The following is a 72089-nucleotide window of genomic DNA, read 5'->3' on the forward strand; positions in this document are numbered from 1 at the left end:
GGGACTAAAATCACAGAATTATGCCGCTGAAAATTACATTATTCAACATTGAGTAAAACTAATCTCAGAGAACAAGGTTTCAGACAAAAGGCAGCCACGATGATGTGGGGTGTGACGCTAATACAGGCAGGAGTCAAACTCCAGACTTTGCAGGTCACAGTGTCGGATATTCTAGGTTTTCACACGTGCACTTTTCAACAACGTGGACACATTGTCACATTGTCACAGTGATACATTTGGAGCTGTCCGGCAGAACAAAGGTTTTGACTACAAAGTCACTGAGTCAGTCAGGGTTCCACTGTAGTTTTTACACTGCACTGGACATCATTCATTTAAGCTGGCACTGGTGTTGGTCCTTCATGACACACTGCAGAGGTAATCTTTCATCAGTAATTAGTCAGAAAGTCCAGATGTTACCCAGAGTGCAGGACGGCCTCGCAAAGGCTTTATTGAATGACCATAACGATTGCTTTGCATGTTATTGCCCATTTACCACAAATTACATTATTTATTATCTATTTTTGCTAAACATGCTTTTGTGTTTTTTATGTTTATATTTTAAGCCACTACTTTGCATCATTATCCATACTATGCAATTCAACCTATTGACAGACCTCTAAAATGTGCTTGAGTTGGGCTATTGTGTGAGCCCTTTTTTATAGTAAAGGACTGAACACACCGGGAGCATGACAAATAATACTTGGCAATTAAAACTATCCATAGCAGCAAAGCAAATTCGCAACAGTCGACGTTTTCAACTAGTAAGGTGGCGTCAGAAGAAGGCAGATCTCCACCAGGTGAGTCTTCAACCACCACTGTTATTTTGTGATTGAATGGATACAACCCACAATTGGCTAACCTGCCATCTAGACACCAATGGCGTGAAGGCGTCTTAAAACAAACTTAAATCTAAAAGCAAGCGGCAGCGTATGCAGGCAGTCTGCTCAAGGTCGTCATATAAGACAAAAATCTAACTCACCAAGCTGTCTGCTCACTGTGTGTGTACTGGTAGTGCCGTTAGCGGTTAGCCAAACAGGGTGCACGACAATAAGAATGTGAGCCGGTACAGCGGTTTGTGGACTGGTAGTCCTGTTAGCAGTTAGCCAAACAAGGTACACAACAATAAAACTGAGCCGGTACAGCGGTTTGTGGACTGCTAGTCCCGTTAGCGGTTAGCAAAGAGGATACAAGACAAAAAGAAAGTGAACCGGTACAGCGGTTTGTGGACTGGTAGTCCTGTTAGCAGTTAGACAAACAAGGTACACAACAATAAAAGTGAGCCGGTACAGCGGGTTTGTGGACTGCTAGTCCCGTTAGCGGTTAGCCAAACAGGATACACGACAATAAGAAAGTGAGCCGGTACAGCGGGTTTGTGGACTGGTAATTCCGTTAGCAGTTAGCGGATCAAACACATGACTTATGTCTCAGAGGCCTCTATTCATTTCCCATACGAAACTAAAAGTGTGGCTATTGACACAGTGTGGGCTCCATAGTAGCTCTGGCTCGGGCGGTGGGGCTTCGCAGAGGGGATAAACGATCTTCTGCTGCACAAGCTTCATGGTATTGTTAAGGTTTCTCTGTGCTCTCTCTCTGATTTTTCTTCTCAGTAAATTCATTAGTGACACCCTTTGTCTAAACTTTCCTTTTTTCTTCTCTCATTTGTTCTTCAGCGGCTCAGTCTTGGTCTCATTGCTTCTTTCCATCAGCGCTTTGGCCAAGTCTCTGATAGTCTGTCTCTCAGAATATTTTACATTGTTATTTCATCAGCAGTACGAGTGGCTCTCTCACTGACTGCAGAGTGGAAAAAACAAGAAGCTGAATATTTCTTCACAGACTGAGCCAAACAAAGGCATTATATGCTGCTCCGTGTTTAATAATCGCTTCCACCGAAACAATTTGCTGTTTGCTGATTTGAAGCATTATTTGTTTGTTTCAAGAGATGTGAGAGAAAACCAGTCCAACGAGTTTGGCAAATTGGTCCTTGATTCTGGCCCTGCTCTAGTCCAGATCGCCATCCCTGTTTTAAATCATGACAAATGAGCTTGCAAGAGGGACCTGGTTGAACCTGGATGCATGGACGCACACACAGACACACACAGACACGCACACAAACACTCCTCCAACCCCTCTGCTTTTGGCACAGTTGTTCACAGTGGAGAAGCTAGAGGGAGCTGTGGGTGTTTAATATCTACACTCAGACCTCTCTCTCTATCTCTCTCTCTGACAACACATAAACATAGACCTACACACACACACACACACACACACACACGGACAGGTGAGTTATTAATATCTCATGTGCGGCTCACAGACCAGAATCCGCCCAACATCCTCTGACATGTAAAATGTAGTGTTTGTAGTCAGCTGTTGGGACAAAGAACATAACTAAAAGGAAGCTTTTAAGTGCACCCTTCAGTTGTATCAAACCAATGGAACGAGACATTATACCCACAGCCCAAAGCAGGGAGTGGGATGCTCACTCAGGAGTAAAGCATTAAGGTTGCACGCATGCAGCGGCCTTACCCGAGGTGGTGAAGGAAAAACCCTCAAAGCGCTCGTTTCAGAAGTTGAGTGACAGTTCGGTTTAGTTTAGAAGTAACATACCGGTATTCTGAGTTCACGCTCATGGAATTGCAGTCTGTAGACAAATCATCAAGGCAGAGCAAATAGACATTGCATTATCCAACGTTCACAGAGGCATATGTATCTCTTATTTGGGATTTCACAGGAATCTCCAAGCAGCATGACAGACGCTGGAAAAGTCTGTTTGTTGAGGTTTTATTGGTTTCTTTGTTATCTCTCGCGGCAGGTTGCAGCATGATATGTAAACATGTGAAATTCTAATCCATTCAGTAGGATTTCCATAGGTACAGCAGCTATTCAGCGTGCTGGCATGGATGAATCTGCCTCTGTCCATTCCCAGTCGTCACCGCTGCAAAGGCAACATTGAGTGAACCTCCTTGGGAGGTAATCGCTCTCCAAGGAAGTGTAACAGAAGTTCTTCAAGAACAGATAAAAATAAGCGATGAACCGAACGGCAACGGGCTTTGGCCATTGTCCTAATGGTACACGCCCACTCACCAACTGTCATTGCTGATTGAAACCACAGAATGTTCCTGGTAATCTCCTTCCCTAGATTGTGGAAAAGGACAAGAAACTGATTTGAGATCAACCCTGCCTTTGTAAGATTACACATTCTTTTTTTTTTTACCAAACAAGTTGTTCTCTGTAAGTACGGCATGTACCTGCGAACAATCGACCTCACCTCAACCATTACCTTGTCGTAAATCATATCATTTTGGTGTCAACCGGCACACATTCTCTACAGTTTCTGCTGTGTTTTTTTCTGTATCCTTTCACCGCTGTGTCTCTTGTAAACAACGCGTACGTAGCCACCAAAGTTGAATTGAATGAGAAACTAATTTCAACCTTTTATTAGAGCACCATGGAACATTCTTTTTGTTTGATTGCCGCATTCAAAACATAAAAGCTCCTTGAGAAAAAGACATTGATAGCCATTATGCCATGAGAATTACAGGGTAACCAATAGCTTCTAAAGCACACAAATGATTTTTGACAAGACCGAAGTAAACACAGAATATAATACAGAATAACCGAGTGGTTATCAATAACATTTTTGATAGCTAAATGTAACAGTGTTCACTCGTTCTTGACATTAATAACATCCTTTATTGTCAGAGTGGACGGGTGTAACCTCAATTATTTTGGCCCATCACATACTTTGAATCTATTTTGAAATCTGGGCCACAAATTTAGCAAAAATAAGTACATTTTCCCCCATTTTAGAGTAAACTTGAGAGCATAACAACTCTACTTTATATTGCTTAAACGTCGATCTGGAGAACAGACACAGGTGGAAAGCTGAATATTATTCTATGACGACCCATCTCATGTGACTTCCTCCAGCAACACAGTCTCAAGTGGTATTACTCTCCTAAGCATGCGGAGCAGTATAACTCCGCTTTGGATTGCATATGGTTGAAATTTCAATATATTTTTTTTATGCTTGAGCTGTATCTTGACTTGTAATCTGCATCTCCTGTATTTTCATCTGAAGGTCATTTTAGCTCATGTGGGGTAATGTCAACACTTCTGCATAATGTGGTCATGTTGGCTGAATGATAGATGCTTCTTTTGGTTGGAACCTACTATTTCTATGTATGTGTACTGCCCCACTATCTGAGACAACTTTTTTTTTTTTTCATTTGTGTGGGCAGGTATGGATTTAGCAATGGGAAGGAATCATCAGGTCAGGCCTTTGGCAGGTTGATAACAGTGAAGTCAAAGGCAAGCTTACAGCTTATTGATCAGTCACACTCACAAAAAAGCGTCCAAAGATTTCAGCACATGAAATTTTCATAGGCGTGACGGTTGATACTGGCCGATGGCTTGATTTAGGACGTTACGGAACTTTTAAACAGAGAACCTGTTTGGTTTTCCGCGTTATCTCTCGTCGCAGGTTGCTGCATCGGGCGGTAAAATACGACATACCTTCCAATTTTAAATGACTGACAGTAAATCCATTGCATTAAGTTTCAACAGATACAGCACATATCCAGGGCGTTGAAATCTCTACCACACTTGTGCTCTTCACCGTGCCCAGCCATGACCACTGCAACGACTGCAACCAGTTCCAACCAGTTTGTGAGACCCAAGGCTTCAACGCTCTCACAGAAGGGAGGAAACGCCGCTAAGGGCCAGACATCGTTCATCACCCCGAGATCTTAAAATCTCCACGCTCTTTGAAAATGAACAAATGGACAACAAGATAAGTCAGTGTGCCGCGCCGTGCACTGAAAGAGCGGAATACTTATTGTTTGTTCGGGCTGTAAGGGGCTAAAGGCAGCTCGCCTTTGAAGCACCATCAGACGGAGGACCATAGTTAGAGCAGGGAGAGCTATTTATTTTATCTGTCCACACAGCTCACAGTCATTCATCATACGGAGAATGGGCTGAGCAAATATCAATGCACTTTCAATAACACGGAGGACTGGATTGCTCCAACAACCACACAGGCGGCACACACTTCCACGTGAGCTGTATACGAACAACACTGTCCAGCACACACAAACACACTCGCAGGCACAGACACACTTTTCCTCTCCGAAGGCCGATCACCTTGACGCTGACCTCTCCACCTCTCCCTCCTTTCTCCACCTATATTTCCCTCGGACCTGAGGGTTCCCGGGGTCAGAGCCATTCAACAAACTGAAAAGAACATGCTGTGCCGCTATTTAACAGTGATGTCAAGTCACGGACCAAGGTAATAGAAAAACTTGAGGGCTGCTAACAGTCAATAATATAACGTTAGTGCCCTGCTGAGGGCTGCAAAGGCAAACTCAGAAATTCATTTCTTTCAGCTCGAGCTGCTCGCCGACGTGCCTTGTTTGCCACGACACAAAATATTGTGTGTTTTCTCTCCAGCGTAACCTGGGCCTGTCCCTGCCTTCCCAGGCTCATTTCAGAGCCTTTGAGGCGACGCGAGAGAGGAAATTGTTGTGGAGTAAATAAGTCACGTCGCATCAGCGGTGCAGTAATGTGTTTCTAATGACCGTCTAAAATGAGAAATCCTCTTGTATTAAGCTGAGGTAATTAATAATAGAAAAAACGAACTGACAACGAGCAGCAAAACAATTTGAGGTGTGCTCGACTAACGAGCCTGCAATATGGATTTATGCTGATATATTCCTACGACAGAGCCCCTGAAGTACAGTCAGAGGGCTCCAAGTTGCATATTTTGTGTTCTTTTACGCCACAACATGTTATTAAAATGTACGCGTTTTACTGTAAAAAAAAAAATAATTGTTTACGTTGCCTGACAAGTGAAACTTATGCAGGTAATTGGAATGTGTGTGAAACAATCAACGGAAGTGAATTTAAGTAAAAGTGGGTGTGTCAGTGGAGCAATACAGAATTGTAAAACAAATAAAAAATCATCTCCTGCTTATTGAACTGCACGTTTTGGTACAATTCTTTCTTTGATATTGTCAATACTCTCAACATTGGAGAGGGCTGCTGAACAGTATGAGGCAATAAAGCTTTCATCTTGATCCGAGGGTCAAATGAACCCAAATGAGGTTCAGATGACTTTGATCTGGTCTGAAATCTTTGTAACAACATTCCTATATAAGGAATATTTATTTTGTTTGTACTGAATGTTTATTTTTTTCAGATCAAAAATTAGTTTGATAATGATGTTGGCTTTGATGTCGCCTTTGCATTGTTTGGCTTAAGACCTTCTGTATTTCATGCACTCTGTTCTTTTTCTGCCTCTAGCTGCTCCTTCATGGTATGAAAATAAAAATGTGGAAATAGTGGCTGAAGCTCTCCCAGAAAGCACCTGGGTTAACAATCACAATAGAAGGCAAACAACACATTTCTCTTAATTAAGCTTTGAAAATAAGGGAGCTTTCCTACACTTTTTCCAACTTCAGCTATATGCCTAAAATCACTTGTTCTGATAATCAAGATGTGAATAGAGAAGACAATTTCCTGGACATAAAACATCCCAAGTGATTTTATATTGTAAAAAAGCTAAGGTTATTTTCTTTCTTTTTTTTAAATCATACTGAAAGTAAACACACAGATTGATGGCAGACTTCGTGTGTCTATCATATCAATGGATTTCCAGACCCGCTGTGAACATGACAGCGACAATAACATCTGTGTGCTATGATGCAGCGGATAACTCGACCGACATCATGACCATACATGTCGTACGACGTGTCCGCCTGAGGCCTTCCATGTCAGCTCCTGCTGCTGCATGTGCCTGACAGCTGACATCGTCGGGTTGAGTCACCGGCAGCTTATGCCATCTCTGATGTCACCACACAGGACACGAACCGAAACCTAGTTATTGACAGCAGTCTGGAAGCTGCTCCTCTTCAGCACCAGCCGATACAATCACGCAGCTGTGACCACACACACACAAACACACACACACACACACACACACACACACACACACACACACACACACACACACACACACACACACACACACACACACACACAGTAGATTCCAATTAAAGTTGTGGCCTTCAATTTAGTGCTGCAGGTGCAACTGAGGGCACTTTGGTGAAAGACATTCTGTCCGCATTGCACAAGGAAACAGTAACCTTGAGGTTTGCGGTTTCACTAACTTTTCTATTAACATTTAGAGAGTTGTCCAAGAAAATGTGTTGAAGTTCCCATTGAGTGATTAGTTATTTTTATTGTGAAATTCCACTCTTGTACGCTGTTGTGCATCATGAATCCGGCATGCTAAGGAAATTCCACGTTTCATTTTGTGATAAAGTCTCGTCAATTACCTTTCTCTTGTGTACAATTTCAATATGCCGACATAACTTTTGGGAGATGTTGCAATTTTCTTAAAGCAACAGCGCTAAGAGTCGACAGCCAAGAAAGCGGCTCCGTGAGGCTCGACCTATGAGTGCTTTCACACCGAACCACTTTGTTTCGGTTAACAAACTCAGGTCCGTTAGGTAGTATGTTTTGTTTGGGCTGGTATGGAAGCTCTAAAGTAAATACTGGTGCAGACTAAACAACCAAACCGAGAGTTGAAAAGGTGGGACTCACCTCAAAAACGTGTACTTGTATCCAACTCTGTTTACTTGGTCAGTTCTTTAATATGTCCATTAAAAAGTGTGTGACACCATGAAGTGTGAAAGCACCTTAAGGCACTTTGAACTGAACGCAAATGTCAGCATGCTTAAGATAATTAATTAGCACTAACCTCAAAGCTGAGGGAATGTCATTAGTTTTGCAGATATTTTAAAGGGAAGTATGGGAGAGATTCAAATTTAGACCCGATGATGGATGAAACATCAATGGATCACAAAACCTCAAGTAATGTTACATAATGTTTAAAACATTTATACTATTCAACTTTATTGCAATACATATCTTAATGTTATAATAAACTATCACAGGGAGAATGGCACACACAACAACATAAACAAGTGTCTTACTATGGCTTTTTCCTTTAATACCCTGCTATCAAAACATTCCTTATTTAGCCTATAAAGTGCTTACTGAACACAAGAATCCATAACTTTATTCACTTCTTATCATTGAGGAGCAAGAAAGGCTTCCATCTGGGGCTCAGCTTACACTTCATGTGGGCCTTTAAATGGCTAATTTCACATCACAAAAGAAATCCATTTTGATCAAGCCGAAAATCTGACTCTGAGATGGAGTCGGACGACTGCATCAATGTCACGAAACAAATTTGGAGACTTGTAAGATAAGTCGGTGAGCATAGCAGCGCAAATGCAAACACTGTGTCAGACTGATTAGAATCAGGCCTCTTTAAACTGAGAACATTGTTTTTGTCCTCTTTAGCAGTCCTACTTCTTAAATCAACATTGAGGTTCTGAAGGCTGTGTACCTTTGTAGAGATGGGTTTCCCATTGGCTAACAGTGGACAATGCCAACAATGTCACAACGTCATATTAGCTTATATTTTGACCTTTTCACTATTAATAAGGAACACAGCAACATGCTTGAAACCAATGGAGCTGATAAGGCTCATATTAACAGACAATGATATTTGTCATTGCTTGTACTTTGCATTTTCTTTATTATTTAATTTCTTAAACGGAATATGTTCTGCTATGCTATTGTATTGTATATATTGAGTATTTTCCATACTTCATATTTGTATTCCTCCTATGTAATTTTGCTTGCTGCTGCCACAAACTAATTTCCCCCTGGGGGATAAATAAAGTATCTATCTATTCTCGTTCCATTTCAGAACATTATACTCATTCATGCCATACGCATTTGCTAATTAAACTTTTTCTTCATTTAGTTTGAATGCTGAAATAATTTAGCAGCCAGGTGCTGTGCAGTTATCAGACCTTTGACTCTCAGAAGTAACCGAAATGCAGTAAATTCATCCGTCCTAAATAGAGCAGATAATCGCAAAACAATCACGACCAAACTACTTGATGGCCTGCCAGCTCGTTCATGCAGACATCAGGATACACCGTGCTCACTGCGACATATCAAGAGGAAAAAATTCAGTTATTCCTCTAAAAATATAGCAAATATCATCGTGCTAAAACTTAAATTTCTGATGTCATCAAGTGTAACTGCTCCTGAGACAATGCTTTGGGTGATATGTTATCGATGACACTACAGATGAATGTTTTTAGTAGACGGGTACATTTTCTGTTTCAGAACGGAGAATACATCGGAAAATCTGTCCAACACTCATTGTCTATGGAGCAGACTCCACATCACACGCTTCAGACTGACTCCTGTGTTTTTTTGGGGCTTTGAGAGAGACTAGCTCGTCACAAAAAACGATTGAACTTTCCTAGGCCAAAGGGAATAACCCGTTGGGATTTTCAATTGAGGCGCTGTTCCCTTTTAAATTCAGGCCGCGCTCCGCTCACTCTTCCTCCGATGAGACACTGCTGCAAACACCTGCTGCTGCTGCTGCTCATGGAGCATTTTGTGTGGTTTAAGCTAGCTCACCTGTCAACATGCTGCTTTATAGGATGGATTTGTGGAGGAATATTTAGTAGTGGTGCTTCTCTTCCTAAGTGCTCCTGTTTGCAGCTCACTGTCAAGTTGCTGGTTGTGTGTGCAGCTTCTTGGTCAGGCTTTAGCCCGCGTGTTTGACTAAAAGGTAGCTAACGCCGCTTTGGTGTTTCCTGCTTGTTTCATGCCAACTTCTGCTGCTTACACCTCGATGCATTTGTAAGGGCATCAATTAGTAATCAGTTTTGTTTTAGTGGCTGAGCTTATGCTTTTTTATGTTTATTGTACTATACTTTTATGCTTTTGAAATAATCATAACACATGTTTGTGTGAGATATTTCACACAAGCAGCTTGCTGTATTGTTGCATTCCCACTTTTGAACTGATGTCCACGTATCGATGGCAATGCTGATGTTTTCATGCTTGTCTGCTGCTTTGTTATTGTCTTGCATTCAATGCCGACGTAGAATATTCACGTGTGTGTGTGTGTTACATATTTCTCTTGTGGTTGTTGTGGTTATTTTTCACAGCCGTGAGAGTTGCCCACTGGCTCGCTGGTGGCCTATTGCTTTCTAGTGGAGAGTAATATTGTTTTTCGGCTTCAAAGATGTAAACATGATTGTCATCATTCTGGTAGCTCATTCACATAATAACCATATCCCTGTAATATTGGCTTCATGTAATCTCAATGTGTTTTTTGTTACACACAAGATAGGTTGACATATTTTTAAATTTTGCTCAAATACGACTAAAATGCAACATCTGATCTGCTTCAGTGTTTTATGATTGAAATACACTAGCCAATTTATATGTTGGCTACTGCTGTGGTCATCCATGTGCAATGCTATTTATTTGTTGTTGTCCGGCTTGTTGTCTGACTGCTTCCATGCAGCTGATTTATGTTGTTGTGAAATATGAATACTCATGTTTTAGCATGATGGGCGACAACATCTTTGCCGGGATGTTGCCGTCACTGCGTTCTTGTACACATCCCATTCAAATCATTTCCCAGTGATATTTGCTTCATGAGGAACTCAACATGGCCTTCGTCTCACGCAAGGTAGGTGGTCGCTTACTGTAATTTCTTACCGGAGAAACAATCGGCAGGCGGTTGCTTCAAAGGCCGCTTACAAACCTGGAGGAGTTTCCATCTGTGCGGCTTAAACCTCCAGCGTTTCCTCTCGAAGAGATTACTTTGGTATCAGTGCTCTGCTTTTAACGAAGTGGCAATTCACTAACGTGGATATCATGAGTTGATGTCTCGGCATCAGTGGTTTACTGGTTGTACTTGACAGCATGGCTGCTGATGCTGCTTTGCTGTTGAATGGCTGTTTAGTTGTTTGGGCTGCTAATCTCCTCTGTTGTCATCTATGTGTAGTTAGTGCAAGGGTTTTGTTTTGTTTTGGCTGAGTATATTTTTGATATGAATCCATATTTTGGACGTAAACATGACTGTCGTTTAGGGATTCTTTTTCCTTATTATTAGTCATCTATACAACCAAAGTTTAAAATAATTAAACTTTCCTGAAAGAGGACATTAATGCTTGTGATTCATTAATTAAAAATCGTGTTGGGAAACTCAATGTGGCTTTTGTCACACAATGGACAGTTTGTCATGTTCAAATTTTTTTTCCACACACTTCATATTCAGCCAAGCAGTAGATGCAAACCACTTTATTTATTGTTTTCATTATTACTCTTAGTCACTTTGGCTTTGTTTAGTGTATTGTGCTTCACAGTATGACTGCTATACCGCTATACTGCTGTATGTTCAATTATATGTAACTATCTCCATCATTTCAGCTGTTGTCTGACTCGGTTTGTGATGCTTTCATGCTGCTGGTGATGACAAATTATTGGCCTTTGTTTGTCACAGAAAGGGTGTTTTGACGTATTCTTATTTCTCTCTTGTACATGTTGGTTTCTCACATAGGTGTTCGCTGTATATATGGGCTTCATGGATGTAATCATGACTGCAATCTTGCCGGCACAATCATTTGTCTTTTATAACACACAAGAGCAACTCGGCCAACCATTAGAGACATACATAACTCATTGTGTAAACTCTGGTATTATGTGACACCTTTCTATGGGCCTTTCATGATGCCTACCAATGTAACACTAGTGCACTGCATCACACTTCAGGTTGCTAATGCTGTACAATAATTTATTTCTGGTCTTTTGAAGTCATTCGTATGAACCCACAGCTGGAAGTCGCACGATAACGAGCATGTGACCAGTGTGTCTCGGGGCGCTGCAGCGGTGACATTGAGCAGATTCTGCGGCGCTCCAAGGCGGTACGGACTTACAACCTCAGTGAAGGGCCCGAGCAAGGGGAAAGCAGAAGAAATCCTCTTTCTTCTGCTTTCCCCTAACACGGGGACTGAGCTGGCAGTAGTACAAGGCTAGGATAAATGGAAGTACATCAGAGTGGAGGGATGAGATTATCCTGGTTGGGATTTGGATTGGGACTTTGAGGAAATGCTGAAGGTGGGAGTACAGACGAAGTTCTCACCTAAGCCACTGCAGCCTGGTGGAGAGCGGTCGACTGAAAGATGAGAGAAAAGCCAGAGATATAGAAAGTTCCCATCATTTTTATCCAGACTGTGCTCAAAAAATGGACAAAAACTGTAAGTGTGGATGTTAAATTGTGTGAGATATTCGGCAAGCCTCTTGCCGTTAAGTCCAAACTGGTACAGAAAGGTGCTACATATACACGGTGTGAATACTCATGTGGTAATAAAAGCAATTATTTGTGCACTATTAGACATTTTGTTGGTTCAATTAATTAGAATCCCCATGCCGATGCGTGCGATATGAAGCCCAAACAAACAGTTTAGTGTGTGCGCGCATCTTGGAATAATTCAAGGACCGATTAAGCCGTCCTCTTAACTTTCCGGGGTTTGCGTCAGCGGAGTTCTCCAGGGCTCGTTGGTGCAGCAGGAGCATGTAAACCTCATGTCTCTGACCTTGTGACATTGCTGCTGGTGCAGCGGAGATTAGCAAATGGAAAGCATTACATTATTAAGAAAAGTCGTAGCTACTGCTGCACTGTGCTGAGTGCGAACACAGAGCCCTCCGCTGCATTAGAAGCCGCTCAAAACGTGCATTATTCAATTTTGCCGTGACATATCCATTCAAGTTATTGTCACTTGAGGTAACAAAATACACGGTGGAGCAGAATTTAGTTTTCACTTTTTGTTTTCTGGAAGCCAGTTGTTTTAAACCACATGGAAAGATCTGCTCGAGCAGCAAATGTGTGAATAACACCGCATATGGGGTGGCGGTTTTCGAGTTTATGTGATGACTTGATTTATGTATTATCCTCTTGACCCTCCTGATACGCTGCAAAGCATCGTTCAGCAAGATTCCTAACACTGGCCGCTTTTGTGAAAGGGACCACATAAAATAAGCATACATTTCAACACCTGAAATCGAATGCATTGTGCAGAGATATAGCTCTGTCCCCGGGCAGATGAACAGTAGTACAAGCAGTATGTGCATTACATACAAGCATTATGCAATGATGTTCACCATGTACAGTCACAGGATACATAGGGTATTTACAGAACAGTTGTTGTTAAGTAAATATATAGATACTTTATTATAACTGTTCATAAAATAAAAGATTTAAGGTCCTTTTCTTTAAAATGCTTTTACACACCGGGGGCACATATTACATGTCTGTCAGATATCACAAACAAAAAAGATACATTATTTAATTAGCCAGTAACACCAACAATCGATTCATTGGTAAACGTGTAAGTCCTACGTCCCATAAATACACATTAAATACATTTTTAAAGAAAACATGTCTGTCATGGATCAGTACCACATACCACACAGCATGTATAGCTGAAGCTAGTTTTCAATGCCCTAAATAATAGTACAACAATGGTACAATACAGTTATTATATGTACAACTTTTATTTAAGTACCTTGAATGCTACGATACAAATGCAAATTGTTATTGAAAAGACACTCAACTAAAGATGAAACCAAAACTAGAAATGATCTTCAGTCTACTTTTAGAACAATCGTTCATTCAGAGCGTTGAGACTTGTGCGCAGCTGGACTTCATTTTACAATTCAACTGTTGAATGTCTTTAATGCTGTCGTTGCATAATTTTCAAACCTCGACGTATTCCTTAAAAGGCTGTGCCTGTTTGTTTAAATAAACTGAGGTTAGCCGTTGTCGTGAGATTTGTGGAACTCCTCCAATTTCTAATAATTCACTCACTCTCTCATTTGCTCATTCAGAATCTTAATTGGTCATGATGCAGTTTCTAAAATAGGCACAATTGTTACAAATGTCTCTATTCAGCCAAATATTGCTACTTCTGATCTTTAACACAGACCAATCACAGCGGGTCCCGCCCACCAACGATCAGATTGCTATAGAAATTTGCAGCCAGAGAAGTTGATTAGAGGTGGCGTCCGAATTAGCAAGAGGGGGGGGGGGGGGGGGTGAATGGTTATTTCATGGCTATCGTGAAACATTTATATGCTCCGAGTCCTGCTGTCAGTGTGGGAACAAGAAGGCTACATTATGCAACAGCCTCAAAATGGACCAAGGTTTCCTTTTCACTCTCAGGAGACCATGGAAGCAATCAAATAAACATGTCTGCTTGCACTGAAACTTTCAGGAAAACCCTAATGAGACTTTGAGGAAGATATTTCAAGTGCATCATGTGCCCCTATAGTGAAGCGAGTATATATATGGCTGCTTCCCCTTGGCCATTACAAACTCTCCATGAACCTAAAGTGGGGAGTAAAAAAAAAGTAAATGACTGCATTTGAATTGTAGATACTTTGAATAAAGCAAAAAAAGTCTGCATGAATTATTTATTCATGACAACATTATAATTAAATGCATTAACACAAAATAGTCCCCTCTAATTATTCAACTCCTGTGTTTCCGTGAAGGAATGTCATGTAGCTTGATGAAAACGGGGAGGTTGCATGCATAACTGAGCAGCCATATTTCCATAATGGGACCTAAACTGTATTCAAAGGTTTAGAAAGTTATAAAAAAACATTAAAGAAGAGAGACAGTGACTTATGTGGAGACTCCAAACACACAACATCTGCAGCATATCTGAATTTCTTGCCACCAAAAATCTCAAAATGAAATAATAGTAAGTCGAGGCTAAAGGCGACTGTGTCCGCTTTTGTTATATGATAATTGCATTGTTCACTTCAGTGTCCAAATCAGATTTTTACTTGAAGAAATATTCATGTCGACAGACTGTTAGTGGTTGTCTTTTTCATTTTTACTCATCCTGGGAATTATGCAGGAAGAGGTACTTCCAGTGCTGAAATGTCTTTTAAGTAACATTATCAAACCCACATTAAAGAGTAACTGCACATGTTTTTTTTTTAGCTAAAACTAAGTGATATGACTGTACTATGATTAAAGACTGAAATGATGGTCTTAAGATGGGAATTTCTTATCAAATTTGGCATTCCATGGTTTAAAAATGGCTCAAAATGCCATCTTTGGTTTTAAATCGGCCCTAATCTTGCAAGGCCAATTCTGAAAAAGTCTGTTTATAATAACCTTTTCTTTGCGTTTTTGTAAATCACGATTACTGGGTGGAGGCGCATATCAGACCCCGCAAGACCGATGGCTCACTTACCGGAATGACAGCAGTCGTCGTTTCTCATACCCTCGCAGAAGATTTTAAGTTACATTAATGGACAATAAAATCTATTTCCTGGGATCAGAACAGGACGTTCAATCAATAGCTTAATTACAGGTAATTTAATGCCTCAGCTGGAATTGATTCTTTGTATTATGCAGCTGTGAATTAATCAATCGTAAGTGGAAGAAGCCACATGAGACGTGTTTGGGGTAAAAAAAAGAGCAAAGTTCTCTCCACAGCACGCGGGCCATTAAAGTTGGAGAGGTCCTGGCGAACATCTCAAACGGCTTCCTTCAGTTTGCCAGCAGGACTCAAATCTTCTCAGAAAAGCTTTTCCAACAAACCTGTTTTACTTTAAATGTATTCCATCCAGCTGCTGCTTTGGTTGTGGTCAAAGATTCAACACTTGAACCTTTCAACCTCATAGAAACGTGTACTGCCACGTTTTCCTCCTCCCAAAAATCGAGTGCGTCTCGAACTCAATATTTGAATTGCTTAAACTACCAACATGGCATATATGTCTTCCTCATAATTGGGACATAAATATTCAATGCATCATAGAGAACTTTCTATTGCTCTAACTTCTCTAAACCGCTCCGTCAGTGTAAATACTGTGGTAGTGCTACGATTTGTCCTATCAATATTGCAACAAAGCCATCGCCACCACCGCTGCACTCTAACTAAGTTTGAAAGTTCTGACTGTCCGTGAGCGAGCGCTATCTCCGAGTAAGATCACAGATTGCATTGATCTCGCATTCACACAGAGGAACTAATGATAAAACAGCCATGCCTATTTTGTTTCCATCTATAATGCAGCAGCGTCAGCGAGAGTGTTTGCCTGACTCTTGCAGGCTTTCAACTTAGATTGCAGAAGCTTTCACAAAATCTGTACCCTCGAGCATCTGTCTCATTGTTAGTCTGCCTCTATTTTAAGTGTTTTATGACACCTAGCAGTTGGCAGAGATTGAAGAGGGGTGAAAAAATATCCTGCTGCTGAATTAATGCCGAAGACGGAGGAGCACCGACGGCGATTGTCCACACAGAAACAGAATTTACACGGGTGTCACCGACAAAGAAACAAATGTCACTATTCATACCTGCAAACTCGTCGCTTCTCGGCAAAAATCAGACGCTTTGAATTGAATCTGTCCTCCGTGTGAACGGTGTAGATCCAAAGAGTTTGAGAAGAGGGAGTCTTTGTTGAATGTCTAAACTTGAGGTCAGTGGTGATTTCCATAGCGAACATAAATGTGCATTGTTCATTATTGTCACGTTCTTTCTATTCCACGAAATGTATCTGAAAGCTTTAGTTTCTAGTCACTTTCACTTTTCAAACCGGCGAAGGAGCCGTCTTACAAGCTACTGGCCTTGTGTTTCAGTGATTTGTCTCAGCAACAGCTGCTCAGACATATCAAAATATGGTATTTTAAAACCAACAATAAGTGCCTAAAAATGGCAAATGACCACGTAATTGAGAAATCATCTGTGGAACTACATGCTGATTTATTTTACGATCCTTCTGCAATTCAATGCCATTGATCTGTAACATACAGCAGTCAAGCTGGACAGCGTACCAGTTTTAATCTATGTGGTCGTTGCAAGCTGTGTATTAAACAAGGGTACCCCTAAGAACTGGATACTACTCAGCCAGTATTTGTTGCCAGTGGTGCTAAGCATCGGCACACACGAAGAACTGCATGCCACACAGCTGTATAAGTGCACAGATGTTGCCACAGGCACAATTGTAACTTTACACTCGTACGTGATGCATTTATGATAGCGGCCAGAATCCCAGGAGTAGTAGTGCGGGTTGCCACCATAGATGCTGTCATTGTATTGCGTCTGCCATGAGATGTTTCCATTGGCCTGAGAGGACAAACAGCAGCAGTTTTGTGGGTGTTTGGATAATCTTGTGTCTGCAATTTTCAGTGGAGAGTAATAAAGATAAAATGGCAATTTATAGATGACGCCAAACAAAAATGACATGATTTAATACCCTATATAATTTTTAGCCACCAATGTATGTTGGAAATGTCATTATTTATGTGAAGGAAAACATTTAATTTACAATTGAAAATAAAAAGACAGTGGAATACAATAAGGCTCTCAGGCATTCTGTATTTATTTTTCTGTAAATCAACTTTTCTCAATTGTTGTTATGAGTCAACACACATGACTGCATCATTTTCACTTTTGTCCTCTTTTGTTTGGAGAATTCACCTCCTTCAATGTGCAAGTGGCACCTATTCACCTCAGGAATCCATTGATTCATTTTATTTAATCCAAAAACCCCGGGACTTTTTAATAGCTCCTTTTGTGTTTCAGCAAGATTTTCTGCTCATGTTCAAAACTAGAACAAACTCCAGAACAAATAGCCATAAAACACTTTGAGGAAAGGTAATAGAAAATGAAATGAGAATAAAGTCATAATATTTGAAAAAATCAACCTGCCCCGCTGGTCTGCTGTGAAATATGTTTCCATTCAGACTCTGTGACAGACTCATAATCCTGTTTCCCTTGAGCTCATCAGTGTGAAGTACCTGGAGAAGGGAGACAGTCCTAAAATTCTCTTGCTAATTTGCGGCCTCATAAGAGCAGCTTTCTTTTGATAAAATTACTTCTTGGCTCTTCATGACTAAGCAAGAAAAACATATTCTGCCAGTGATGCACTAAAATCCATGAAGACAATTTGAGCTCTCGCCAAAGCAACGGCAGAACTCCCTCTGAGTACCGTGCTGCTGAGTGAGGTGGGCCTCCCCCGGACACCTGTGACACACAACTCCTCTCAGCGGCGTAACCAAGTTGTGCGCGGCAGAACTGAAGCATTGGTGCTGACGAATGTGGGGCCAGCGTCACAACGGGTCAACGGAAATAGGCTCCGGCCGGGTAACCGTGAGAGGGTTGCCTACATCTGGGTGGACCTCTCTGCCTCCAATCCGTGGCGTGACGGTTGTCTGAGGCCACCATCACGCCGGTGCCGTGGGTGCCAGATGGCACGGTCTCATGGATTGCGTGGATGAGTGAGTAACGAAGGAAACTGGAGGTGTGACATGATTCAGAGCTACCAACTCTCACGGTTTCGCCGTGTGACACACACTTTTGCATGTTTTCACACGCACTCACGCCACACAACCAATTTCTCACGGCAAAAAAAAAAATCCGATTTTGGGCCGAGGCGCGTTCGTTCCTTTTCAAACTCCTCGACGATAGATGGCGCTAAGGAGCGCATCTGTAAACCTATTCGCTGCATAGACATCCTATTTACCCCAAAGAGTCCCGAAGTTAGCAACAGAAGAAGATTTTCAAACAGAGAAACTCAGGAGGAGCAGAGACTGAAGGCAGACCTGGGCATCTTACGGCCCGCGGCTCTCCCGCGTGAGGTCAATCAAAAATGAAAAATAAATAAATAAGGTGCACGCCATGAATGCAATACAAACGTCACTGCTTTTACTTTGAAGGCGATTTATTTATGTGTGCGCGCACGCTTATGCAGCCTCACTACGGGCAGTGTTGCCGACTTGGAGACTGAAGTGAAAGCGTATTGTTCTGCAGTTTCTGTCGCGAGACCCCCGCCTCCCAAGGAGCCTCGCGCTGCAGTCTCCGCCTCCAGATTGAAAATTAATTGCGCAAAGCCGCCGCGGATCTGACCTGCGGTGTGATCCACTATGGCAGAGCACTTTAAGTCAGGATCTTCTTCACTCTTCTCTCAAAGAGGAGAACGTTCCTCACATGAGGAAAGATGCTCAGAAGATGTTGGTTCTCTTTGGATCTACCTACACATGAGAACAAACATTCTAGTGATGAAGTTCAACAGATCAGATCCTCTCTCTCTGGTACCTGTCAGCTGTCACATCTCCACCTCATTCAACCAGACTTCATGCTCTTGTTCAAGCAACACAGACTGGACTTTTCTCACTGAGTAAGAACAACTGAACCGGAAAACATCAAAAGCACTTATTGCTTTTGTTTAAAGTTAATAAATTGCTGGTCTTTAACATACATATTTAAGGTACGGTTTACATTTTTGTTAACTTATTTTCATAGCCTTATTGTAACATGTATTCTTACCAGTAGCAGCTCAAAACAATATAATTTATAGTTTTTTAATAAAGTAATAACATTCATATTGAGTTGATTGAATTAAGTTCAGACTATTGGTTCAGCCCTCCACACCAGTCCAAATTTCTCATGTGGCCCCTTGGGAAAATTAATTGCCCACCCCTGGACTAAGGTATGTTAATGACATGTGGCTCCCAAGCGCTCTTTGGTGACGTGGTTGATTACGTTACTGTCATCTGTCCATCATCGTATAAAGCCCACCCTGACAATTTGATTGGTCCGAACAATTTTTTATTTTGGATAATTTCTTCCCAACAACTTCCAGACCTCAAATGTTGTGGGCGGGGCTAGGTTCGGCTGGTACCAGGCTACATCTTTAGCATACCACCCAAAAATCCACTAGAATGCATGAAATAACATCTACTTCAACCAAAATGTCCTGAGGGTGGACCATCAGCTATGTCTTTGCTTCACAGAATGTAACCAATGTTGTCCATCTCCAGTAGGCCGCCCCTATCAACGACTTTAGGCCACACAAACCACCAAAATGCAGGGTACAACATGGGTACAACGCCAAATTAATTCAAATTTCCTGATATTTGAGCCACCAACGTGTGTGGCTGCGTGCGCGGCTAAATTTTGGTCACCCCCGACAAAATCTCACTCCAAGGTTTTTTTTTTAAGTTGGCAGCTCTGCATGATTGGAGGGAGGGGGGGGGATTACATTTCACCCATATACAACAGATACATTTTTCTGATTGGCTATTCGTGTAGCCCATTTCTTTTTATTGATTGGCAGGGGATTCGGGGAGATGTGCTTCATTCCTCCATGGTGAGGGCAGCGCGACCAGGTCATGTTTGCGCTCTGTGGCACATTTAATAGCCTAGAGTTTTTTTTCAGCGTGAGAAATACGATGTGTGGCGGAAGGCGTGACTTAAGACCGAAATGCGTGACAGTCACGCTCAATGCGTGACACTTGAGAGCCCTGACAATATTATTGTATACCATGGAGTGTATACTGTAAAAGTTGGGTTGTACGCCGCTACTAGCTTCGGTCATTGTCCCCATTTGCTCCCCGCTGTAGCCAGCTGGCGCTCATGCTAGTTCCGCGCTAACTTCCGCTAGCTCTCCGTTAACTTCCGCTAGCTCCCCAATAACCACCAAAGGTAGGGACCAGCCCTACTTGGGCAGAGGGGACTCGGACAGTAGCAGCAGCAGCGGCCAGTAGCAGCAGCAGCGGGGAGCTAGTAGCAGCGCTAGCTAGCGCTGCTCCTAGCTTGCTACAGCGGGACACTGACCGGTGGTAGAGCGGCTTGTAACCCGACTTTTACGGTATATCGTCCATTGATTGTACCTGTATCTGTAGTTTACACCCACAAAGTTATACACGGCACATCCTTCTTAGAGTTTACCATCTACAGGGTAGCGTATCTTAACCCTGAATAAATGTCAGCCTCGAGCCGTATTCACACCAACATTTATAGCACCAACCAAGATTTCACACATTTGCTTCATTTGAAAGAAATCACAGTACTATGTGTTGCTGACTGCAATGAAATACATCTGATATTGATTAAGTAGAGGGTACCAAATGGAGACAACTTTAGTTTTAATGATTCCCAAGGTTCACACACGTTAACACACGTTAATTAAGGGTTCACTTTTTTTCTCGCTTTTTTTCAATTTACAGGAAGTCAGTCAGATGTCAATCATTTATAATTAGACCATTATTTAAGTCTTTTTTCTACCTATTGTTTAATTATTGTACCGTTTCACAACAACAACATAAAAAGAGCCCGCTACAAGCAGCCTGGGATGCATTCAACTGAAGTTCACCAGTTAGCACGGCCACACATTAAACCCACAACACCGGCTATGCCTAAGCTGCACTCTATTAAACATGTTGACTACCACTGGTTTGATAAATGCTTCTTATTGCAGTGCTCATTTTACAACTTAATGAACTCAAAACTCTTAAATCTATCTTACAGTATTTATCATTCTATACAGATCATGTGGGTTTCTCCACCAGACGTGTGCATCTGGCCACTAGATGTTGGGCCACCTCTCAGAAAACGCCACATGGATCTGGAAAGTCAATTTGTTTACGATTAATTTTCAATCTTTGGTGGTTAAAGCCCTTGCATGGGTTAACAAGCTATTGCACTCTGCTGTTTTGTTTTTTTCCAAACTGTGTGCGCACCCTTACACATGTAATTATTGTTAAACACTGTGAAAGGGTCTACATTTATTCAAATTATTAGTGTTGCAGTTGCTGATGGATGTTTATAATCAAACCCACTGATTATAATGCCACTTAATACCTATTGGATTATGCATAATGAGTCAGTACGCCTAATATATATCCTTTTTTACGAGTAAGGTTAAAAAATAACTATATTTTTCAAAATGGTTTATACTATTCGTTTGAACTGTCGTGCATATACTTAACATTTTGAGCAGAGTGAGGATACTTGTTTTAACAGTAGCAGGAGTAGCAACATCTTGGTTACACATATTACAATATTATTCATATTTGTGAGATCGTCTCAAAAAGAGGCAAAGCTATTATACGAGAGGATGAATCTGTTCAGCAAAACACATGTGTCCCTATTCAATGTTGAAACCGCCACAGAGCACCGCACTGATATGCACAACAATCGAATACAATGCAATGTGCATTGTGCAGCACTCCGGATGGTGTGTGCAGCCCAGAGTTAAACAATCCTTCTCTGCCTCAGAGTTTGACTTTGATAGAAAAACCTTTTTGAAGTGACGGTGCAGCAGAATGCAAAAGTCACTGGAGATTGTAGTTAAAAGTAAGTGAACCACATCATGACTTCGGTGTGCTACTTTTGTAAAAACCACCCAGGACACAGCAGGCCCTGTGCCAAAGGGGGGGGTGGGGGGGGGGGGCATGGAGAGGCGGCGGTGGATGGGGATTGGAAGGTGGGGTGGATAGTTTGAAGCATTGATGGAAAGAGCAGCAAAGACAAAAATCAATATTTGCAGGGTGGATGAAAATTCCCCCAGCTTCCAAAGTGGTTGTCTGGAGGAGTTTGGCTGCTTCTCCTCCCTGCTGTTTTCTACGCTGGCTGCCCTTCATCTCTTGCCAGAATCCCTCATTCAATGTGCTTACACCAGAGCTCTTTATCATACAGATTGAAACGGAGGGAATCATCGAGGACTGAGTCGCACACAGTTGGGAATCCGGGCGTCCCCCACACGGTCGTGCACCTACTTCGCACCATACGACCTTTTCTATTGTACCTCATTAGCACCATTGTGCATGTGGGTATCGTTCTGTGTATGTGCCTCTAGCGTATTGATGCATCGGCGTCCCAGTCACTGCTGCTACCTATAGAGCTGATAAATGAAGGCCGACTTCCCTTCCCCCACCCAGGATCCTTCGCTGCCTCTGGCTGGTTCCTCTGCTGTGTATTGATGGAGAGACCGAGAGACCAGTGTCGCTTGTACCCTTTAACCCCACCGTCCTGTGTATTCAGTGTATGGTATGCAGTATTGAGAATGTGCTGGCTTGCACTACTGCATCAAGTATAACCTTCCCGAGTCCTTCGAAAGTAGCCTATTAATCGCACAATGAATAGGGGAGGAGCATTACTTAACCCTTTGGTTAAAGTTAAACTGTTAAACAATACATGTAGTGCTTCCAACAGGTCAAAGGCCCACTGGCAAGTAAATGCTACACATCAGCCATGCATCTCATTCTTCATGTTGTCACAGTGGGCATGTGTCAAGTGGTGGCCGTGGTGGAGGGTTGGCGACTGAGACTCAATCAGAGGACCGGCGGTTCGTATTGCTGGTCCATGTCGATGTGTCCTTGGGCAAGACACAACCTCAAATTGCCCCTGTGTGTGTGTGTGGATGTTAGTCAGAGTCCTGATGGGCACCTTGCATGGTAGCCCCTCTCATCAGTGTATGTGTGGGTGTGGATGGGTGAATGAACATATAGTGTAAAAAGCGCTTTGAGTGGTCGGAAGACTAGAAAGGCGCAATACAAGTACAGTCCATTTACCAGTTACCATATGGGCTAGTGGGGATGCCTTCTGGATTTTGGGCCGGATAAATCTTCAATGGCAGCTCCCGGTAGCTTCTGCCAAAACACTCAACAACAAGCCAGCAAACTGCATCCATGTAGGAGCCTCCTTATTGGACGAGGCCATAGCCCCGGGCGAGGAAAAGTTCTCCACATCTCAATTTCACATCGACAAGAGCGCTGCTGTGGGGATAATTGTGGATTTGCTGCTCTATGTATAGAAACAGAGCGGAGAGGAAAGGCAAAGAGAGAGAGAGAGCATTGACTATGATTAAACAATCGCATAACCACTGAAAAGCAACATTGACTTCACGATTGTAATTGCCATTTTATAATAAATGTTAAGTCACAAAAAATATGCTCCTCCGAAGCGCATATTTTGATTGCATTACATTCTGCCAGAGCATGTAAGTGCACTTCCAATCTACATTATGCTATTAGCGATTCTCATTATGTTATACTCCCATGAAACCCTGTCAATGTAAGTAATAATAGAATACATTTAGTCACATTCAGCCTGAATGAACTAGAATCCTGATGGGGTGTAATGTAAGTCTGTGAACTGTTGAGTCCTTTTTATCCAATGTCTGCAAAAACAATTTCTCAAATAATGCTTGTTTATTCGGTCATGTTCGGCTTCTGAAAAGAAACTAAAACTACGGATTCCTTCTTTGAAGGAAATGTATAAAAAAATCTCAAATCTTTCTAAAGTTAGACAATGAAACTTTCCCAAAAGACTTACCACAAGTGGCAATCAGAGGATATTGTTCTCTACCTATGATTATATGGAGTCAATCGCCTTAAAGGAAGCTAGGTCTAGACATTATGATGAGTTGAAGCTTGAAAAAACAAACAAGGCTAAAACCAAGCACAACAGCAAACATATAGAATATTGAACACAAGTAGTGAAGAGTAAAGTCAACAATACGTATCTGAAGTTTTCTCATTTTACGTGACATTTGTTTTGCTGGTCGTACCGGATAAAGTACGTTTTAAGCAGAAAAGAAAACCCCTGCATGTTACAAATTGCAAATTGAGCATGGGTGCCTTTCCTTGCTTGTAACTTTGACTTTTCAACTTTGTTTGACTGTGTCTTTTTTCAAAAGTGACTTTAAACTCAGGCTGTTTGTTTACAATAGTTGGTGATGTTTTTTTTTTATTCTAAACATTATGTTCCACCATTAATACATCAAATTGATATCCTTTAGTCTTACAATCAAGGTGTATTCTCCATTTTTTTCAATACATATTATTAAAAATAGTGTCCATTGTAAAAGCTTCCATACCTACACATCCCCTTTCCTCATATCATGGTGAATCTCATGTAACTACCGACAAACCTATTGGGCAATTGTACAAAACTGTAAGTCAGGATTTGATTCGTGTGTACAGTCACCCTGCTCCCAATTCCAACTGCTGATTTGGAGCGTCAGCAGGTGCCGTCCGCTCCAGCAGTGAATCACCGGACCTCTCGCCCCGTGCGTGAGGCGTCACCTGATTCAGAACGCTCACCCTCTCACTGCTGCCGCTTTCTCGCAGGCCCATTGAACCCGTCTCCCTGCCTCCCTCCAGCTGGCGTCTCCACCACACGGCAGATGGCTCCGCTCGCCTGAAAAACGTTTACCCTTTCAGTGTGAACGTGACAGATTCTTTGCTAAGCGTCCGCATCCTTTACCACCAGTACGGAGGTGGCATTGTGGCTCAGCGGTTAGCACTGTCATTTCACAGCAACAGGGTTCAGTCCTTGTTTCTGTGTGGACAGTGTAACGGTCGCCAGGTTTCCACCCACCATTAAAAGACCAGTAATTGATTTTTCTACATGGCTGAGTGTCTCTGGCTCTCCATGTTTGCCCTGTAAGGAGCTGCTTCCTTGATTTATACCCAAAGTATTCTGGAGTGAGTCCTTTGAATAGAAAATAAAAGGTAAAGAAATTTGCATACAAGGGAAAATTTGAGTAAAGTGGATATTTGTGATGTCCCACTGACACTGAGCATCCCCAAAGACCCACAGATCCATTGGCCGTTGGCAAAGTCTATATAATCATATTTAAAAAGATAATAATACAATTAAAATAACTAAAAGGTATGGGTGTATATTTAAATACGGTATAATTTACTTATGCAGCAATCTCATAACCAGAAATATAGTTTTCTACGCCTTTTTTACTATCTAAAAAAAATGCATTCCAGACAAAATGGTCAACGGAAATGGGATGAATGCATGGCATGGCCTTTGGACATGCTGCATTAATATCACCCTGAATCTGAGGGAGGAGAGCTTATTAGATTTTAGACAAACGGACGGGCATTTCAAAGACGGCGAAATCTCTCATCGAGTAAAATTACTCGCGTAGACCTTTTGTTCCAATTCGATATTCAAAATTACTTTGCATTGAGCACCCGCAGTCACGTAATGATACAAATGTGTAATGACTAAATCAATAATACGCTAGAGAAGTTGAACTGGCGGAGTATAAGATGAACTAGATAAATCAATGAGAGAAGATTAGACAGACGTGCTTGAGAAATGAATTAGAAGCTCATGAGGAGATATTACAAAACCTCCTTTACACATTTTCACAGACTATTTTTGTTTGATTGTCGGTTAATAATTACAATATTAAAACAACAGTATACATTCAGACATTTTAAGCAATATTCTTAATGAACTATACTAACTACACTGCAGCCGATACAAATGATAGCAGCAGACTACCTTGTTTAACACCTACAGATACTTATAAGGCTCAATTTCCACAAATGTAGAAATAACTGGACCTCGACTAATAAAAGTTTCCTTGTGCCAAATGCACACACAATAAGACATAATGGGACATGACGGCTAGTCACAACCTAAAGTTCCACGATGGCGCGGTTGCTCCGAAGCGGACACCGCAGTGGACAGAACAGGACGTGAGATCTCATAACGGTGTCGGACCTTTCTATTTTAACAGCCTTCTGACCTTTTCTCACTGGCAGACCAACGGCTGCAACACAGACGCTTTATTAGTATTGTGATGTCAGGGACCTAATCTGTGTCAGCACCGTGACCAGTAAAGTTCATATCTCATGCTTTTAATTACACATGCAAGCAATATGAATATAATTATATTCTGTTCCTGGCCTTCTTTTTCAGTCCCCCAACTCTGAGGCAGTTAAATTCAAGTAGAGCAGATTCTTTGTTTAAATGTTATACGGATATTTATTTCGGTATTCGAGAAAAATACGTTATTTATAGACGGCTACTTTATGATATACATTTAAAAGTCTAATAAAACAGTTTTGATGAACAAGTTGTACATTTTACGACCGCTTGCCTCCGTTTCAAAATAATACGAATATGTCCGTGTGCAAAATAATTGATGTCAAAACGCATTAAGATTTGCTTTGATTGCACAGACGGGGGACGTCCTAAAATTTGACGCACGTTGCAGCAACTTGACAATAGCATTAAAAGGTCCACTGAAAGCACTGCATCTTCCATTTATACCACACAGGTGTTTATGGGTGTAAAGGACGAACAAAAGAATGAATTATCTTTAGTTGCTTTGGGCTTTTTACAGCAAAGCCGTCAAGGGCAAAGACGCCTTAAAACAGGCAATGTTAAAGTAAACAGGCCTGTCATGAGGAAAATATATGCTTTGCCTGAGCCTTACACTGTAATTTACAGTTTAAAACTTCTGAGAACACGCTTCTTGTTGTTGTATTGCCATTGACCCATTATGCCAATGTCAGTTACCACAAACCTGTGTTTAAAAATAAATGATGCTGCAATAGAAATGCCTGCAGTTTGTGTGTATGTATATGATCATGATTTAAATTTGTTTTTATTGTATACATTTAATTTCAAACTAATACATGGGCCCGATAAAACAGATAACAATGTTCTCTAATTAAAATAACCTTTTTTCATTGTGGATTTATGTTTCTAGTAAAACAATTCATGAACCATCATGACAGCACATCTTTATAAACCTCACAGTGAATGTGTCAAATTAGTATTACATGACAAATAAGGTGTAAGAATTCTTAATTACAAAAGTACTAATCAGTCATGAATAGGTGTGTTTTTAATAGCTAAAACGCTTAATTCTCATTTAGAGTTGACAATCTGATTGGCAAAATAATTACAATTTGCAATATTTAAGATCAGTGTTTATGATGGAATAGTGGTATTAGAATGTGCAAGCAGGCCCCACATTTGGGCTTTCACTGCCAACATGTTCTAACTTATTTTTGCCCACTGGCTGGCTTCACAATATCCTTGTGGAAAGCCCTGCTCATGGGCTATCTTTTCCTGTTATGCTCAGCTGAAAGTGCTCAGCTCAGCCGGTCGGGATTCAGGGGTGATCACCTGGCTCCTAGTGATAGGGTTGAGGGTGTTTGAGATTTTGTTTGTCCAAAAAGAAATGACCAGGTCCTCTGAGAGAGCCATTATAGAATGTCAAGAATGATTTCCTATCAGCTTTCGCAACTCTCCAGCAGCCAGGAGTAGATGGGGTAAATTGAAGTGCCAAAGTTTCCTTCTTACAAAACATAAAAACACACCCTGGACCTGATAAACCACATGGCTGAAGGATGTCTGAAGGCTATGCAAACACCCAGGGATTCAGTAAAAGCAGGAGAAACTTCCAGATTGGTAAAAAAAAAAGAAGCTATATAACTTTACTTTGCCTCATATGCGGTCTATCCCGCTTTGCAATCCCCAAGAAGGATTGAGCGGAAGCATGAAAATGATATCCGTGGTCTCTCTGGAGTTCAGCAGATGTCGCGCCTGTGGTCCAGAATTTCTAGCAGGAGTACTGGAGTGTGTGGGGCCAAAAATAAAAAAAAGTAAGGTACTGGATGCATCCTATAAAAAGTGCACTTGGGGGTTTAGAGTGTTGACTTATGTTGCTTGACTTGTGTGTTGTGTCTGCTGAAAGTCGAGCTACTGCGTGCACCTTGACACTGTCATCATAAAAGACACCCATCGCTGATTAGACGTTTAGGAGTTTCTCCCCGTTGGCATTTTGTATGGAATGCTCCCATCAAACTGAACAGATCTCCTGCTGGTGAGACAAAACACACAAGGAGAGATGTGATGGTGAAGTGGGGACTGAGAAGTTCTTCAGAATCTAAAAGCTGCATCAATGTCAGCTGTGTGATGCGAGCCCTGGTCGGACATATTGATACTTCAGACTAACCATTGTTTTTACGATGAATCCATTTATATAAGAGCAATTTTTTTATGATTATTCCCAAAATGTTCTTGTTTTTTCAGATTAATATAACAATTTATCCAAAATAAATATCCAATTCTAGCTCTTATCACTGTATCAATTACCTAAACTGGAGAATCAGTATTTTACTCAGTACTTAATTCAGAACTTGTATTCCGTTTATTCAAAACTCTGCAGTCCAAACATCAATTTAATACCCATGCTTTCACATACTCATTTTATTAGGTACACCTGGCTAAAGAATCCTGCCAAAAGATGCGACCTTCAAGAAGGTTATCAACGTTTTGTCGACATTTTATTCAGGAAACTGCAGTTTGTTTATGCTGAACTTTATTATACAGAGAGTTGTTTCTGTTATTTAGCCGACCCTCTTTAATGTAAATTGGATGGACAAAATAATGGAAACACCTGTCCGTAATGATGCAACACTTTCCAACACAAACTAGCAGCATCCAATCCCGCTCATTGCGATGTGGCCAGTAGTGTGCTAACACTCTTTCAATGGGAGGGTGGAATCATACCAACTATCGATTTTGGCCTTCAGCCTTTTGTAGAAAACCCCGCTGAACGACAGACGTGGTTCCTAATGACGCGCTGTTCTGCATGCGGTGTGCCAAACATTGCCCACACCGGCCACCGTCCCCATAACAATGAGCGGGACGAGACAGGTGGCCAGCGACCTGTGAGACCAGGTCTCTCCGGATGCTGGTTGATGACGACGAAAACATGGACGGGCATTGTATTAATCCAATTCCATGGCAGTAATGTGGAAAATCCAGCAGCTGTCTGAGCTTTATATAGAATAGCCTAGGGCATGAGAAACCTGCAGTGATTCAAATGGCACAAAGGCACTGGGCCTGAAATACAGCACTCTTCCCCGTGGCATATAGATCTCTGCGGCTGCCTTTTTGCCACTCTCTGCCCCTCTCAGCATCACTCTGCTTAATTTTACTTTCCCTCCAATTTCCTCATTTGCTGTCTCTTTATACTCTGATGGCCTTTCTGCTTATTTCTCTGCCTGGAGTTCCTGTCTTCCATCTTCCCCTTACAACCCAATTGCCTGAGCAGTTACAACCCAAATCCATCCTTTTTTCCACCCTTCATTCTCTCTCTCTTGCGCTCACCTTGCCCTTCTCCAGTGTCTTTGCTCTCAACAGGGACTCTGAGGAGTCTTCAGGGATGCTGCATAACTCGCAGTGGGGTGTGAAGGTGCAGCTAAAAGAATATTGATGAGTACTTTTTTTTAATGAAGATGCTGTATTATATCTGCAGGGTTTTATAAGGTCTTTGATCAGGATCAGAACGCTAATGATTTCTTTGCAATATGCGAAGATTTTAAGATTGAAATCCCCCAACACACACACACACAGATGATGATCTCATTTCGTCCCCCTCGGCGAGTCCCAACAATGTGTAATTAGTTATAAGTCCCCACAAGGCAGGAAAAATGTGCACATACACACACACTTTTTCTGCTGCTCAACAATGGAGGTCAGTGACAACCACAAGATATTTCAGTCATAAAGGCTAATGAGCCTCATTCTTACGCCAAGAAAGCAAATTACTATAATAGTGACCATAATTACAGTAGTTTGCATCACAGTGCTGCATATTAGCTCTTCACAAAGCAGCTAAGAGCTGGTTATTGGAGCCGGCGGGAAAATGGCAGAGGGGACATTTCATGCAACGCCATCTAGTGGCTGCGTCCAAAATAGCTTCCATGCAAGATTTTGGGAAAGCAGCTTCTCCCTAAAAAAGTAAATCAATTGTTTTCTCCAATGTGCTTTGGTGTCAATTGCTAATTTAACTTATTTTATTACGACCGCTCACGGGGATTTGTTCCAAAATGACTGCGTCATTAAGACAAAATTGAAAAGAAAATGTGAAGGCAGATCCAGACGCACTGCATTGACAGCTCATGGTAAACTTAATAGAGCAATGCGCTGATCTCACAAAATACTTTATCAGGCTTTGTCGGAGCAGAAGCAGGCGGCACTCTCGAAATACACAAACAAAGTCATTACTGAAATGGATGTAACCGTTAAAGTTGAAAATGATTCTGGTACCAGACTTAACTTAACTAAATCAGCACTGTGTTTTCATTAAAAAAAGATTACAATAGAAAACATTCATTTGGTTTTTGCTCATATATGTGTTTTTGATCCAGCAATTGTAAAAGTCCTTTGGACCACGGCAGTTGTCTTGAAGTGAATATGACATTTAATCCCCTGCTTATTGAATGAAAAAGAAACAATTTCCTCTCAGGTTTCACCCATTGTATCTTAGATTCTAGGCTTCTGTCTTCTCAGTGCTCTGACCCCAAAAGCGGGAAATGTTGACAATACTGAATATCTTGGCGTCAATGGATGACATCACAGTCACGTCACCCACCGGAGTCTTCCCTCTTTACAAAGCTGTTGACGGGATAAACCATGAAGGTTTGCAAAATGTAAGGCAGAGATCTCTTTTACAATTAATGAATCATTCCGTTAATTTCCTCCTCTATTGCGGACCACTTGAAGCTCCCTCCTCGTTCTGTCACTTCTTTCTCTTCTGCTAACAGTAGTGACCTTTCATCTCTCCCCGTACCAATAATTGCAGAGCCTGAGGTGCTGAGCTTTCACGTCCGGAAACGGAGAGCAAGAGAATGAAAAAGACAGAATGAGCGAGGGGAGGAGAAGATATAGCCGTTACCCGGAACAGACCGCTGCTGCCCCTCTCTCTCCTCATCTTTTCTCATTTCTATTGAAGGCTAATGTTCAGGTGTCACATGCCTCTGCCTCGTGAGCCCCAATGCGAGCTCACATTCTGCCCTGTAGCAGCACAGGCTTCTCATTTCACGGTGGAGCAAAAAAAAAAAACACCTTATCTACATTGAAAGACGACATGCCATCCCTGCGACGGCGCTCCTTCCATAAGACTGAACTCCGACAAGCAGACAACATCCCGGCTTCCCCTCGCTTACTTAGATTATGCACTCAGAGGGAACTAATACAATGACTGTTGTCCCTTGCCAGTGGACCATAGTGAGCCTATTAAAATCACATCGCTACTTGCCTTTCTCTACAATGCGGCCCTCATTAAAAGCCCATGGCGCCATTAAATGAACAGGCCTGAAGACAATGCCGAGAGCTCATGGATTTGATGCGACTCGATTATAATATCTGAAATGACCCCCTAAACACCGTGACCGGTTATATCAACAGACGCCGAAGGGATTCATCAGCGCCACCGTACTTGAGCTCATTTCCGTGAGAGGGGCTCGGAGGAAGATCACCAGTCTCGGTCGAGCCACATTAAAAAAAAAAAAAAAGGCCACGCGCAATTGCTGTCGTGATCGGAGAGAAGACGAGCACGTCTTTGCAGGGAACGATTACTCACCCCCGACGAGTGTGGGTGTAAATGTGTGCAATGCCAGGGTCCTCGTGCGGCAGCTGGTTTGCCAGGTGGGCACAGTGCTTTTTAATGACATTGACCCGTGAGACGGAGGAGCGCCGGCTTCTTTTTATGTCGCACAATGAAGGAAGTGGGAGCCTCGAGTTGCGGAACTCAAGGGTTCACGGGAATGCAGAAACAGAAATGGCACCGGAGTGAACAGAGTGTGTTTTTTGAGATGGGGTTCATTTCGTCCTATTCATCTCGACGCCTCAAAAGATTGAAGCGACAGCCCTCCACGAATTTGTCAAGGTTTCCTTAAACTTTACACAGGTAATTTATTCAGGTCTCAAAGAATAACGGCGTCGGTAACACGACTTTTTAAACATTTTTTAATCTCTGCCAATTTAAAATCCTCCTTGCAAGTGATTGTGAGGCCCTTTAAAAGGAGATATATGAGCTCGCATATTACCACCCACACAGCGGCTTCACAAGACAGGAATAACTCCTTTTTCCCAATGCGTTTTCTTGATATGAATTTTCATAAGTGCACATCGACCTGACTTTTCCTACGGTGCAATACACACGCCTTGTGTTTGTTCAGCAGCTTTCAGTTGGTCAAGTTATAATGCGGCAAAGTGAGGTCTGTTCTTTAAAACGTGAAGACGTCAAGCATGAAATTAGCAAGGAGCATCAACTCTACTTTTATTATTTTATTAATATTCTATTTTGAGCCACCACCTTCATTTTAGACCACTTAAACATATTGATGAACTGTCATTTAACACGGTGCAGTATTCCTTTCCCCCCCTCAGAAGATGCAGCCAGGACAGGTTTCTGATTAGGGGACAAGTCAAAGCAAGCCGAACTTATTGACAGCTTGCAGTGTTCCCTCAGAGCTCCATTAACAGTGTTCAGGATCCACAGGAAGGAAATTACCACCATCGGTATGCTAGAGGAAATGGGATTTAACCAAGAATACACTATTGGACTATTGCACTTCCAAAATACAATATAGCACAAAAGGCTTTTTAAATATTTGACTATTACCTGTGTTAAAGTCAAAACAGTCAGTGGTGAAATTAAGTCATTCCTCCCATTCAATGGTTACAAATTAAAGGGTTATAGTTGCAGGGTAACCTTATATGTATGTAGATATAGATGTTGAGCGTGAAACATAGATTCCAGTATAAGATTTTTTAGTTTACAACACTGAAAAAATGATCAACAGAATGTGAAGAAGCTACAGTGTTGCTGAGATATCAACTGAAACGAGGACGCTAATTCACTTTAATGCAACACCACTCGTTCCTCAAGAGGCGAGGAGGAGTCCCTGTAGCTCCAGTGGGCCCACAGTCCAGAGAACAAAGAAGTAGAGCCGCCCCGAGGGCTCGTCGATACTGCGTCCGTGTGCATTTTTATAGTTTGTTTATTTGATTAAGTATAAAGTGCTCACCGCCACGAGGAGCACAGCTCCATAAGACCAATGGAGCTGCTGCTATACAGCTTATGTAACTCTATTGTACATTTTAGATGCAGCAGAGATAAAATGCTGCCTCTTATTTCTTTGGAGCAGGTGGCTGTGTTATACTTTGCATCTTTCTTAAATGTCATGACAAAACATGTGTTGTAGTCAAAGTGGTGGTGTCAAGAGTCATATAATGTCCGTGCACTGACATCAGGAGAGTTACTGAGTGTATTGCTGCACTGTACCTGTGAAGGACCCTTAGCTCTGTTAATAGCATTTAACCTACTGTGCAATCTTTCATTTTTGTGCTAAACAGCTTTAATTGATTTTAAATAATGGTCAACTGGGTGAATACCACAACAAATAGTACGGCAATGACTCTCTGCATTCCGACCTGCGGGAGTGCTCACCCTACCACAATGAGAAAAACATGAACAATTGTTTATTGAATTAACAATAGAAGAAGAAAGATGAAATGACCACAGTCCAGGACATTAAGCTTTGGTGGATTCTGAAAACAAAAATCTCCTCCGGTACAATTGAATGACATGCGTTGACCCAGAGGGTGATTGAAAGGTCATGAGGTGGCTTCCATCTGAGAGGAGGCATTTCCTTTGCCAGCTGTGTGTCAAGCAAACTATATAGTCATATTAAAGTGGATCTTACGGGAACATGGGATGAGGCGTGTTGAGGATCAGGAAAGGTGGTTTTGAAATAATAGCTATTTTAAATAGGGTGTGATCCAAGTTGAAATATTACCGATGAACCAGCATCAATATAATTTTATATTTATGCTACATCATGAATGCCATTTGGATATTATAGATACAATCATTAGCATGAAACATTTAATCTAACAAATGATTTCTTCCAAATAACTATTGATCAGAGTAATTAAACCACATCAATCGTCCATAATTCATCACGTGGAGCCTGAGAAAATAAACAATCTAAAAAGAGTATGTTAGTGAATACATTAGTATTTGTATTCAAATGCACTGAACAGATGAGCTTAACAGGAAACTTGTTTGTTTCAAGGAGAACTAGTTTGACGGGAACCTTCTCTGCATAGGAATGATCCTGAACTGGAGGAGAGAAAGAAACAAATAATAGTAATGCCAGTATCAGAAACTACCTCTGGAAAAAGACTCATCGACAGACAATACATGAGATCCCAATTGGTCTTTATTTCTGCAGCTCACAACATACGTAGTCTATTCCGTTTGTTCCCTGTCGGCCATTCTCTGGATTGTCTCTCCAGCGGACCTCAGGTCAAAAAAAGGACTGTGATAAAATGTCATGATGAGAACAGAAAAATGTCAGTCTTGTTAGTATTGAAACGTGACTTGAAGTTGAATTCTTGTTTTCACCGCACACGCCTCCCCAGACACACACACACATCTCTGACCTATCTCAATGTGAAAAATAAATCCCCTCTTTGACATGACTGCATGTACATGCAGATGCACTCTGGCAGATATCAAAATAGATGCATGCAATAGTTCATGGGAGCGCGCGCACACATACGCCACGGAGATTACTCCGAGATAAAATGTCCGCCTTTTCGTCAGAGAAGTCAACGGCGGCGGCAAAAGAGCAAAGACGGCACACGCTCTACAGTTCAGTTGGTCATGTGAAGGAGGGCTTGTCAAGTTGCAGCTACTAGCTAATGATTTCTACTTCAATACAAGCAGGAGAAGCAGGCAGCAGCATGTTGAAGATGAACATGGCGTCTGGCAGAGACTGTATGCGACACACAAAGCACATCTCCAACATCCAGGGGTTGCATGGCTGTAGCAGCACGGCTCTAATGATGTTCAACCCCTTCCTTCCAGAATAAAGTATCTCAACAAGTATCATCATTATTCATTAATGACTTTCCACGAGCGCCATTATGAGGTTACATTTGTGCTATTTAGAGAAAAGTGTCGACGATTATTGGAGGGATTGGCACGGGATTTGGCACAGAAATGTGAAGTATAAGTTCATTACTTTGATGATCCTCTGATCTTTCATTTCTTATCCAGTAAGAAATCTCAACATCTTCTGAATAAATTGGCACATATCCATTGTACAGACATTCATGGGTTCCGGAATGTATTTTTGTGTTGGTCCTCTGACATTTCTTCGAGTACCACCGTGAGGATATGGGCGAAATGTCTTGTCAACTTTTAGAACAATTGCCTTCAAATTGGGTCCAGACTTGCATGTCTTCCTCAGAAGGAATTGTTATTACTTGGAGATCCATTTAACTTTTAAATTGGCGCCTCAGCAGGTCAACATTGCATTTGATTCAGTCAAACATTTAATGACATTCCCATAAGATTCCGATGTTTTTTTTGTACATGAGCTCAAAATACAAGAGTACATTTTAATTGCCACAGCTGTGGTATCAACATTCTCTCAAGACTGGTGAACAGTATTAGGCTACAGTTGACACCTTTCTCCTCTTCTCCTAGTGATTCAGCTGACTTGTTTGACATGTTCCCATGAAGCTAGACATTTTCCTCACATTCACACTTTCCAATCTTATTCAGTGTGTGTGGCGCACATAAAACACACAGACACACACAGACACGACTGAACAGACGGACTGTGAGCGCTAAGATAAATAGATTGAATAAATGCTGTTATTTGCGCGCTCATCCAGACAACTGCAGCCTGTACATCAGGGTTCTGCCACATCATGACTCATGAATATACTAACGGATGCAAGAACAGCCTCTTGGACAATTACGAGTAATTTCTGTGGTAAAATTCAAAAGTTCTGTTTCTGTCGAGCAGCTAGGGGGTGAGAAAGTTGTTGACACTGGGGAAACACTTGGCCTTTAAAAAACAGCAAGCCTCTTACATGACAGCATGCTACAAAATGTGCATTTTTGGCAGTCGTAATTGTAGCTATCAAAGCTGTTTTCAAAGATTTGCTTCTCGAAGTGATGTCTGTCACTGCTTTGCTGACACTGATGCACTTTGCATTGGGTGTCATTTGTGGATTTTTTTTTCTTTTTTCTCTCTCGACTAAATCACTATTTGTACAGACAGACGCAGCCTGGGGAAAAACAAGTCATTTGCATACCCCTCAGAGCACACACACACACACCCTTGTGGCTTTTCTGAGCTGAAAAATGATAAATAGAAGAAAAGATAGACGCGGTTAATGAGGACTTGTTGTGACTGAAAAAGATAGCTTATAAACTCTAAAGCAACTCAACCAAGTCAACCATCAGGGTAAAGGCTTAAAAAAAAAGAAGAAAACATTTTAAAGTTGCACTAAGCATCTAGATACAAGAGTTCCCAAAAATGGCATTTTTTTTTTCGGAGATACAGACAGATATATAATGTTAAGCAATTAATGGAAAAACAACAAACGGATACAGAAAGAAATAACAACTGATGACAAGCAAATGCTTGAATCCATGGAGACGTCCCTCTGCAAAATACTGCATTACATGCAAATTATCTGGAAGGTGTGTGTGTTACAACTCCCCCCCTCTTAGCGATTAATGTGCTTCTTGCAGCCAAAAAATATACTTTCTTCCAATGATAAATAAAAGTGAAGCAAGTACCCCCCCTTCAGAGGATTTACTATATGATTATGATGGGACCAATGTTATTGACTGAATTTGGGCCGCCAGCGTTGGTGCCAAATTTGTGTGCTTAATACATAATTAAAAAAATCTCCAAGGCAAAGGCGTCTCCGGCAACTCACAGCATGCAATTAGCAAAGAATAACAATGCCATGTGGTGTGTAATTAGCAACGGGGATCAACCTCTTCCCATCTTATTGCGGCTCCGTGACCTCAACAAGTACCAAGAAAGTCAATTTAAGACCGGAAAAGGCGACAGTAGCAGCAGAAAAGCGGTGTAATTTTTAAAAGCCGTCTGACCTCAAGAGGCCAATGGAATGTGCTAATAAAGCCAACTTGTGAAGGAAAAAAGAAATGACAGAAATGCCTGCCATTTCCCTGGCTAATATGTTTACGTCGAGAGGCATTTGCCTCATAAAGCAGTTTTAATTGCGCCTCCATTATTGTTTGCTCTCCAGTTAAATCCACTTTGGCTAATCCTAAAGAAGCGTGGTCATATTTCCCCAGACAAAACACAGCTGTTGCTATGAGCTCGTTTTCCACATTAACCTCTCGTGGCCCGGTGCTCGTGTATTCGGGACGTCTTCACAAAGCTTGTGCACATTTTGAGAGAGGATTCAACGTTATAGCAAATAATGGCTGTGCCTTGTTGAACTTTCACAGCATGGCAAATAAGAGATAAAAGGGATCTCAGCATACAACCACACAGACCCAATCCTATACACACACACACACACACACACACACCATTGAAACCGTCAGCTTCTCATATAGTATCAAGTGTACACTGCTCTCAGTGTGATGACTTGAGGACGATGAATGCTGGCAGCATTGTCACAGTAAGTGTAACTCCTGTCTTCTCTGCTCGACGTGTACCATGTAGCGATGAGTTCGCTGCCACAAGTTAGCAATGCTGTGAAAAGGTCAAACCCAGAATAACTGTAAGTATTTGTTTATTTTACACTGTCAATGTTATTCAGACTTGTTTGTACATGAGGGTCTGTTAAAAAATTGGTCCTTAGTAGTCACACTTGGCTACAAAGAGGGTAAAATAGAATGCTAGTAGAATTTACCCGCTTGATTGCAAGGTAATTCATAAACTGTGAATAGGTAGAATTCACCAGTAGTCATTATGTTTTTCCTCACTAATGTAAATCAGCCTAAATGCTCTGTTTGCAGTTTCAGTCTGTCACGAACCTACATTGCATCTTAATTAATGTGCTGAAACGCTTGTACTGTGAAGCAACTATTCCAGATGGACAACCTACAGAGTGGTAGATTTTGTCCCGAAAAGTTTACTTACTGCGGTACTCAGCTCATGAACAATCATCTTTTAACTAAGTCCCACCCTCAAACACAAAACTGGCCAATTATAGCGTAGCTTCGGCCAGCTCCGACCAGGGAGCGACATCTATACAGCTCCGCTCCATAGACTCTCATGCAATTATTTTAGATTTGATTAATTCCACAGGATTTTGAGCGAAACGTTATGTAATAGTGATGTATAGGTTTCTAAAATGTTACTTGAAAACCTGTAGAGCTAACATGAGTACAGTACATTGGCACAACATTAACTTAAATTCTATTTATTCATGTTTCTGCCTCGACCGCCAGGTGATGTGGTGGTTCACTTTCACACTGATCTGAAGGCGTTATCTTCTATCTTTATAACCTGTTTTCACCGCTGAATCAGTTCGACATCCTTGATATATCCTTAACATGCATATAGTCGACCGTTCTGTCTGGTTCTCTCTAAAATATGTATTAATTGAGTAGTTAGTGACAGTGTGGGCTCCATAGGCAGCTTGATGGTGAGGGGTCAAGTCATACTTAAATATCACAACAACAAGCTCGAGCTAAAACTGTGCAGTACTACTGCTCATAATCCTCATGTCTTTTTTTCGACCGACCTTGTTGTTGCCCCGACCTTTCAGAAAAGACTTGGCTATCTGACATGGTTGGATGAAAAGCACTTGAAGGAAAGAGTGCAGGGCAACACCAGGAGGGATTTAGGAAGTTGAGAAGCCTTCTCTGATAAAATGTCATGCTTAAGCATCAAAACTTTTTCCAAAAGTGTACTCATACACATTGGCAAAAAGCCACACACAGCCTCAAAGGCAATTAAACATCTGCAGAAAAAAGGCGGATTGTTGACACTAAGTACTGTACGTATTTATGTGCGGCTAATCACCCATAGAGTGGTTTTACAGATGGATTATGCTGGGCATTATAGACAAAAATGTGTTTTTCTTGAACGTGGTGCAGAACCGTGCTCAGTTCATGTCCATCAGACTAACTTCTTAATTGAAAAGCTGGGCGTCCCACCTCATTGCCCCACACATATCGCTAGCAGCACACACACACAGTTACGGATATTCTATGGACACAAAAGCGCACACACTCACACAGCTGTATCAGTCATAATTAAACTGCCACCCTGACAGGTCCCCTGAGATTAAAAAGTCTGGAAATTTCACCCTCACCTTCAGCAAAGGGCAGGTTTCAGACATGGGAGACAGAGACAAAAATCCTCTGTCGGATCTTTCTGGAGGATTAGGCGGCTAATGTTAGTGAAGGAGAGGAAACCTGCAGAGCCGCTCTGTTCTTCAGCAACCGCACACAAAAAATGCTAGAGAGGACAGCTTTTGATGATTGCATGACTGTGGGCCAGGCTGTACCAGCGGGTCTCACACTTGCACACACCGTGGCACGTAAAAACAGCTCCGATGATCACAGGTTGACTGGATGTTCTTAAGGGTGCAGAAGTTACAGAATGATAACACAGAAGCTGTTTGCAGCCGAAACGCGCCAAACATCTCGCAAAACACGAGCCAGAGTGTGAATATCGCAAGTAAGGAGAGGGCAACATCAGAGCTGACATTTTATGTCGGCTTTGACAAGAGCTCATCTCGTCAGTGATTCTGAAATCCCTACACTGCAAAAACAGCCCTTCTAGAAAGAAACAAAACATTCTTATATTCAATCAAATCATCCTATATCAAAGCAAAAAAAACTTACCCCATTGGCAGATTTTTTTGCTTGACAAGATTTCTTAAAATAAGCCAAAAATCAAGAAAAAGTAAGGCATTCTTTCCTAAAATTAGATATTTTTTCTAATCAAAACATGCTTGACAAGATTAATATTCTTTTTTTGGGCATTATATATATATATATATATATATATATATATATATATATTTTTACTTTCTTGAAATTCCTTTTTTTGCAGTGTAAAAACAGCCATATTGTTTATTCTGTCTTATTTTAAGTCTCATGATAGTGCCGTCAAAATTGCTCAAAACATGATATCTTGCTACTCACAACCACTTCAGTAAACCGTTGACTGTATTTCACATGTTTTTACTTGGTTAATAATGCGCATACAAATGTATAATAGTCAAACCGTAAAATTAAACTCATACCTTTTCAACCCATCAAAGTTATGATACGCAGTCTCAGGTTTTTAGAAATCCCTTACCCAACAAGATGCAAGCTTGAAATTGCCAAATAATTTAGAATGCATCTGTAATCTCGAGCATTGAACGCGTTCTTCGATACCAACTTCACTTCAAGTCCCAAGATGGAGGTCCACGATTGTTTTGAGTCTTCGCATTGACATTGACGGTAGAGTTAATAAGTAGAGTATTTTGATTGTAGCGTCATGCCACACTTTTACTAACTCAGTGTATGTCGTGTGTGTTTTAGGGCTAAAATAGATTGCAATAAAAGAAATGACATTTTAAGGTTGGCTTAAATAGTTTGTCCTTCCCCATACTCAAATTCTTTTGCTCGATGACTTAGACAGATATATTGTTCTCAGCTGTCCAATGCCATTCCACACCTGGAAAATGACTTATTTTACTCTACCTAAAACACCAGGTGGTGGGGAATAAAAATGGAAGCTAATTTTCAAATAAAACTCAACGTTGTTCTGATGCAGTAAATCTTCTACCTCTGATTGGAACAACTAAAAAAAGAAATGATGTACAATCTGTGACAGCTGATGTCTACATCTCATTGAATCAATTCACAATGACAAAATCAATCAACCGTGTATTACTCATTAGCACATAAGACACTTTAAACGTTTTGTCAATGGCGCTACACAAAGGGAATTTACATTTCATTAACAATGCTGATATCTCAAATGTTTCATTTCCACAGAGAAACAATAGGACAAGCTTGATTTAATCAAACGGTATAGTGGAATATCACCAGTGTATAGAACAATTTAATTGAAGAGCATTTATGTTTTTCAACCTTGCGACTGAGTTGCCTAGCTCAGACTAATTGATCGTGATTGCTGATTTGATTAAGTCTATTTCCAGAAAGTCAGCGGGAAATGATTTTCTACTCGTGTGCTTGTGAACCAACTAGAAGAGCCAAGACAGTGTTATACGGTCTCGTCTCATTTGTCGCCCTCAGCCCTGCTGAGAGAGTCTGACACTTTCTCATTTTATAAGACCGTGTACAACTTTCTGTGATGAAATCTAACCGGGAACAACGGCTCCCTCGCAGACCCCTTCGGCTCCGACCAACTGGAGGACCAATAATCCCGAATGACGATCACGCCGACCGAACTCTCCGTCATGCCCAAACTTCCCAGCAAAATAAATAAATACGAGAACTTTTAAGCAATCAATATGAAGTGCTTTTACTTGATTAGGGCCTCGGAGTTCATGCAGAAGAGCGGGGAAGGTCTGTGTGGAAGGTCAGCAGCATAATTCAGAGTCATTCCAACTTCTCTGGGAGATGGCACCACTTACAGAGCTGCATATCCAGTCAGATGAAAAGCCCACGGGGGCCGGCCGCTTCAGCAACACCGCCAAAGGCGTGGAGATGGAGAACGAGGAATCCATGTGTGTTGTGGGGTGGCTTTCATGCCCAGTTAGTTCAATCAGAGGCAAGTAACGCACGCAATCAGGCGGCATCAAAGTACATGACAGCAGATATTACTTGGGACACTTTGTCACTGGTGTTTAACAGATGAGCGACTTGAGTTTCCGGCCGTCTGGATGCACTTGGGATGCTGCAGGGTCTGCATTGTGAGGATGTTTATCTCTTAAACTTCACCAGAAACCCCATTTTAAACTTGGACTTGAGTCGGAAATGCAATATCACCCGAAATTGAAAGGAAAGTTGCTTCCCCTCGAGGTAAATAAGAATGCAAATCTAGAAGAGGAGTCGGGGAAGAGCCATTCACATCCAGCCCTGAGTGACTAGTGACATAACTTAGATTGAGGAAATTAATTAGTTCATCCCATCATTTTGTTTTTCCTGCCATGTTTAGTACGTTGTTCTTAACAATGATAGGATGTCAATGGTGTTCCAGATGTCAGATAAAGACGTAGAACTACATAGCAGCTTATTGAGTCATTTTGTGGGAACCAACTTTCCTCACTGAAACTTTAAACAGTCTTTCTCTGCCCTTGAGGAGGAAGCGCTCTTTCTCTAAGATTTTTGCTTTTGAATCTCTTCTTCATGTGAAGAAATCTGTTCATGCAGCATCTCCACTTATTTGACTTGCTCCCGTCTCGCTTTGGAGAGCTTCCCTCTGTTGAGTATGTTCTGGCTCTTGTTGAGCCCAGAGATCTTCCTTGGCTTGCATATCCTCCTCAGTTTCATTCTTCAGACCATTGATTTATGTGTCCAACATTTCTCTTTCTAAATCAAGAGAACACAATTAGTAGCCATCTAATCTATATTTGACGATCAAACAGAATCACTCTACTTCTATAACAGGCCCTATATATGTTCTCCCCTACCTCAGTGGCCCTGTTTATTTCATCCTTCAAACAGGAAATCCTTCTCAGCAGGCTCTGAGAAACAAAGAGGATCATATTTCATTAAAAAGCCCTTGGAGTAGAAATGGAATTAATCAGAGTAATGGAAAAGTAGAATATTGATTCCAATCATGCCAAAACTCGTATGATTGTTTCATTTAGTTCTAGTGGATATGACCTGAATCGGAGTTCAATATTTAACAAATCAAAAACAGTTTCTAGCGTCTCTTGTGGTGCATCTACCTTTCGAGTGGTAGCTTGGTTCAGTTCAGCCTCCTTATACTTGTCTTTCCATTTTTTTTCCGTCCGACAGAAAAAAGGTGAAGGCCAGCTGCTTCCCACGTCCACTCTGTCCCAAAAACGAGATCAGTGGACTTTCAAGCTCTCAGCTTCACCCTGTTCTCAGTCCAGTGTCACACACACACACACACACACACACACACACACACACACACACACACACACACACACACACACACACACACACACACACACACACACACACACACACACACACACACACACACACACACACACACACACACACACACACACACACACACAGTTTTGGTCAATTGAAAACAGAGACGATTGTGGTGGAAATGTATCAGTGTTCTTCTAAATGTAACTATATTGCTATTACTGAAAACAGAGACAGCTCAACTTGACCTAGTCGGATCGGCTCCATCAAAATTAAACATTAACAGAATTTATGTTATTATTGTTTAGGTCCCTCACTCTTTCCTCTCAGGCCCGCAGTCAAACATGCAGCCAAGGCCTGGTGCATGAGGGGAGGAAGGAGGACACTGCGAGGAGGGCAAACACTTCCAAAATAATTGTATTTGTAGAAAACTATTTTCTGGGAAAGATTTCCGAACCATCTGTGGTGAAGAGCTACGTCCATTATATTTAATTATTCAAAGTTTCTGTTGAATAAATACTTAACTAAGACATTCAAGTGAGTCACATCGCATTTGTTTTCCATAAAGGAGATTGAAAAGGTTAACTTCCATTACAACGATGACTAAATAATTTCTCTCATTTTGTCAAGTTGGAACACAATTGTACATAATATATAATGATTTGCATGTTTCACTTATAATATTCTCCCGCTACCTAAAGAAAGGGCTACACTTTTTACCTGGGGATTTTCCCGGTTGGAGCCGAGTAGTTTTTTTCCAAGAAGTCGCCTGCTCACAAACTGCTCTCGTGCATCCTCGCTCATGGCTCCTCAGAGAGGAAATGACAAATACGAGACTTGGGCTGTACCCCCGTGTCTTCTGTCCAGCCTGCCTGCCGCTGCTGCAGCTGCTGCCTCCCAGCTCGGTGAACATATGCTGGCTCTAATCGCCTCATGGGCTGCAGGTGTGACCACCGCCATGTGGCTGCAGCACCTGATCTGGATAGAAGCCTCTAGCACCTCCCCCAACCCGAGCTCAGGTTTCCTATTGGTCATTTCCATGTTGCAACCTGCGTCAGAAATACACGAAGGCAAAGGGCAAAACCGCCCCTAAGGAATATAATTATGCTCCCGATATCACAAGGAGAGGGGCAAAAAATGCCCCCATAATTTCCTCTAATAATTATGATAATTTAATGAATTTAGAAATGCGCCGTCTGCGTTTAAATCAACCGTCTGGTCACTCGTTGCGCTAAAGGCTAAATGAAAACTGCTTGCACGGAGATAAGCCCCGCCCCCTCTTCGGCACATCCAGCTCGAATGACAACATTTATCACAGTGTTGGTCAGTTTGTCTGCTTGACAATCACATTTTGCTGCAATAAAAATGATTGAAGTGAGATGAAACTTGATCTTCTGAGATACAATATGTTGATGAAGTTTTCCTTTGGGGACAATTTGCGGTGGAAAAAAAGGGAATACATTTGAATACTCAATATATCATAGTATCATGATAGTATAGATTCGTGGGACCTCTGGTGATTCCCACCCCTGGTAGGTACAACGTGATTAAAGGAACAAAAAAAAATCAATAAATATAATTTTGAATTATAAAAAAAGAAAGAAAAAAGTTAGAATTTTAATAGGTGTTTACATTTTTTTAATAACAATGAATTACCAGAAAGAAATAAGAATAAAATTGAATATGATTGCCTGATTTATGTTTTCTGTTTGTTCTTTTGTTAAAAAAATCTAAGAAAACACTTTGAATCTGTAGACTACTGCCTAATAGTCTTATTGTTGCCATTTGATGACTATTGCTCATATACTGTAAGCCTAAATAAGTATATTTATTATTTTGAACAAAGGTTAAATGTTATTTCACAAGTTTCAAAAAGTGCCCCCAATTTTCTACCCTGGTTGCAACACATCTATTTCCCCCGAGCAGGACTACCTTAATCTGAATCAGCATCCAGTCTGTAAACAAGGTAATGCATCCGGAATCTTCTGTATTACTCAGTATCTGTTTGGTGAACCCGAGTGATGCTCAGCGTGACTTTAGTCTTTCTCATCCCGAAGATAAAACCCTCAGGTCACTTTGCTCCTAATCACCTAATGCAAATCATGTAATTTAGTTTTTTTCCTGGCTTCAGATTGCATCAAAGGCTCTAAGGTGAAGTGTAATTGGCACAGAGAGTAAGTGTAACTGAAGTAGTGTTGCGTGTCCTATCATCATTTATCAAACACTCTTGTAGTCATACATATTTATGCTGTCAGATGACATTCTTGCATTGTAAATACTCGTGATGCTCTGGACGTCAAAGTAAATTAGTGTACAATCCATTCCCCGTATATGGCTGTGTGCACGGATATAGTATAAGTACCTCATGCATTAACAACTAACAGAAAAACTTCAGCAGCTATATTTACTGCACTGTAGACTTCACTGCAGGGTTTCTGCTCCAATAGTACATCGTTTATAGAACACCATTTTTCTATTCATGTTACACAAGTTATTTTTGACTGCTTGTCTTTCCTTTGATATCGCTAACGGGAGATAGAGAGCTAAAAGTAGAGCAGCGTGCATTTATCCTCCGCGTCGAACACGATGACGTGGCGTCTTGAGAGCGGTCAATAAGATATGAGTTTTATTTTACAACACAAGACTATTTAAGGAGTCTTGGTTTGACGTGTGCACGTATACTAAAAATCTTATAACCAAGCACGTGGAGCCTTTGTTCTGTGTTTCAAAGTGATCCGGTTAAATATTTACGACTGTGGCTCAGTGGGAGAGCTGGGCCGTCCTTCAAGAAGAGGATCGGAGGCTCGATCCCACGTCAATGTATCCTTGGGCAAGACACTGAACCCCAATTTGCTCCTGTAGCTGTGCCTACGGTGTGTGGATGCCGTATGAATGTTAGTTAATCCTGAAGGTGTCATCAGTGATGGCGTGGAGTGTTAAAGCGCTGTGAGTGGCCGGAAGACTAGAAAAGCGCTATACAAGTACAGTCCATCTACCATTTACCACTTCATGGAGATCATATCTCTGTTTTGCATTTCAGTCCGCATCTGGCTTGATATCATAACACATTTCCACCGGTTCCAGAGTCATTATGTTTGAATTGCATCAGCTTTAAAACAAGCAATCGCATATATAATCTTATTTTCAGAGATTATCCTCTCACTTTATTCAGTTTTTTTTTATTAATATAAGCATGTCCCCTGCAGCCGGCTTTCTGATCCATCCTTACTAAATTGTAGGACCCTGACTGCACAGCTTTTTAACTTAATAACGTCCCTGTGGATGAGTTTTTTGAGTTTATTTAGATGGTATTCCTCCCCATTCAGTTCATTCTTATTTCCTGTTGTTGCCAGTAGTTGTAGATCCTGATATTAAATACAAGGGCACACATTGATTCATGTAATACGTCTTAAGTATGAATATTGCCATCAGTGGAGTCGCATTGCGTGAAGTGCCCAACATTGAACTGGAGTCTTTCCTCATCTAACTGACCTTGGCCGCCTCCCACTGAGGCACCAGCTGTGCGGACTCCGTATACTCCAGCACCTCTCCCCCGGCTAAACCTTTGCCATGCGACCAGCCGACCATGTACAGACCCCTCTGCACTCCTGAGTCGCTCCTCGGGTTTCATGAGTGGACTCATGAGTGGACTCACCGGCAGCTGAGGACTTCCACCGCCATGTTTAATCGCTGGCAGAAGAATAAAGCATCCACATTTTCACACATGTCAGTTCACATTGCACATCGTGGACCTTTCGCTTTGTCTTTGATTTTCCCCCCGCAGAAATTAGGATACACACAATAACTCAACTGAGGCACCTGTGTGCTGTGTGACAACCAACACTGTCATTTACCTTCAGCGCTTATTGCGTTCCTTCAGCTGTCTTTCTGAATTTCAGTCTCGCACGTGGAGCTCTACTTCAGTTGGTGACAGAAGAGCTGATGCAGAGGTTGTGCACTACAGCGCGGGTTAGAGGGGAGGTGGTGGGTTGGCATGTGGTGGGGTGACAGACCACGCTCACAATGCACATGTGCTCCATTCCGCAGAGAGAAGGCCGACTCCCTCGCTCCCCTGGCCTGCTTTAACCCTCAGGCCAAAGTGTGACACGACCAGTGTCAGATGGGAATGCATGTCAAGTGTGCAGTGGAATACCCCAGGTGCCCGACGAGGACGAAAGTGCCCTCAAGCATAACAAGTAGGTCTGCGAGGTGCATGAGAGGAAGCTGTTTTATAGACAAAGCCACTTGGCGAATGTTGTTATTTAAAGCAACTTCAACCTCAATAAACTTTAACCCATTGAGGCACGCAATCATATATGATTAGAACCCTTTAACTCAAATGTATAGGTCGTTTTTTACAGCGCCAGAGCTCACGAAGACGTAATTTCCTTAAGCAGTCACGTTCATTTTCATCTATTTTCTTTTTTAAACTAATAAGTGAGACAGAACAAAAACATTATTACAAATCCAGTTTAAGAAGTGCGTTTTACAAATGCTATAGGCTATTTAATTATGGATTGCAAAAAGGTCAAATGCATTTTTAAATGAATGAATAAACCTTTGGCTCCAAGAAAAAAAAAAGTAATACATTTGAATAATTGAATTATTGAAGAATAAAAACTATTTTGGATAATAAGGTGATGTTTTAGACTGGGAATAAAGAAATGTCTCTCTCTCTCCCTCTCTAACTCTCTCGCACCTTTTTCATGATGTCAACTCCTCCTCCTCCTCAGATGAAGATTCCTCATCTTGGAAAATAACTATGGGTCACTGATCCCTCCCCCATTCGATTGTCCCTCCCTCTCATGTTCTCATGCTTCTTGGACATCCGTCCATCTTCTGCTTTGATTGATGTTTCCAAATCCAAAATCTATCTATGAATCAAACAAATCTAGCTTGGGCGTGGCGCGAGTGATGATGAACGCGTTGCAGTGGTTCCTGTGAGGGGTAATAATGACCCCTCTGCCGTTTGAGGCCGATAAACGATCATACAAAAAAGTTATCCCACACCCCCTATGATTAAAACGGTGATTAATAAACCCATTTTAGGAAAATTAATGACCTGATAAATGTAGGGCCTTTATTTTAACAGAGTTACATGCATTTGAGAATGCCAGAGGGGTTTAAATAACCCTTTGACGCTACTAGCGTCAGAGCCAATTCTGACTTTCCCACATCCAAGCAAACTGCCATCTATCCTGAATACAATTGTGCATCGTGAATTCTGAGTGAGGGTGTTAATGAGCGGCGGTTAAATGAACCACGGATTCACACCCGACTTCCACGACCGTGGCTCAGTGGTAGAGCGGGGTCGCTCTTCAATCAGAGGATTGGCGGTTGTCCGCCAGTCCATATAGACGCCAAGACACTTTACCCCAAATTGCTTCCTATTCATGGGTATGCATGTTAGTTATAGTCTTGATGGGCAGGTGTCGCCCTGCATGGCAGCCCCTGCCATCAGTGTGTGAATGGGTGAATGATGACATATGTTTAAGCGCTTTCAGACTGGAAGCGCTAGACAAATGGCAGTCCATTTACCAAGCCATTTACATTCCTCTTCAGAGAGTCTCAACATTTAAAACCACGCTGCATAGATTCACAAGTTGCTGATTTTGTTCTTAATGAGTCTCAGAGCTCTCTTTTTAGTTGAGCCATGTTGAAATAGATGTAATATCTGTCCAATACGTTGGCATGTTTAGACTTTGCAATCCAATGCAAACCGGGCAAATGAGATTCTACTGGATGCGTTTACAATCTCATCTTTCACAGCTGCTTTGCATGATTAGAACCGGGGTCCCACTTTTCCCAGACGATGGATCGCGGGAGTGAGAGAGTGTTATTTTGTCATGCTTTTGTGTTCCCGAAAGAAGATATGGGATTTATTCAAAGTGTGGAATGGGCATCGGATTTCAATGGCAGGACTCTTTTCTACATGAATCTTTTGACTCTGATTTAGTACAATATCAAGCATAAGGATTAGACTACTTTTGTCAAATTGAATAATCTCCCAAATTATGCTACCTTAAACCTATATATAAAAAAAAGAAATCCATATAAATCTGACAGATATCACAACTGCAATACTAGGATTAGGAAATGAACATTATTGTTGTTTATTTAAGCAATATCGTGTGCTCCTATTTAAATTCTTATTTTTTAACATTAACTCAGACACACAGCATGACCAGAGAAAAAAAAAAAAACCTGCATTTGATTAAATAAAGTATTGAGGGACAATAAGGTAAAGAGAGTAGCCAAAATGGCCCTTCCCCCTGTAACTTATCCAGCTTTTTGGGGGACATACGGTACGGTCCCAACATGTCCTGTGTCCACCACATGGTCTCCTCCCACTCAGCTGCCGCTGGTACAGTCCAACAACCAAGGCTGGGGCCTGATACTTGAATCCAGAATAAACGTCTGTGTGCTGTATGCACAAGACATGCATCACTCTTTGTGTCAGATTTAGAAGGCGCGTGTACGGATGTATTCTATAATGCATGTATTTAATTATGGAAAATGGCGTCTGCTTTTTTTTACCACCTGAAACTGAAATTCAGTGAATTTGCTCTTGACAGATGACGTCCCAAGACCCAGTGAGGAGTGGAAAATGTCAAGTCTGTCGGTCCAGAGTAGTATGTCCTCTGTTTTACATGATCAGACTGGACCACCATAGGAGTTTGCAGCTATAAAATGTGTGATCCCCTTTGGGGATGAGGATTAGCGCGCCCCCTCTGAGGCCACGGTTGCCTAATGGAGAAAGTTGTCCCGTCCCATACTGCTGCTTTGTGAGTCAATGAGTCTGAATTTCATTTCCCCGCATGTCATAAGGGGGCACTGAATCTGTGAGTGTATTGATTAAAACCCAGTTTGAATCCACACGCAGCGCAAGTGTTTTTGATGGAAAAATACATTATTCAAGTTTTATTTGCTGTCGGAATTCGAGGAAGAGTCAAACGTTCTGAGAACTACACTTGTTGGCCATCGAGGCCCCGTCTGAATATTGATATGGATTGCTTCTCTGCGTGTGCAGGACAGGAATCCAAATATCCAGTACAAGGGTCTAGTCACGACCCAAACACAATAACCAAAATGAATACTTCAAATACACTATATCCAAACCAAACTGAATTAGTCCACAGGGCAAGACACAATTAGTTTCAGATCAGTTTCCTTCAAAGACTTTCTCGGCTTGCCAGATAAATGGCATTTCCTCGAGACTAGATTCTTTTTTTTAAACCACATGCACACTGCTGCCACACCTCTTCTGATATTAGAAAACAAAAGAAAAAACACCTTTCCTTCAGAAGAAGCCACACTCACACATTAATTAGCAGAGCTCAACTTTATCTTTGTTCCATTTTTTGTAAAGCAGTATCACCTCCATGCTCAGAAACGGTGCATAGCTGAACTACTGTAGAATTAATAATAATCCATTCAGGCCCCGTCACCCATCACGAGTGAATGTTTTGTGACCCGTCAGCCGCCGGAACGCTTTGTTCTGACGGCAGACGATTCTAATTTCCCTTCAAATCTGAAATCTTTTTTTTAAGGCAGGTCATCTCTTGTAGTATGTTGATGACAAAAGGTTCGAGGAGAGTCTCGGTCCGTGAGAGCAGAATCTGATTTAGTGGTGCTAGTTTCCACCTGTGCTCTCTTATTATTCTCCAGCTGTTTTATCAGCTCCTGAGTACGAGGCTGCCTGCCAATCATTTGAGCTGCCGTGTCGTTTATAGCCAACAGTATTAATGATTGTGGCCGTGTGGATCTGCACTGTAGATTGAAGTTCATATGGGGAAACTGTAAGACATATTTTTTTATATTTCAGTTAGACAAAGTGAGGATTTTTCTTTGTGACTGGCATTTTTTTGACTTGATGCGGTGCCTGGGCTTTTTAGATTTGTTTATGTTCAACTATGACAATGTTGATCTTGCATCTCCTCCTTCAGCCGTCCTGATTAAATAAATAATGTATGAATACATGGATAATAAGCAATAAATGGGGACGTAAAACTGATCCTGTAACCCTAACTATGTGCTGTCACCTGCCTGTGCAGCCCAGTGGATATACAGTGCCGGAGCAGAGGAGAAACAAATACTATCTTTCAACAACCGGGTCGTGTACCTCTTAGTGCACAACGTCTAAAAAAAACATTTCTAATGATAGTAGTCCTTAGATCTATTTGTGGCCTTTTGGGAGAAACTTTATAGATGAGGGATTTACTGTATGTCCTTGTGTAAGTGTTTTGTTTGGTTTTCAGCGGCCCATACAACACACTAGATTTGTGTAAATCCTACTTCATCAGCAACAAAAGCATAAAGATGCCCGTGAAATTGTCTGACAAAAAGATATGTATTGCATTTTTCTACAGCTGAGCAACACTATCAGTGGAGTCACCTGCCACTGACATTGCAAATCACAGGAGAAAATAATTGCTATTTATTTTATCTTCTGCGTGAGGATATTGCGGCGCTGATTAATGAGTCTGCATTTCAACCAGAGAATAGCAATAACAAAATCTGCCATAAATGGTGAGCAGAATATGTGAGCTTCTGTCTCTTTCTCAGTCTTTGCGGTTTTCTGTGCTGAGTTCGTTAAAAAGAACGATCAAGTCCTGGAAGTACAAAACGTGGATAAATGCAGTTTACAGGCCTATTCACGGAGAATCAAAGCGTAAATAAAAAAGGAACTGCTGTTCCTGCTGTGTGTGAGAAAAGGGCTCTGGGCTCGTCTTCCACCAGACACAACGGACGCTCTGCTGATATCATTTAGCGGGCTTCGGCTGCTGTTGCTTTGTACCCTCGCTTTCGACGCATTATCTTTAGAAGTCTATCTCAATTATTATTCCATGGAGTTTCTTTACTAATCTGAGTTAGTGGTGGAATATTGACTATTTTTTGCGAACATAACATAAAGCTCCAGCACCAAGACTGAAGTAGTTATTCAGCCGATTGAACCCCAAGCCTTCAGTTTAACTTATTCTGTTCTTTACTATAAAGCTGCTAAGGAGCTTAAATAATGTCACAAACATTCTCACTCAACCTCATGTAGTTGTTAAATTAGACTGTAGTTTAATCTAAAGAGACATGGTGAGCCACCTTAATTAAACATTCACATTAACATAACCTAAGGTGCATGTGTACTGTTTTTTGTTTTTTGGAAGCAGATTTTTTTTTCAACAGACTTTGATCTGTGCTTGGAATCGGGTTCAAAAGTTCGGATTGCAGTTTGGGTAGTGCAGGTTGAATAATATTTCAATCAAGTTCAGATCTTGTCCAATTGTATTATTTTACTCTTCAGACTTGGGGAGAAAAATAATTAGCTGGAATTGGATATGCAAAATAAAAAAAAGGGGGAGTAAAATCTGATGATCGTCTATCCGAACGTTGCATAAGACAGTCCTGATACTTTTTGTAATGTATTGCAAGAGATTGAATCAGGTCAGATCAGGGTCAGTGTGACGGGCATGTGGTTTGAGTCTGTGCTCAACTCTGAGTGAGCAGCAGCGACAGGAGCCACCTCAGTATTATTCACAAAATCCATCTGACCTGGTCTTATTTTCTGCATAATCTCGGGCAGAAATACAGATTCTTGTGCTCATAATCCTTAAAAAAAATAAAGGTTCTGTTTGAGTTTTGCTTATTTCAATTCTCCACTATTAACTTGTAATTCCCTTTACACTGTTGTTTGCTGACTTCAATTATGTACATGTCCCGGAGGCTTATCGCTGTTTGCTTTCCAGCTGGACTTTTATGAATGGTGCAGACATTTAAATGTGATCCTTTCCCTTGAGGATGAGCGGCGTGGATCACTTTGATCTCTCAGCCACTGTCTTTCAAGTTTCCCACCCTGTGTAGAAATGGGCCTTATCGGGAGGAGTGAAACCATGTATTTTGCTTAGACAGCACATTTACGGCTAATCCCCTGAACCTGAAGGCCGCCAGTGCATCATTACTCTTTCATGTGTCGGGCAAGCGGCCGGGTTGTCATCACTGGCCGAGAAAGTGTCAAAGTGGATGTTTACATCAATAATTAAAACGGAGGGCTCAGAGAGTCCTAACAGCTGAGGGTTGGGTTGGTGTCACCCTTTAATATTTCCTACAGTTTGTCCCAATTACCGACACATTTCCCAAAGGGTTGGATTCTTACGACAGGTACTATATCCGCTTGTTTTTAGATTTTTTTTTCCCGGCCAAAGAAACGTCCATGGACCAGGTGTAAATTACGGTATATTAGAAATGTCATTTGAGGTGATAATCTCACAGCAAGGCGCAAGGGTTGACTGGGGCTTCGCCTACGTTTTTAAGAAAAGGTAAAGACAGCCTGGTCGCCCAAGAATTACGTTCCCATACAACAAAACTGCATCGTCAATTGCGCCGCATTACCTTTTGTTTTTGACGTATATCCAAAAATATGTGTATTATCTGGGAAAGATGTCAATGCAAGAAAGTGGTTGGGGTTGACCGGTGGATCAAAACAGGACTTTTAACCAGGAGGCAGCTGTTTGGTGACTCGTGTGAAACCAAAAGTCATCGCTGTTTCATTTAGATTTACAATAGAACTTATATGACGTAACAATCACACTTATTTTAAAGCCAAACAGTGATGTCTTTTACTAAAGCCAAACCAAGTAATATTGTTGCCTCAACACAACCAAGTCATTTTGTCACAGTTTTCCTTCAACAACGTTAATCACGTCTTTAACACTGCAACTGTAATCTGAGAAAAAAAACGTTTCCCTGAAAAACCTAATTAGGAATACAATTAAGTTGCATTGGAACAGAACTTTGTAGGAGACAGGGTTGGTTCAGGCTGTTCAACCGGTTTTAGAAGCGATTGGATGAAAGTAAATGCGTTGACACAAGTAAAATAACTGGAGTGGAAAATGTTTTGCTGGAATTTTGCTCTTTTTCCAAAGAGTGTGGCCGTATTTCATAAACCACGTAAGATGAGAGGAAAAGGACAGGGTCTTCAAGGAAAATCACAAAATAAACTAAAATTCCTGTTACACATACACACATAGCTGGTGCGTACAATGCTAGCTAGCTTCAGCTAATCTCAATACAGTTTGGCATATTGGCTATTTGATGTGGGGGGGAAAATACAGCAACGACCAAATCAGCTCAATTATTGGACATAGTGGATTTGGTTTGCATAATTTGCTTTAAGTGGTCTGATGTCCCTCGCCTAATTTCAATTTCTTTATCCCTGACGTTGCTTTGGAGGTCAACACAAGCCATTTAATAGGCAACATGCACCGTGGAGAACACAACAACAAACAGTACCACATTGTTTCATTGCACCACATGGACCCATCCAGCAAGGGTAATACTAATAATGTTAAAACATGTTTGTTACCAGAGCAACAGCAGTTTAAATCAGCAGATCGGATGGAACTGGGTTAATGTGAAAATTAAGTTCATTAATAAAACTTTTCCCGCCCTCAGCAGTTACAGCTCTGTGTTGAGGAAGCCACTTTGATACCAGTGGACTTTCAGTAAAAAAAAAAAAAAACACAGTAGCTAAACTGTGAAGAAACCAAATGTGAATGTGTTAAACTATTCAAATGTTAAGCACAGCATGAATGTGAACAGCCAGTCTGATCGGTTGACTTCTCTTGGATGTGAAAAGGCAACCGGACATAAAGGTCCTCGATGGACGCCGTCCCGTCTCCAGGCAGACAGCTGGCAGCAGACATCTTCAAGAGGAAACCTCAGGAGTTGAAATCTAGAAATCCGCTTCAGAGCAAATTGCTTGTGATTGTGATATAAATGTCAACACAATGTACCATACACTACAATAAAGACACATGATTGGGATTCATGGGGCCATTCCTTTGCCATTTATTTTCTTGCACTTTCCAGAGAGGATTAAGCCGCATTTACTAAAGGCCACAAGACAGAAACATGTCAGAGATTTACAGATCTGTTAGGAGGCCTTAATAAAACGGATTATTAATGGTCACGAAAAACCACAATCAAGCAAACAGCAGTCCAGACATAAACCTGGAAAATGGCTATTAAACTTCCAAATGAAGTGTTTTTCCTTTGTCTAAATGCAACAAAAAAAATCATTTCATTTCATTGTAGTGTAGTAAGTTACAGTTGGAACCGGATATGTAAAATTATTTTAAAACATTTGTTAAAACGATATGTTGGCGCTTTAATCATGAGCTAATTAAAGCTGTAGAGTTACAAAAAATAAACCCTAAAATTACAGTAACACATTTAACAAAGGACACTGGGATGTAATAATATATGGTGAAATACTCCAAATTCATAATACAACTGGAAAGCCAAACCAACCGGTAGATGATGGGCGCATTCTGCTCAGATTATGTTTACCTAGGCAGGTTGTCAGCCAATCTAATTGTCATTGTTGGATCTCAGTAGTACGGGGTACTTCTAGTACTTCTAAAAAAACACATTTTCAATCTAAAAATGGACAGAAACCCAACCCAAAACGCAATTATCAATACACAAGTACCACTGTTATACTGTTGAGTGCGTCGGGTCACGGAGGAGCTGCTGGCAGCAGCGGGAGAAAACAGTGTAGTGTGATTTATGATGTTAATCATTAGCAGGAGAAGAGTGGACGCATGGAGGGGAGTGGAGAGGAGCTGCAGCGCCTGATGGAGTGTGTCTCCTTTGCTTGAGCCAAGCCTACAGTTGGCTCCACGCAGAGAGAGGCTGAGCCCACGGCTGGCTGATGGAGCGGCAACTAGCGAAACACATGCATTCGTTTGAGGATCGGAGTCAAGAAGACGACCGTAGCCGAGTGCAAATGAGATGAGATCTAGATTCTGTCCACACGCCGAACCCAAACCGAGGCCAGATCCAATCCAGCAGAAGCAAAAGCAAAAAAAGAAGTAAATATTGTCTCCAAATGCAAAACTAATTAGGGATTCTCAAGTTTCTTTAACGGTAAATCGGTATAGGTAAAGAACGGTAAAGATGCATCAAGTTATATTTTAAACCGGTCCAGGCAACACATTACAGTACAGTGTAGCATACGCAATACGGTTGGTGTGAAATCCCCAAAACTCCTGGATTATTTTCCCAGATGATGGGATCTTCTGGCTTTTTATGACTCAACTTTTTGGTGCGTTCACTATGTTGCTTTGCGAGGCTTGAACTTCCAATGAAGTTGTGTTGAAGACATTTCTGAAACAATCAAGCCACTTTTAAAGCTGCAGTATTTTATATTTTTTGTGAAAATAATTGGCAAAGTATTTTCAGTAAAACTTCCTATGACTCCCAGGCCTATAATACATTTATAAACATGCTTAGAACTATAATTACACAAAGCTATCATTATAAGCACAAATATTCATAATGCTTTGTAACAATAATACTTACTTAATGCATTTATACTTAATAACAACTTATCATATATCATATACACTTTGTAATTGTTTGTCACTCACTGACACATTGTTTCAGGTATCAGTGTATTATAGTTAACCATACATTATAATCTTTGTATAATACATTTTAATGAGTTAAAATGAACTATCATGCGATTAGAAGTGGTCCTTGTTTGCTTACGGTTATGTTTTACATCTCTGGGACTTATTATAATACAATTATGAAGTCTTATGTTTGACTAAATAAGTAAATGTTCATGATGTGTTATGATTATTGTTATAAAGCATTATGATTGAGAACCTATACATATTATTACACAGTGCTGTAAGCGGAAAAGTATGCATTATTAGTATGTTCATATTGCGTTATAGACACGGGGGTCAAATAAAGTGTGACAGAGCTTCCTAGTTATAAATTCAGCACAGAGCAACATTATTATGCACATGGAGTCGTCTCTCTGGCCACCTGATGGATGGAAGTTTAATATTCACTATGCTTTTAGTTCATTTTTGATCTCCATCTCCCGAGGGAACTATCTGCCTCTAAAGCTTCTAAATGCTCCAATACATCCAGCAGCTACTTGCTAACTGTGGCTGTCTGGGACTATCAGAGCTCTTTTTTTACTGGGTCTGTGAGAACAACGAGACCGAATCAAGACTTTAAAGTTGTGGGTCAGAAAACCAAAGTTTGCCCCTTTTAACATTGCACTCAGTAATGTAATCCATTGTTCACATAAAACATTGATTTTGCCTCTATTATAAAAGCATACATCTTTCCCGACTATACCTTGAATAAAGAAAGTAACACTTTAGCAGCACTTAAATGGCACTTACTTATAGCACTTTGAAGAAATGGTACTTACTCGATTCTTGTTGTACTGAGTTTGTACTTTTATTGTAAGTCGCTTTGGATAAAAGCGTCAGCTAAAAGAAACTTAATGTACCTAATGTAATGCATGCAGCTCAAGTACCATTAATTGTGCTTATTGCTGGACACATACATGGTGGTAGAGTCGATGCCCAGTGTGATTCCCGGCTGCTGGTTACTGAACTGGCAGAATCCAAAAAGCCACCCATACCGGAGACATCTAACCAGCAGCTTCTCTGTCACACAGCGGGAAAGGGAACACGGTCTCCATCAGGAGCCGGCCGCTTTATAAAGCATGACAAATGTTCTGGACAGGCGGGGCGGGGGAGAAGCCTTTCGTATCACACGAGCTGTCAGGGAAGTTCAAAGAGGGTTCAGAGAGGAGTCAGGCTTCACCTTGACGGGAGCTGTTGGCGCAAACAGAAGCGAGACTCTACCTGATGCGGCTCACATTCTGCAGACGCCTCCCTGTCTCCACGAATGGCAGGTCAGATTGCTGAAATCCCCCGTCTGATGGCACGTTTTTTGTTTTGTTTTTCCTTCTTCTTTCGGATGCTTTTTGACTGCTTCAATGAAATAGAACAGGCCACCGCCAAGGCAGCCAACTCTGGGAGTTTAGGAAGCTGTATTTGTTTTTTGGGAGAGCAGAAAATTGAAGAATACAGTGTGTACAGCATAACAAATGCTTAACTATTTTCTAAAAATATGTGACGGGTGCTTCAAGGTGTGATTTTTTTTGATTCGTCTCACTGTTGATTCGTCAGTCAAAGTTGATCAAACACACGGGAGAATCCCATTTTCAGAAAGTCTTGTCCTTGAATGAATAACACGACTATGCTCGGACACATATAAAGTATGACGACCGCTCAGACTTAATGATATTGCTGACAGCTTTCACTTTGGTTATGCTCATCGTCAGAATTCTCTGCAGGCTTTTGTACCTGCAAGCCTGAATTATGTGGATGACAAACTGCTCACAAATGATCCATGGGAGTGTGGGTGCATTTATGTTGCTTTCGCATTTTACTGGATGGATGATGGATGTGGGATTAGGCGGTATCATGAATCATATCAATGTTTTCCCAGTCACTGTCGAGACTCCTGCAACTAAGTCTGGATCCTGAAATATTCTCATGGAAAAGCAACGGATAGCGTTTCATCTTCTTAAGGATTAACGTGGAAAATGTTAAACCCCAAACACCCCATAATTCATAGAATGAGTCAACAAAATGCTCTTGCTACTTACATGTGATTCAATCAGCACTAATACAAAATTATTATATTTGTTTCGCGTAAATTCTCTAGATGCAGTGGAATACAGTTTAGCAATAAAACATGAACTAATTACTGCTTATGCGAGTCCAAATCGCCTTTATTGGCCATGAAGTTGGTGTCCCCTTAAAAATAATTTGACTCCATTTTTATCGTTTATCATCTCTGTTGATGTACATTGCACAGAAATAGAAGCACACGCCAAGAACGAGGACAACAGAGGTGGACAGATAAAGGCAAAGAATAGACGGGACTCTTATGGTCACAATTACTGAAGAAGGAGAGTGCAGAACATGACCCCTCTCGGCCCGTTGTCAAGTTCATTAAAACTCCAGCGCGTCTCGGAGCATTTTTGATCGACAAAAACAACACATTTAAATGGCCGAGTAAATGTCACGCTTGTTGTCGCCGCTGACCGTTTTGGCCCTCCGTCCTGTCAGTAGAACGACACACACACACACACACACACAGACACACACACACATGCACTGCAGTCTTTTTTTCTATGGTCCGCCACGTCAACGACCTTAGACATCATTAGTGGCTCTGAGAATCCGTCTTGACATCGAGCATCAGCTGACAGGAATCACTGTTCTCTCTGCCCAGTGGTTCACTTCAACACTTAACTCCCAGATGCTCAGGAGGACAGATCTGAAAGGAAACCGTCAGCTCATCACTGCCGACATTAATCTCCTCGTGTAAGACGGGACCCGTGTGTGTGTGTGTGTGCGTACGACCCACCCGATGTTTAGCTATCGCTAGCATCGGCTTAGCCACGGATGCTGGTTTACACGGGAACAGCTGCGACGCTCACCAAATGACCCGGCAAGGTCGGCGTGTCCTTGCTGCAGCAGAACCGCCTGGGTAAACGAGTGTATCAGCATTCAGTCAAGTGGAGCCCGTCCTCTGGAGGATTTGGACTGGATCCGGAGAGGAAAGTCCACAGAGTCTACTACGTGTGAACAATATGTGGAGTTAGAGGCAGCAGGTAACACAGTTACACGGTATCTTTGGCTCCTGTGCTGTGCCGTATTCACAGGGAAAGGGAATATTCGAGCAGTGTAGTTAGAAATCAGATCCTTCACATTGGATTGGACGAAAGAAAAGTGGACAGGCTTAAAGTTCTGCACCTTACGGACTGGTTGAAAGTTTCCCCTTGAACGAGTCAAACATCAGTCACATAGTTGTTATGCTCACTGATATCCAAACACACGTTGTCTCACACTGCTGTGTGATTTCCGACAGTTTTGTGACTGTAGTGGCTCGCAAGTCGCCCCAAAGTCTGATTGGATTAATTTTCGTAAACGTCAGCGAAGGAAATCATTATGTTATGGAAAAATATGCAGCCTTTAGCGTGTATATCTTTGTAGAAGCTGCTATAAACGAGATTGTGAGCTTTGTAAACAAAGCAGGGAGAAGCGGCTTTATTCTCTGCAGACATCAACTACACACACACACACACACGTATATATATATATATATATATATATATATATATATATATATATATATATATATATATATATATATATATATATATACACATACACTCAACTATATCTTTTCATAGCAAATACTTGTTTGATGCTACATTAATGCTCAGATTCATGTATATTGCACCTTTTTAAATAAACCACAATATTTCCTTTTCCCCCTGCAAATTATTTCGGGCTGAAAACAAGCAGGAAACTCCATTTATATTTATTGCATTGCTATGGTAACAGACTACATGATATTGGAGCAGCGATCAAACAAAATGGAGACCAACCAACTCCAAATAACATTATAAATCACAGTATATTTGATGTAAAACTGGTGCTATTGTTGCTCTTCTTTGGCTTTTATTTGTAAATGCAACATGCGATGACCTCCGGCAATACAACCATTTCCAAAGTTGGCCATCTCAATATGACCTTGTTGTTGTGATCTGGCTCCATGTTCAGCAAATTGGTCTGCTAACTAGAAAGAGTGCACCACCGAAAGACGTGAAGTGCTTTTTCTGATTACCTTGATTAGCAAGGGAGATTGGAGGTGTGCTCTGTGTGTGTCTGTAGTGTAATGCCAGTTTACGTGTGTACCCATTTAACTAGATGCCAATGCCGTAATTAGCAGATGTGACACTCTTGGGCTCCTCTCCTAGTCAGATTGCTTAGTTTCCTGCATCAGAGTAGTACCCAGGTTGGCACAGTGGCTGACAGCTTCCCAGAGGATGCAGAGGCTTTTCTGTGTTTACAGCTTAGTTCTCCCAGTGCAGGGAGGGAAGTCAAAGGAGACATTTTGTGGCCGGTTCAGTCCGTCACTTCACTGCGCTTGCTTACCTGCTAAAAGTGGTGTGACATTGCAGCATAAAGGCTCGCATTTGTACCAGTGCAATGATGGAATAACATCTACGTGTGGGGGCTACTCTGACCCAAAGAGACTTTGCTGTGATTGGTAGGAGCCAAGGTCAATGTTTAGTGGTGGCCAGCTGCTGTAAAGCATCAACACATGCCTTACACCCCCCCCCCCTCTCTACGCAGACACAAGAGTAGGGCTTCAATAAACTTGAAGGCGGTTTGCTTCTCCAGCAATTGGCCGATCCGTAATTTACTATTTTGTTTGAGCAGGAAGTGAAGGCCCATCATGTTTCCTGTCCCCGGAGTCCTATTCTGATCATGTAGCCTCTCCAATGAGATAAGAGAACAAACACTGGCAAGCAGCTCATCTGCAAGTCAAGTGTCACTCAGGTTTCCTGTGTTGCGCAGCAGCTGTTAATCATTGTGAATAAGAATGCAGGCCACCAGGTGTGAGACATCTAATCCATCACATCAGCCTCATTCTACGGAATGAATTATGGACATTAGCATTTAATTATTTTACATTGTGCTGCAACGTAGTAATCCCCAGGAAAATAGGTCTATTGGATTTTGACAAAAACAGCTGTATTGTGCTTGTCACAACTGCCAAACTTGTATCAAACAAGCGACATCCTTGACTTTGTCGAGAAGTTGCATAGTTTGAGGGAAACAACAAAGTCAACCGAATGCACTCGAGCAGCTCGATGACGGTGCATCATCTTGGGGCTAAAAGACGATGGATATCCTAAACAGTCATGACAGAGTGCCTCCATTCTTTGTCATGCTGTGAATAATGCGCTAGTGTTTGGTCCATCAGCTGCGTGAGAGCTAAATGCTGCTGCGAGCTTCAGTTTGATAATGATTGACTGTCAGACGTGTCTTAGAAACTTTGCTGACTGCTCATTACTTCAATCCCAATTAAACGGGAGAGCCGCGGTCATTGATAGTCTCAAACAATGTGGCGGCGCGTGCCTGTTGCCGCAGGAGACTATATCGGGCCATTGTTATCACCACAGTGCACATGTGCGGACATTGGCAAACCTGCAAATATTCACTGCAGATTGCTGTTGGCTGAAATCAGGGAAGGAAATAAATGTTCTCCATCGACACAAACACTTTGCAAGCGTAATGATATCATACATTTTTGGTGCAGTCAAACACAAATACGGTCGCAAAAGCAGAAGCCTGTAGGGCAATGCCTCGATAACGTAAACACAAATAACAAGTTAATTAAAGAAAACAGAAAGAATCCTTTCTAAAGGGGAAAAAATGTAACTATGTGGTAACCATAATTAACAGGCCATGAATTACAATCACAAAAATGTTTATTGTCCATATTATCATTAATGTTTGTAATATTTCAGACCTGAATTCTGAAGTTTTCTACTGTCCATTTACTGCTGTAATGACCTAATGTCACCTTGTACACGGTAGGCCCCGACATTCTCCCGGTGAACCGTAACGATCACAAAAAACAACTCTCAACCCCCGACTCGTCCAATACCGCAGCCAGTGGCCCTCACTGTCTGATGCACAAAGGGCCCCCTTACACATCTGAATAAGACGTACCGGGCTTTCAATTAACACCAATCTAAACCCAACCATGTCATTGCTGGACGCTCTGGAGTGGTGGCAGATGGGTCAAACAAACACAGGACCTTCACCCAGGAGACGACTGTTTGTGTCCCGGGTAAAACTCAAGATTAAATTGACTTATTTTGTCACATGAGTCGTGCGATACTATCGTGGGTCAATCGAGCCATTGGAGGCACTCGGTAGTTACGCCAGTTGTAAATCAGTCAAGTTACTGTCAACTGCAGTCTTTTCCTGACATTAGGGGTTTTGTTGCCTAACTTGGATGGAAGTTAATCTTGAAAAGACACTATGCTAGGGTGACCAGACGTCCCCTTTTCGAGACCTAAAAAAAGCGTCCGGCAGGGAATCCCAAAACGTCCGGGATTTTCCTACGTCCGGGAAACTAGTTATTACCCCTTACAAGTTTTGGAAATCTCCTTTACGTTCCACCTTCTCGCGCAAGCTCTGACTGTAGAGACAACTGTCATTGGTCGACCGATCTCAACGTAAATGTAAGTTCACGGCATGCTATACACTACTACTACCCTCCCCTCCCCCCGCGACGAAGAGTCCTCTTTTTCACAAACTCAAATCTGGTCACCCTACACTATGCATGAGACGAGCATCCATTAACACGCCGTCCCTGACCTACAGCCCCATACTTTGAAGTTCAGGGCCATTGACCAAGCCTCAATATTTGACAATCCAATTTTATTTCGGACATATTTGTCCAAATCAAATGTAGACGTGATACAGACCAGCAGTCTCCAGACAACACACAGAGCACCTACTCCATTGTAAAACAAAGGTTACTGAGGCGGGCAACATCTAAAGCTGTTGTTTGTGTGCAAATGTGTTTAAGCAAAGAGTTCCAAGCTTCAGCCATGGCTGTTATTTCTTAATCAAAACAATCAGTCGGCTCAATGCTCATCCCCCGCGCCAAATGTTGAAAACTATGAGTAACAGTTTAAAAGAACACAAACAGTTTTATCTGCAGTTGAGCTTTTTCTATTAAAGTTAGAAACTCAAACTGCAGGCAGACAATTTAAAGCAACTCTAAGCAAATCCACTTGGTTTATTAAGATAACCGCTGCAAACAGCAATAGAGAAGTGAGTGTGTCAGGCACAGACTGTTGTCCGGAAATCATGATCGAATCCTGACTGGAATACAAATGTAAGCAGCTCTTCAACAACTAAGAAAGGCTAACATACTATATCTCGCCTCACTTGTCCTCTTGATAACCTTTGGGATAAAGTAGCAAAGAACTAGCCCAAAATGTGTATTCTTATGGACCGTATGCATCGCAAGTTCACTGACAAAAATGTAACGCAAGTACACAGTTGCGGATTGTGATCCCTGGACTTTTTCTTTAGCGCCACCATGAGGTAGACGTTTGTGGTTTAGACTGAACCACATCCATGTCGTACCCAGGATGAATTGTATAAACAGTGTTCTCCTGATTGTTTCTATCTATCAAGTAACAATTTAAATTTGTCCAATACTTTGGACTAATTACCTTCAACATTGAATGACATTCCCATCAGTCTTCGTGCTGATAAGCAAAGACATTAAACTAAGATAGTGAACATTATACCTAAATCTCAGAATGTTAGCATTGTCATTAGGTTAGCATTTAGCTTAAAGTAGTCCAGTTGATGTGGTTCAGGCATCTAATTCGGATGCCTCCTGGACGCCTCCCATTAGAGGTTTTCCGGACATGTCCAACTGGGAGGAGACCCCAAGGAAGACCTAGGACACGCTGGAGGGATTATATCTCACAGTTTGCCGGGGAACACCTCGGGATCCCCCAGAATGAGCTGGAAAATGTTGCGGGTGAGAGGGAAGCCAGGGACAGCCCTAATCAAGCGGATGAAAATGGATGGATGGATAGATAGTCCTATTGATGCCTTGCTGCCTCATAAAGCTGCTAGTGTGCTTTGTCGTGTGGTGTTGAATCTAGTCACAGCTGCCAGTGTGTCAAGATGCTCAGTATACATTTAAACAAAATCTGATTGGCTCTATAACATGTACCTCTTTTCTAATATTGCAACTTGACTAAGAATTAAATAAGAAGAACATGTATATTCAAAATGATAAAAGTACCGTAATTTAATTAATCATTTGGCAAAATTCATTATCAGAAAACCCTGCAGACCGAAGCCTTGCACAGATGTTAGGGGATCCTGTTGTTGGCTCCCACCGCCCCTCTCCTCTTCAGCAGCCCACTGCTCCTACTTAGCACATATGAAGTGGATAGTTGAAATATTGAATATACAACCTGAGAGGCAGCACAACACTGCATTGTTATTTATATAATCAATTTGAATTTCAAAGGAAGCTATACTCTCTTGTTAGAGTGATGATTCATAGACAACATTTAAAGGCTGTGCAGATCGGCACGCCGCCTTCCAACAGGAGTGCAAATTGACAAATATGAAGCAATGACTTCGGAACGACTTCGGGACAAATGGATCGGGAAATGGAAAATGTGGAAAGCTTTTGTTAAATCTGTATTTATGTTAACAGAATTTGATCATGTTTTGTCCAGTATTGCAGACAAAGTAATACTAGAACTCTATTGTATGATGAGAACAGAAAATTATCAGATTTTCTCTCCCATTGATACGACAACAACAAACTGATGCGTTAAACATAACTGGTATTACAACATCCCTCTGCTCGAGATACAGATACTTTTTTTTCCCAATGGAGATCACCTTGAGTACAGTAATCAGTGAAGTGTTCAGTTTTCACAATTTATATCTGTGTCAATAAATACTGACTCGCTTGTTGGTGCCAAAGCCTATAAGAATCAACGGTCTACTTAATCACAACCCTGCCATATTAGTCTTCCCATAGCCTTAGCCCTGTCTCCGGTGAAGAATGGCTGGTCCTGCTTAGGGTCATCCTGCAAGGCCTCTCATAAATTCCACCAGTGTTACCTGTCTTCTGGCACTTTCTTGATAACACTCATTATTGCTCAATGACCTGGAGGCAAAAGCTTCCGTTTGGGCCCCATCACCTTCAGGCTACAGCTGAGGAACCCCCCCCCCCCCATTTTTTTTTTGTAGCTCACCTTGGCTTTTAAAAGCCATAAACTCATGCCCGACAAGTTAGCCAGGAGACAAGAATCACAAGCCATGATTATTTGATATTGTAAAGTGAATCACACACTCCACCATCCTCCAGAGGAAGAGAAGGTTTTTTTTCCGAAGGACCAAAGGGATGTAACCAAGATGTGTGCAGTTTATGAGGCTCCTCAATCACACGGAGGAAGACTGTTTGAATCTCACCTCAACCCGGGGCAACAATGAAAGTTGAAGCCTCTGTCAGTTGTGTGATGAAATAATAAAAGGAAAGAGAAAGAAAAAAACGTACATCTCTGCGATGATCATTCCAATCCGAAATGATAAGTCAATATATAGACGACAGATGTAACAGCATTCATGATAAAGGGGTGAACTGGAAACTGTAGACTTTGAATGGTGCTTCAATGTGAAGCACCTTTCCTCCACATAAATACTCCTCTTAAAACACTCATACTGGAATATATAAATGCTCATCCGAGATGAGAAGCCATTGCAATGGTCGAATAGAGCGAGAGGGCCCTAGGAGGCTATTCACACTAGTGCTGATAGTTGTTAAAGCCCTGTGTGCCTCACTTCAAATGAGTTTCAAACAGCTTGCGGATGTGAACAGGGCAATGGAGCAACACCATAATACACTCTGGGATGTTCACCTCAGGCAAACACACTGTGATGCTAAGCACCTCTCTCAAAGCTGCCAAAGAAAGTCCATTGATTTCTCTTTTTTGTTTGTGGACTTGTTTCCATTGTGGGATTTGAGAGAGAACCCAAACTACTAAACCACTCCAGCAGTGGAGGCTTCCCAACAGCCAATAGTTCCAAAAAATCAATCAATTAACATTGTTTTTCTTTCTCTGGCAACTAAAACAGGCCTCGAAAGACTTTTTGAAAACTAGGTCAAACTAAGAAGTTACATCCCATGATGGCATGACTGAAGACCAGTTTAAACAACTTTTTTTTTTGTTGTCTCTTCTGCTTATTGAATGTCCCGACCAAAGTGCATCTTCAAGCACTCGTGTCCTTGTTGTTGTGACAATGCTTTTAGTGCTCTATAATCTCACTGTCACAGTTGCCACTTTAACAAATTGAAAACACTTTTCTGCAGTCGCATTGGTTGCCGGTCGTGAAAGACCGAGTTTCAACAGTATCATGTGTGCTTGATATTCGTGACAGCCATTGAGCTTGCTAAAATAGACAATCACAGAATAAGCCCCATTAAATGCTTGGGATTGTTGCTCATGTTAGTTTATGTTCAGCTTCTCTAGAGACTGTGTTGGAGGAGCAGTCCTAAAGTGAGTAAATAGAAGAAGTCAAGATCAATTCAAATTTGGGCTGTATCCCTCCCTTAGACACGAACCATCTGCCCAATGGCAGTAAAAAGAGATTAAATTGTGTCAGCTGGTGTCTGCATTGTAAGAATCCCACCTGGAAAAGGAATGTTTTTCTCCATCTCCAAGCTAAATGAACAATACTGGCATGAAAAGCAATTCACTTTTTATTGCCAGTTTAGCTGGAAAAAGGCAGCATATTTTAGCCGTTTATCTCACTCGCTTTCAAAGTTAGCATGGCAGAGAGCTCTTCCAATACAGACAAAAATGCGTGATATTATAGGCTGCTTTTAGACTGTTTTAATGCCATATCAAACCTAATCTCCATTATCCATTCTCTGGGATGGCTGCAGGGGAAAGTTGTGATCTATGTCATAATATACTTGGCACATTTTCAATTTTCTTTATTTTAAACTTTGCCTTAATTGCAATCCCTTTCTGTCTCACAAGTTAAAGTTAAAACTCAACCGGGGCTGACAACGATGGTGGACACTGGTGAGTGGTGAACTCTATCTATCACAGATGTCCATGTTTTTCTACAGAGAAATGAATGCACCCGGAAAAAAGCAGCACACATTTCTGAACCAACACAAACCTAAATGCTCGGAGGGTGGTAGGGGTCAGTGGCAGCTACCACTCATCCACCATGGCCTCGAAACCCCTTGAGAACCATGTTGTATGAAAGTGTGTAGAATTCTCTACGTCCAGCCAGGCCGGTGTGTCGTGGGTCTTCTCCAGGGTTTTCTTCCAATTGGCTGCGTTCTGAATACCTCCAATGGGAGGCAGCCAGAGGGCAGCCGGTAACGGATGTCCACCTCAGCTGGCTCCCGGCAGTGTGAAGACGCAGTGGCTCAATGCAGAATGTCGCACTTTTCAAATTGCATGACGTAGGAAGGAATACCGGTGAGTCACACAGTATGACAATAACACGTTTGACTTTTACGTTATTTATGATGGGGAAAAATGTATACAAAATGTCTCTAAATAGCTATTCAAGCTCCCATTGAGACTAACTTGCAGTCAGAATATTTGGCCTTTGCAACCCACATAAGCCCCGCCTCTGCCTAAAATGCATTTACAGTGGTCAACTTCACTGAAATTGTGTCACTTGGATGCTTCATCTAAAAGCTAAAGCTGAGGTCAACCATCCTACATTGAAACACATTAAACCAGCACCATGAAAAGAAAAGAAAAGGCTTTCTACTCCACTTATTAAATAAATGGCAATGTTCATGCAAGCTCGATTCCCTTTCGGTCTCTGTGACTTTTCCCTCGATAAAGCTGATCTTTCAGAACCTCTCAAGCTGTTACGACACTGATTCATGAGGACCCCTGTGTGAGACGTCAAGGATTTTGATAGAAAGTGATATTCTTCTCAGGCAACACTGATGAAAGTAATACATACAAATGCTTGTCTTGTTTTTGCTGGTTCTGCTTAGGATCAGTAGAAATCAAAATGCCATAACTGCTTATGTCGGGAGGTGAAAGCAGATTTTCGAGTCTAAGCTTTGCAGTGGATTTGCCATTCTTGAACTGACACAAAAAAAACTAGTTTTTCTCTGAAGATGAGGCCATGTTCAATTCGCAGGGAGTCAGCTTAATGTGTTCGAGAGAAAGAGATTAAGCTAGAAAACAACACTGCATTTGGGGTTGCATGATTACAGGAAGTAAAGACATCCTCACGCACATAAACAGAGTGAGTGTGTAATATAAATCACATGTGCAGGTTAGAGGTTAAATTGAATCTGCTTAAAAAGCACATACATCCCACATGACTTCCAATAGAGGTCAGCTATATATCACACATGCCCCGCCACTTGTGTTTTTTTAAAAGCACATCAGAACAGCCGTCCCTGAACACAAGTCAATCAAAGTCATGCATTCATCTTGCGTTGTCCATATAGGGTCACATGTGGCCATCATTCAGGACGAGAACTCAAGCATGAAGCTTTAAGGACATTATCTCCACCCGTCCCATTTCTCCATATGCCTAACCCTGCTTGCACACGCAGCGCAGCAGAGTTTATGCTTAGCCGGGCTCTGGGGAACAGTGCACACTGTGCGTGGCCTGTGTAACCAGCCATATGTGACCCGGCTCATAATTCAGTCACATGTAAGGAGGAAAATACGGTTACCTGTCTGCACCCGGGGGCTTGCAAATCTGCAAGCTATGCTGTATTTCATGCTCATCCTCACACATTTATAGGGAGCTGACCATGACAACCAGAAGATATTGGTGTGTGTGTGTGTGTGTGTGGGGGGGGGGGGGGGGGTTATGGCATTTGTGCCGGTGTGTGTGTGTGAGTCAAATCTGTACTTATATATGTGACAACCATACTTTGGCTAAAAAAATGAATTTGGACTCATCCTCATTTTAATTTCTTCGTGAGAAAGCATCATTAAGCTACATTTTATACCTGCATGCTGGCGAAATATATGAAATGATGGCTTTTTGGACAGACATGGATGCAAGCTGCAACATTACTGGTTGGCAGAGGCATATGGACGTGATGCGGTGATAGTTCGTAGTAACATTTAATTAAATGACTGGCACATAATTTTATTTTTACACACTTGTATACATCCTTTAGGTCAGTGTGTTGGTGTTGTGGCCCTCACACAGCATCTATGGCTAAATGCTAGTGGCCTTAACACATTCAGGTGCTGAAAAGAAACTTGAATGGGATGCTCATTGTGTGCTGTGTCTGCTGTTTGTGTTAGCATAACACATTAGCCATAAAACCTGATAAACTGAGGATTTTGGTAAGTTAGTTTTTCAATCACCCTGTCCACTATTGATCAAACAATGCTACATTTAGCTTTCATGTTACCTGTGAAGTAGGTCTGAAGGCTCAATCGTTGAGAATGTATAAGTGGAGTAGAGTAGTTAACTAATTAACATAATGCCATATCCAGAAAGTCACATTCCAATGAAAATATTAAAATAACAAATATGCCTTCAAAAGAGGTGTTTATTGATGGATCCCAGTTGAAGTTGGATGCAGAGCCTCGCTCACTCTCTCTGAGCATTCGGTGCTCTATGCATCACGGCAAATAAAATGTATAGAGCCATCCACCACAGCTGAAAGAGCTTTGAGATAGCTTGTGTTCAAGCAGGCAGAACCATTGGAATTGGTTTTGTGCCAAATGGACATCAGTTGGAATCAGAGTGACCTCAGTCAAGTTGCCTGTGGGAGGATGAATGTTGTTTAGAGGCCTGAAACCCCATATGAGCCAAGGTCAGAAGTATATGTACTGCATTAATATATATAGTATAGTCCTTTTACTGTTTGTGTTGTCTTGGAATACATTTATCTTTTCCCTGCCATTTCTCACCTGAAGAGGAGGGATATCTACTGTGGAAGATCCCCTATGTTTATGTAGTCATTTGCTCTCTGGGAAAAGTGAAGAAATGTTTAATTAATGAGGTCTGGTCATTTAAAACATGTTTAAAAAAATGATGAGTTACCAGTGAGCTAGTTACTTTTCTTGAGCGGTGAATGCTCTTTAAACCATATGGTTAGCTCTTTTTATATCCTTAACTACATGAACCTTTTATATCCTTAACTACATGAACTTGGTTTCACCCTGAACGTACGACAAGGTAAAAACACATCTTTAATTCAGCGCCGCACCCCAGCGCCTGTAGAAACGTGAAAACACACATTACCACCCTTATCTGTAATCTAATGAGTCAAATAGAATTATGTTACACATTCTCCGAAGCAAAATGTATCGACAATAAACTCCGAGCCTGCAGCTTTATTGTCTCATCCCTGTGTTATTGAGCCGATTGCGTGCCATCGAAGGCCATTCCACGTGCCGGTGGCATCCCGGTGCTGAAACTGGAGAAGACGTATCGAGTGCAAGGAAAGTGGGCTCTCGGTTTGGAAAAAAAAAGAATATCTAAGGAAGTAAGAGTGATGAAATGATTTCAGAACAACAGGGAAGTCAGCAGAACTGCAACCATCAGTAGGATATCCAAGTTTATTAAAGTTCCACAGCTCGCTTCCTGTCACTCAGATTCTTTGTAAAATACAGAGAATGCTGGTGCTGATGCCGTAGAAAACAACAACAACAACAGCGCAATACATTATTCAACAAAAAATTCAAATAATACAAATAATTCATCAAACACCATTGGTCCCCCCTTTCACTCTTGCCAGTTATTTTACATTCCCGCGCCTTGAGAAGGGATTCACAATCAAAGCCACTTTGTTCATAATAAACACGGCTAGAGGATTAAGTGCAGATGTCAACAAAGAGGCGCTTGTTGATGTAGTAACTGGCACTGAATATGCACATCCAGCCAAGCCTGTCCAATTCACTGCATGTACACTGATAGCAATGGGTTGGTCAGGATTACAGACTGGGGTGCCTGTTCCTCTCGGCCCAGCTGGCGCACACAGGCCAGCACTGTGTTGTCTGGGCAGAGCGTTCCACTTACAACTAGTTGAAGCATTTGCAATCTACAGAAGCCTACACCTGAATAATAATAATTAAAAAACCTCCATATCTGTATTTTGTTTAGTTGGTCTACCCACAATACGTGGAGATATCATCAGTACCTCCTCAGGGCATTCTTCGGCGTTGCCTTTGATGTGTGATTGACGGGTTCATTAATTGGTTGACTCCAGAGAATGGCAACTCGCCATTGGGCCTAAAGTGTTGAGCGTGCGATGCGAGGACTATCTTCTTTCACTGGATGCCAGATGAAGCACTCGCGAATGAGAAGGTCACTTTAATGTCGGACTCAAAGTCAATCGTACAGATGCTGACACATTGCAACATACAGGATTTTACGCCATATGGTTCACTTTACCCAAACGTAACATGTGTACATTTATTTTTGTGCCAGGTCTCATTCATTATTTACTTCACCTTTTATTAAATTACAGAATAACCACCCCCTATTATTTAAAGTGTTTGAAAACCAGAAAACTTCATAGTTATTTTCTTTTCAATGTTTCTGTTACATTAATTGGGTTTACATTTTAAAAGAGAAAATGTCCTTGATTTGGATTTATTTTATATTGCAGCAAGCTACATGTTAAGCATTCAGCCTCATAGCCTTTTAAAGAAGATGTGCCAGTAAAAAAAAAGAATATTTATTGATAAAAACCTCCAAACT

Source organism: Taurulus bubalis (genome assembly GCF_910589615.1).
Source record: "Taurulus bubalis genome assembly, chromosome: 9".
NCBI classification, from domain to species: domain Eukaryota; kingdom Metazoa; phylum Chordata; class Actinopteri; order Perciformes; family Cottidae; genus Taurulus; species Taurulus bubalis.